A 69,237-nucleotide genomic window follows, 5' to 3' on the forward strand; every position below is an offset into this window, starting at 1 on the left:
ACGGTTAAGCCAAGTAACCAACTATAATAAACTAGACATGAATTGAAAATCTTAAAAGTAAAGTGAGGTTGGATTGAATTAGAGTTAGCTCAAGAGATTTGGGACATAAAGTAGAAATCGGCCCAATTACAGCCCAATGGTTCAAAATTTGGACCGGGCCATAGTCATGGTCAACCCATTATTACCACTCCGAACTCACGTAGCCAGTAGGCTCCTACCTCTGTTTACACACAAGCATCGAATCATACGATTCATACCTTCTACAAACGCTGCGTTTCTGTCCATCTCCGTGTTCAAAGCCTCAAGGTACTGTTTCAATCTATATTTCGAATTCATTCAATCGAATTCTAGGTCAGATGCAATCGAAACGATGAGAAAATGAAAGAAAATTTTGAATAGGATTCGAGAATACAGAAAATAAGACTCTTTGGCATAGTTGAAGGTTTTTTTTTTTTCTTTTTTCTTTTTTGGCGGCAAAGAAAATGAGAGAGATAACATTGTAATCAGAATTTGTTTTCGTTTATTTTTCTTCATTTTTCTTGGTAACCAAACAGAGGGTCGGCTTTCACTGAGTGCATTGTCGGTTACGCAACTGCTGGAAGTTTTCAATTCTAGGGTTTTTCTTTGAACCGCCGTGGAACTATTGCCAGTTTGGATTAGCTGAAATTTTTGTTAGATTGGCGGTCTTTTCAATTTTGGAATGATTTTTATTGTATAAAAACAGATTTAGTTTGGATACAGAGAAAATATGAAAAAGCAATTTAAATTCTGAATTGTAAAATTGTCACCAACATTAGGAATACAGTAACATTCACAGTGCCGAGTGGCTTTTTCCCTTTTCTTTTTTTTTTTGGAAGCAAAAGATGCGAAAAAAAATTGTTTTCTTTTATTGCTCTATTTTCTTGGAAACCAAACTGAGGGCTAGGTTTTCTTTTTTCTTTTTAATAGGTAAAAAGGGATTGTATTAAACAAAAACAAGAGGAATAAATGACGTGTACAAAGTAAACAAAAGACCAAAAAAAGACATGAAGATACAAAAACCAGCAACCATGCCCTATAGAGAGCCTAACCAATCCACAAAGTCTAAAAGTGACAAAGAACTGGTCCCAATATACAATCTAATCCAATTCCCAAAAAAGATATAAGAAAGAATTTTAATTGTTTGGTCCATGCTTTCACAATTGTCGAAAGCTCTCTTATTTTTCTCCCTCCATAAGGTCCAAAACAAGTACAACAAAGCAACCTTCCAATCATTTTTTATCTTTTTTCCAACAAAGGACCCATGTCAGCTCAGAAGAACCCCTCTAACTAAAGAGTGCATCACCCATTAGACACTAAAAAGTGCAAAAAATCACATGGGATAAAATGCATGCTTTTAAACAATGAATGAGAATGTGGTCATCCGTTTCTTCTTCTTTCTTACACATGTAGCATCTATTAGATATTCTCTTATCCCTCATTTTGAGCTGATCTAGAGTCAAAATTTTGGCCCATGTTGCTTTCCAAGCAAAGAAGGTAATTCTTGATGGCACCTAAGAATTCCATATTGTGCCATAAGGAACAACTCCACTCTCCTATTTGTCAAAGAAGAATAGAAGGACTTAGTTGAAAAAGTACCATTCCTTGTAGGCAACCATACCATAACATTGTCAGTCCCTAAAATAAACGTGTTCATACAACCTCCCAAAAAAGACTTGTACCTCCTCTAATTCCCAATCATGCAGCTGCCTTGTAAGCCTAAGACTCTAGCTACCATCATCTTGAAGGTCACCCACTAAAGCGTTTTTTAAAGAAGTTATAAAATAGAGCTCTGGAAATGATTCCCTAAAAAATGTATTCCCACACTACTTGTCCTTCCAAAACTTCACCCTGTTCCCAGGCCCAACCTTAAAACATGTTTTTTCACCTCTTTAGTATACTATCCCTCTTCATCTTATCTGCACTTTCTTACAATTACCCATTTCGAGGATTCCTTTCACTTACAAATCTCCAAGACCATTTAAAATAGCCTCGAGGAATTTTTAGTCACCATTTATCTATAATCATGTTTGAAAATCACTTTGTCAAGATGATCTTGCTTATTTTTCTTTTGCTTTTTTTTTCTTCTTAGTTGCTCTTTCTTATGGTTAGCTTGCCTTGTTTTTGTAGGCTAACCTTGTATATGTTTGGTGCTTATTTTGGGATGTTTTGTGTATACATAAGGTGCACCTCTTCTTTTTGGCATTTCTTAATACATGTTTTTTTTGTCTATCAAAAAAAAAAAAAAAAAAAAGGTGTTTTTTTTTTATTTTTTATTTTTTATTTTTTTTTATATTCTTAGTTTTGTTGTCTTTTTATTTCTATTTTTTTGTTTCTTCCTCTTGTCATTTTTATGTTCTTAAAATTGACTTTTTAAAAAAAAAATAATAATAATTTGTTTTTCATATATTTTGAAAAAAGAGACCATTTTTTAGTCAAATTGTCTTTCTATATTTTTCCTAATTGCATAAAAATATTTCATACAATAAATTAATTACATAAGTATATTTCTTTATAATAGTGTAAAAGCCCCAATAATTTTTCCCCTACACCTAAGGTTTTGGACTACTAGAAAGGTGAGGGATTCCTATGGGATAAGCCTTTGGAAAGACATTAGAAAAGGATGAGAAGAGTTCATTCTTAGAACTAATATCCGTATAGGAAATGGTAAATGTACAAGACTTTGTTGGGATAGGGAGTTTAAATTGAAAGACATTTACCTTACACTTTTTGAGCTAGCATCCCACAAAAATGCTACAGTTGCACACTTATGGGGGAGGAAAGGGGGTGGAGGTGGTTGTCGGGAGGTAGAGGAGGTGACTCATTTTTGGAACACATTTCTTTGTTAAAAGTGCAAGAAAGGGAGCACGCTTTAATATGGAAAGATGATAAGAGGGGAAAATACAGTGTCAAGTCTTATTGTAATTCTCTAAGGGCTGAAAATGGTTTAATATTCCCAACCAAAGAGATTTAGGGATCTTATACTCCTCTTAGAACTCATTTTTTTTTTTTGCTTGGGAAGCTGTTTGGGAAACATGTTAATTGTGGACACATTAATGAAGAGGGGATGGTCCATGGTTGACACATGTAGCCTTTGTAAAATAGTGAAGAATTAACTGATCACATTTTGATTCATTGTGATCAGACAAGGGAGCTTTGGACCTTATTATTAGTAACATTTGATTTGGTTTGGGTGTTTCTGGCTTTAATGGGAAATCTTCTCCTAAAATGGAAACTTAAGGGGCTAGGAAAGAAAAAAAAAACAGTTTAGCAATTGGCTCTGATTTGCCTATTTTGGTGCATTTGGAGAGAGAAAGCACAACCAAAGGACTTTCAAAGAAGAAGAATTGTCAGATCAAAGTTTGAAGGATCTCTTTATCCGATCACTTTTAGAGTGGTCTCAGTAGTTTTTGGGATTGGAAAACCCTTTTATTTTGAATTTCTTGAATGCTTTTTATATGGTTAGCCTTGCTCTTTTCTAGGTTTTTTCTGTCTTAACTAGTGCTTGTTTTGAAATTTTTGTGTATTGTAGGGTGCCCCCTCTTTTTGGCGTTTCTTAATACATGCCTTTGTTTATCAAAAAAAAAAAAAAGAAAGATTTATATTTATCTATTTATTTATTTATTTATCTATTAGTGTTTTGTGCTGAAATGGCTTGTGGATTTTAGCAGTGGCATCTTTGTTAGCCATGGAGGGGGAGACGACAAATATTGAGAGAGTAAGGAAGTGAGTTTGGAATTCAATTTTGTGTGTTATTTTATTTTAATGTAAGTTATTTTTTGTTTTAAGTGATAGATTTGTTATAAATATATGATTCCATTGGTTTTGTTAATTTATGGGGTATAGAGAAGCTTCTCAGCTAGTTGCAGTGTTGAAAGAGATGAAAGAAGGATTGGATGCGGTGAGGAGTAAAGTGCAAGCTCTAACAGCAAAGGTCTTGAAATCTTTGAGCAGCAATTCCCAATTTCATGTTTCTTTTTGCCAGTTTATGCTACATTCTTTTTTGAGTCTGCCATGGTCATTCTTGTTTTACTCCTGCTCTACTGCAAAATCAATGGAAGCAAATTACTCATTAAGCACTTTCAAAAAGCACATACAGTTTCAATCTTCAACAACTTCTGTTTAAATTTTATTATACAAATAGTTTATGCTGTCTTCTTCTTCCCTGCAAACTCTTCATCTTGTTCCTCTTTTGGAAATGAAAAAATGATCCCATCTACTTCTTTCCTTATTTTAATACATTATGTGTCTGATATATTAGGTGAAAGCAGATCATTTTCCAACAGCAGATGGGATGAGCTATCTCGAGGCAAAACATTTGTTGCTCCTAGATTATTGCCAGTCACTAGTCTATTATTTACTCCGAAAGGCAAAAGGTCTCTCAATTGAAGGACATCCTGTTGTTCATAGCCTTGTAGAGATAAGATTATTTTTGGAAAAGGTCTGTGTATGTTTGGATTCAGCTTTATCAATCTTTATACCATGATTATGATTCTTAAGCAAGTTTTCATGTTTCTTTCATAATAGATTCGACCCATCGACAAAAAACTTCAATATCAAATCCAGAAGCTGACAAGGGTTACTGGAAATGCTGTGGAGAAAGTAAGCTCAGGTGAAAAGGATTCAGAAACTCAGAACACAGAGGATTTGTTGAAATATCGCCCAAACCCAGACATGCTGATTAGCAAGACAGATATGACTTCTGAGGTTGGTCAAGGTGTTAAAAGTATCCAAAATACAAATTGGAAGATTATGCCATTGTTCATCTTTTTCCTCTTTCTTCCTTTATATGAAGAAAAAACCGAATGCTTTTGATTTCTAATTCCTCATTTCTGAATTATAGGGTGGTGTCGGTGGTGTGTATCGCCCACCAAAATTTGCACCTGCATCTATGGAAGAGGATAAGATGTCGAAACAAGAAAGAAACGTTTTGAGAAAGGAGAAAGAGACTCTAAGACAGGCTAGGCAGAGTGCATACGTAAGAGAACTGATGGATGATTTAGAGGGGAGACCTGAAGAGGTTAGTTCTGGATTTACCGCTTTACTACTCCTAATCCTGGATGACTTTACGTAGATTAATATTTTACTACTGACAATTGACAATCAAAACACAGGTGAGAGAAATCGTTGGAACTGAAAGTAGAGAACTCATCAGATACAAGGAAAAGATGGAACAGCGGGCACGGCAAGAGGAGGAACTTTTTACTCGCGCTCCTCTTACAAGAACAGAGAAAAAGAAAGAGAAACACTTAAGGAAGTCGAGAAATGGGTATGTACCGTATAATTTTGAATCTGCATGGAGTTGGTCTACTAAGCTTGCTATCTTTTGTTTTCTGGTAGATCATTTGTTTTTAACTTTTGGTTGTGTTTATACCTCAGGCTGCTTGGTTTGACAGACAGTTTTTATGATGAGATTAAAACTCTACCCATGGAGGAAGATTTTGGTGAGAAAATGTCAGGCTTCAATAACAGTGGAGGGAGAAAATTTAAGAAGAGAAAGGTATATTGAATTGAAGCTATGGAGAATTAAAGTGTGTTTGATAATTTTTTTATTCGAAGTGCTTTTAACGAAAGTGTTTTCTTTATAAGTATATGTGAAAGAATCACCTATCAAATGCTTCTCCAACAAACACTACAAATAATTTTCAACTTTTTGAAAGTATTTGCTGAAATTTTTTGAACGCTTGATTTTTTCACTCTTTATATTGGAAGTGCTTTCTAAAAGCACTATCAAACGTATTCTTATTATATTACATTGATTGTCATGGAGATGAAGGTTTTGGATGGAACTGGGGTTATAACACTCTTTGCCTATTTGCAGAGGAAACATTGAGGAGAAGAAACTCAAATATTTGGCATTTGGAGCAATTGGATGTAGCATGGCAGTCTTCAATGGCTGTAAAGTATAATTTTGATGTCTCAATGATATCTAGATTATCTTGTTCTATTCTTTACTATTTTTTTTTATTCAAATCTTGGTGCTGGATTAGATCTAATATTTTTTTTCTTCGATTCATACCAGGACTTGGGATTTGAGATTCTTTTTAAGATGAAATTTAGTTATACACTTTGGAACATATTACCAGGGAATCAAGAGATAATATGAATGTTCTCAGATGGAATTGGAACAGCAAACGACATCGTTTCAGAAGGAGCAGTTGAGAGAGGAGAAAGATCATTAAAATATTTTTACTATCTTAAATTTATGGTAAGTTAAATAATTTAAACCATTATTTTCAAATTTCATATAAAAATTAATTTTTTAGATAATTGTTAAAGCACATCCACTCGAAATAATTTTATCTAAAATCTGTATTAAAAATAAATAAAAGAATGCATTTTCATATAAAAAAAGTTTATTATTTATATAAAAAAATAATATTTATTTTTTACATAAAAAATTCATGAAATGGGTTTATTATTTAATAATAAAAAAGTTGTAAACCTAAGTCCACATATTTATTTTTGAAAATATTATTTATTTTGTAAGACATTATTTTAATAAGTCTTAACTTTTATTTGTCAAAATATTTAATTCAATACAACTTGGGTAAAAAAAAAATCCAAAAAATCGAATTATTCAATATTTAGATAATTATTGATTCAATAAGATGAAAAATCGAAATTATTATTTTGGTTTTTTTGGAAAAAAAGATTTTAGTTAGTTTAAACCAAATCACATTTTCTTAAACATTATATTATTGCCTGAATCCTATAAATCGATAGAAAATGGATAAATTAATTTTTTAAATTTTAATTAATGTCAATTTAAATTAAATCGATTAATTTGGTGGAGTAAGGGTAATAATACCCCCCCTATTGCATCGCCACAACGCATTAATCATGTCTTCCCCATAGCGGTAATTTCAACTTACCCGGGTCCAGTCATTTACCAATATGCCCCATTTGTCGCTCGCATCAATGTACTCAAAAGGATGAAATCTCCAATTCTATGAGGGTATTACAGTCACGCAGGATTGTGTTCTTGGAAATCCCGGTTACGCCCCCAATTTCTTCACTATAAATAGATCTCTTCCCCTAAACCCTAGAATTCTTCCGTGCGGCGACTCTCTTCTCCACGGTGAGGGTTAGATCATAGCAAACGTTTCACAGCTTTCTATCTAATTCTGATGACTCATAGCTGTGTTTTTTTTTTTTTTTGTTTAGATTTTTCAGGAAAATCGTCACCGGACCTGTTTGGCAGGTAGGAAATCTGTTGTCACTGTTGTCTTGCACTTTTTTTGTTCGGCTCGTTTTTCTTTTATGCTTTTGAAGTGTATAGTTTCTCTCTTTGTTGATTTTGAAATGCTGCATTGTTTAAGATCTGATGCGTTTTCCTAAGTTTTTATGTTGTTGATTTCCGTCCGGTTGGTCGCTGAGAAACTGAGTAAGGAAAAAGAAATTTTAGACTACCAATTTTGCTATATATGTCTTTTGTCTCTGGAAAATGAGGCGATGGAATATTTTTGTGCTTTTAGTTTTTATTTCCTGTTGTCTTTTGGTAAAGGAGTTTGTGTCAACTTCTTTGAATAGCTCTAATATCTTCATATCTTCAAAGCATTTTGCACATTGAACTTCGTGGCAAATGAATGAAAAAAGAATCGATTTGTGTCATTGTATTTTCTTGTTTCGAAACTAGAAATAGAGGATTAATTCAAAGTAAAACTTAATTTCTCTCCCTTAAAACTTAATTTCTCTCCCTTAATGTGTTTTCTAAATTCACTACCATTTCAATGACTTTCTCACATATTGGTCCACCAAAATGAAGTGGAATGGGACCTATTGTTTGATGCACTGTGGATCAAGTGTATTGAAATGAGTTTGATTTGAAAGTATTGCTATTATTATTTTGATGGCTCCGTGCAAGTTTAAGCAAAAGTTGAATTTTGAATTGGGTTTCAAATCAGATTCAACAAAAATTTTCATGAATGGATGGTTGAAAGAGTTGATTTTTAGCAGACTTTGATCTACTAAGTGGGAATCATTATATGATGGATCTCAATCCTTTTAGTGATGTTCATATGTTATTTTTTTTGTTGAGGCCATGATTTAGAGAATTACATGATGTTCCTTGGAAAAAAAAAATATGCCATATTTGTAACATAGAAGGGAATGAGATCCACTACATGATGAGTTCCATTTAGTAGATCAAGTGTTCTACAAATCGATTCGATTTAAGGATTTTAAAACCACCTTTTTAAAGTTGGCAAAACCTTTTTTGGGCTTTGGAGGTGACCATCTTCTTCATGACAGCAAATTTTTGGGCTTTCTTTGCTTTTCCCATGTTTTGATGGATTGAAGGCCAATAGAAGATTACAAAATTGAAACGTCGTAGAGTTGTTTTTCTGCGCCAATTCAAAGAAATTGCTCACATTAATTTAGGGTTTTTTCTCTAGGGTTTAGGGCAATTTCCGGTAAATTTATAGCATTTTGGGTTTTTTTTGGGAGCGAGGCCTCACCTAATGTTTTCGAAAACGACTCCGAAGCTTCTGAGGGCTTTCTGGAGAGTGGTCACCAGTAGAGGGCTTGTCGGAGAGTTGCTGCCGCTCAAGACGCAGAGAGCCGCAGACCGTATTCAGTTGTAATCGGAACCGAGAAAAACAGAGTTTTCTAGAGGTAGGGTTTAAAAGAGGAAAAATAAATAAATCAAAAATTTTTATTATTTTATTTTATTTAAAAAAAATTAATTTAAATAATTTAAATGACTTCCTCCCAACCCTCCACTCATGTATTATGGTTACCTTAACAATAAATTTATTTGAAATTTACATATATTTTCTAAAAAATTTATTTATTATTTATTTCCCTTTATATATTTGAAATTTGGAAGTTAATATTAATATTTTTATCTGCCCATTTACACCAAATAGTTATACTAATTCTCAAAAAAAAAAAAAAATCAATTTATTTTTTATTTCTATTAGAAAAAAAAAAAGAATTTGCACATTTTTATTTGATTTATAATTTATAATGAAAAATATTTTTTTTTTAAATTGACATAAGTTTACTCAGATATTTATATCTTTTTAAAGATGAAAGACAAAATTATTTTTCCTTTTTGTCTATTTCTTTTTTTTTATTTATTTTAAAATTTGAGTTTTAAATGATAATGATTTAAAAATTAAAAAAAATCTAAACGTGGGAATTATTTAGTAATGTTTTTAAAAATAAGCTTAAAAATGGAATAGTTTGATATGTTTTTTGTTTTTTGTTTTTTTTAAATATTTTTCATATTTTAAAATTTTAAAACAATTTTAGAATTACTTTCAAATTACTATATCTATTGCTATGACATTTTTAAAATTATTTTATTGTTGTAAAATTATAAAGTGAAAGATAAATTAAAATGTAGGAAGAGAATAGAATAATTTTCATTAGAGGTATCTCCTTTTTATAGGGAGTCACAAAGAAATATATATCAATATGGATGATCATCCACAAGTCCCCATAAATCCGATAAATTCTCATATTTTATAACACTCCCCCTTGGATGATCATAAGAATATGACTCATTAAAACCTTACTAGGAAAAACCCTAGTGAAGGAAAAAGAGTACAATATTCTTTTGAATTACTATAAATGCCTCGTTAAAAACCTTGTCAGTAAAAACCATTGGGACAAAACCTGGATGAAGGAAAAAATAGTGCAGTATATCCATATTATCATTCTCCCTCTCATGTAGACATGATTATGATTTCTTCAACATTTCAAATGGTAGATCTCTCAATCTTCGTATTCCAAAGTCATACCTTAACTTTTTCAATGCGGTCAAAGGTAACGCCCTTTTGAATAGATCTGCTAGATTATTGCATAACTAAATATGTTAAACATTGATCTCACCTTTCTTTTGGAGCTCATGAGTATAAAAGAATTTAGGGAGATATGCTTAGTTCTATCACCTTTTATGAATTCTCCTTTAATTTGTGCAATACAAGCAGCATTATCTTCATGTAACTCGGTTGCATTGCCTCTAATGGAAGGTAGTCCACATGTTTCTTGTATATGTTGAATCATTGACCTTAGTCATACACATTCACGACTTACTTCATGAATTGCAAGAATTTCTTTATATGGATCTGAAAGATATTATGCATCTGCATATCCAAGCAATTGTTGTTTTGATTCCCTTGAGTAAAATAGGCCCATACTAATAGTTCCGCAAAGATTGATTTTTTTTTTTTGGAGAATTAGTATAATTATTTGGTGTAAATGGGCAGATAAAAATATTAATATTAACTTCTAAATTTCTAATATATAAAGGGAAATAAATAATAAATAAATTTTTTAGAAAATATATGTAAATTTCAAATAAATTTATTGTTAAGGTAATCATAATACATGAGTGGAGGGTTGGGAGGAAGTCATTTAAATTATTTAAATTAATTTTTTTTAAATAAAATAAAATAATAAAAAATTTTGATTTATTTATTTTTCCTCTTTTAAACCCTATCTCTAGAAAACTCTGTTTTTCTCGGTTCCGATTACAACTGAATACGGTCTGCGGCTCTCTGCGTCTTGAGCGGCAGCAACTCTCCGACAAGCCCTCTACTGGTGACCACTCTCCAGAAAGCCCTCAGAAGCTTCGGAGTTGTTTTCGAAAACATTAGGTGAGGCCTCGCTCCCAAAAAAAACCCTAAATGCTATAAATTTACCGGAAATTGCCCTAAACCCTAGAGAAAAAACCCTAAATTAATGTGAGCAATTTCTTTGAATTGGCGCAGAAAAACAACTCTACGACGTTTCAATTTTGTAATCTTCTATTGGCCTTCAATCCATCAAAACATGGGAAAAGCAAAGAAAGCCCAAAAATTTGCTGTCATGAAGAAGATGGTCACCTCCAAAGCACTTAAAAAGTAAGATTTTTCTTTTATACAGATTTTTTTCCCTCTCTGTAATAGATTTATGTTCCTCTAATTTTCTTCAATTGAATATATCTTGAATTTGTTTTTGGTTTTATTTAGACACAAAGAAGAGGTTTTGAACCCTACCAAGAAGGACGAAAACAAAGAGAAAACCTCCAGAAATGTGTAAGTTTTTCTTAATAAACAATTTTTCCGCTGCATTAATTTCAGAATTTGCTGTGTTTAATCATTGTTAAATTATTATTTAATTTTCTGAGGATGCAGGCCATATGTTCCGTCCGCTCTTTTCTTCAAGTACAACACTGCTTTGGGGCCGCCTTATCGGGTTTTGGTGGATACCAATTTCATCAATTTTTCTATTCAGAATAAAGTGAGTGTTTACTGTTGTTTTGTTAACGTAGGGAACATGATCTTGTTTAGGTTCTATTCAATTTTTGTTTTCTTGGGTGTATTAAATATGAATATATCTCAAGTTTTCTTTTCTTTTTCTTCTTCTTTTTTTTTTTTTTTTAGAATTTTCTTTTAGATTTTTGTGAAAGCTAGTAATTGTTATGTGATTTTGGAATTCTGGAAGTGTCTTTCTTGGTTTTTAAGAGTTTTAGAAGATGTGATTTTTGCTTCAAAAAGCAGGAAAAGTACTTCCAAGGTGCTAGCATATGATGCATTGTAAGTCCTTAGATGCCCATTGGTGAATATGCCCAATCGATGTTAAGTCCATATGGAGGGAGAGAAATAGGAGAGCTTTAAATAATTGTGAAAGTTTGGATCAAACAATTAAGAGTTGTTTCTTGAATCCCTTTTAGGAGTGGGTAAGATTGTATATTGGGGACAGATCTCTATCGTTGTTAGAGTTTGTGGACCGGATAGGCTCTTCGTAGGGCATGACTGCTGGTTTTTGTGTTCCCGCGCTTCTTTTTGGTTTTTTGGTTGCTTTTGTATACATCACGTATACTTCTTTTTTATTCTAATACATTTACACGTATCCGAAAAAAATAAAAATGCCCAACCGCATGTTTGTTAGCTTCTGCTGAAGGTGAGTTATGGCATTTGGGTATGGAATGTTAGGGCCTGGAAATTGTTTTCTAGCATAAACACATGTTTGACAATTTTCTGTAAACAGTTTTTTCAAAATTCTTCTAAAAACAGGTGTTTTTTTGGAACAAATTTGAGATTTTTTCATGTGTTTTTGTAGTGTGTTCTAAAGAACAATTGAAAATATAAATAATAGTTTGAATGTTTTTACATTATATATAAGAGGACACTACTTTCAATGAGAATAGTTGAGAAAATTGTTTTTCATGTTTGAATTTCCAAACAGAATTTTATTCCAGTAAACAATTGAAAACTATTCCTAAAAATTGTCCTCAAAAATGGTTTTTTGACAACTGTTTTTTAAGACGTTGCCAAAACGGACCCTTGCTCTTTTATGTTTCATTTTCCAAGAATTAACCTTGCAATGACTATCCTAAGCATTTCTCAACGATGACTAATGAGTTTTCTCTGACTTCTTCTGCAGCTTGATCTGGAGAAAGGGATGATGGACTGCTTATATGCAAAATGTGAGTTCAATGAAGTTACTGATTTTGGCATTTATTTAAGCTCATTCCTAAATGCTGTTAGTCTTTCTCTAAGAAATTATGATGTTACCATGGTAGTTTGTACATTCACTATGTTGAAATTGTCCGCTTCAAAACATTTTGGGCACAAATTTGACTAAATTTTTTATCTTATCAATCTGAAAGTATTTTTATGTGATGGGATTCTTATATTATTTTGTTGTCTTTGTTGCTTCCTTCTATCTTTTAATTTTAAAGGCACTCCTTGTATCACGGATTGTGTGATGGCAGAGCTTGAGAAGTTAGGTCAGAAATACCGCGTGGCTCTGAGGTAAATTTTCATTTGTTTTACTCAATGAAATTGTGATTTTCAGTAGTTTTGCCCTACTATTCACTGAGAAAATATTTTTGATGATTCTCACCCTATTAAGCTATATTGGAGTCAAAACTATACAATTATGCGTGCATGTGAAATAAGAGCTGCAAAAAAGGGAGATGAATATTTATTCCCAATTGAAGAAATTGAGACATTGATATCCAGTTTTACCATAAAATAGAAAGATAAGATGTCTCTTGATCTACTTTCTTGGCAGGATTGCAAAGGATCCTCGGTTTGAAAGATTACTCTGTACTCATAAGGGAACTTATGCTGATGACTGTATTGTTGATAGAGTTACTCAGGTATGATTTGGATTCTGCACCATGTTTACATGTGTATTATCTCGGGCTTCTATATACATTGATCCCAAGCTATATTCATTTTGTGTAAAAATTTCCGTTGTCCAATCTGCTTTGTACTGTGGGGCTGTACATCTTGTGTAAATGCATTGCATGGAGTACAGAATATGAGTAGTTACCAAATTATCTGATAAAAAATGTGGGTTACATCATCCAGTGGTCTAAATTTCAAGTTGATTGAATATTTTTCATAAACTAGCCTTAATGTTCAAATCATATGTGTACTGACGATAAAACTCCATCCATGAGATATTCGGGCGTGCTTGAACCGATTGATGGGTTCCCATAATCCCGAGTTTCCACCCTTACCCCAACCTTGTTGTTCTGGATACAGGACCATACCAAATCAATCATCTAATGGGCTATGCAGCTGAATGTCATTATAACTGTCCAAATTGCTCTGTTATCTTCTACTATCCTCTTCGCATGAGTAATGTGTGTACTATACTTTGTTTAAAACAGCATAAATGCTACATTGTTGCTACATGCGATCGAGACTTGAAGCGAAGGATTCGCAAGGTAAAAATGAATTGATGATGCTCATGACTTGATAATTACTTTGCATCAAGTTCCAATATATTTTTGATAGGTGCATCAAGTTCTAATAAATGAAATTTCTTTTCAATGTGCAGGTCCCTGGTGTGCCAATAATGTACATTACAAAACACCAGTATTCAATTGAGCGGTTGCCCGAAGCGACAATTGGTGGAGGTAGGCTTGAAACTGTTTATTTATATATATAGCTGCAAATACCCCTTTTTTTTCTTTTGCCTTCCCTTGCCTTCCCTTCCCTTCCCTGTTCTGAGATATCTGTTTCCATTGATGCAGCTCCAAGAATTTAAACTGTGATTGGTAGCTTACAGGCGTGAGGAAGACAGGTGATTCTGTTTTTGCTAATTATCAATTTTGTTTACTTGTTGTAACTAAAACCATCTCTAGATTCAGGTGGAATTATGAATTTTTGTTGATCTACTTCTCTTTTAGAGACCACAGATTCTACAGTGTAATTTCTATCAAATGGGGTGCTTCTTGCTCATTCAACTCAAGAGTTCTGATTGTTTGTTTTTGTTCAAGGTTGATTCCTAACATGTTCTTAAATTTATTTAAATTTTAAGAACATTTATTTAGCGGAAAAAAGAGTTTCAAAATATGCACATGTAAAAATAACTTGGTTCTACTTAGTGTCTTCTCAGTTATGAAAAAATAAGGCTCTAACTAGTAATTGTTTTTTTTAAGAACACTTTTTTCTTCCTTTTTTTCCTCTATTTTTTCCCTTAATTTTTTTTCAACCAAACAAGATATTAGTATTTTCTTTCCTTAACTATTTTCATGGCATCCACGTCTTTTTTCTGTGACAGTGCTTCTCCTTCTCTTAGAATCATTCCATCAATGGGAGAAAATATATCAAAACAATGGAAAAAGCAAATTGTGTCAGTAAGCATGAAGCGTTCATTTCAATAAAAATAACAGTCAATGCCATTTTGGAGGTCACTTTTCAACTCCAATCAAATCTTGGATCTTTAATCAGCACACAGATGCCTCTAGTAATTCTAATCTTTCTTAGGAACCAAACAGTGAGCAATGCGATTGAATTTGTTGTTCTTGTTGGATGGCACATTACCTCGTATTTTTTTTATTCACATGTTGGTGACAGATAAAGGAAGTTTGTCTATAGTAACTTTGAACTTTTGTAATAAAAAAAAAAAAATTGATTTTTCAATTTAATTTTTTGAAATGACTTTATAGGTACATAAGAGTTGATCACACACAACAACAAATATGGGCAAGGATTTCAAAAGTAATTTTCTTAATTTGTATATATATCTGTATGTATATTACCTCACCTAAATCAAAACTCTTCTACCATGCTATGCTATGAAACTAATTTGAGAGTCCTTTTTAGGATGAAATTTAGTTATACACTTCGGAACATATTATCTGTTGCAGGGAATCAAGAGATAATATGAATGTTCTCAAATAGAATTGGAACAGCAAACGACATCGTTTCAGAAGGAGTAGTTGAGAGAGGAGAAAGATCATTAAAATATTTTTACTATCTTAAATTTATAATAAGTTAAATAAATTAAACCATTATGTTCAAATTTCATATAAAATTTAATTTTTTAGATAATTGTTAAAGCACATCTACTCGAAATAATTTTATCTAAAATCTATATTAAAAATAAATAAAAGAATGCATTTTCATATAAAAAAAGTTTATTATTTATATAAAAAAATAATATTTATTTTTTATATAAAAAAATTCATGAAATAGGTTTATTATTTAATAAAAAAAAAATTGTAAACCTAAATCCACATATTTATTTTTGAAAATATTATTTATTTTATAAGACATTATTTTAATAAGTCTTAACTTTTATTTGTCAAAATATTTAATTCAATACAACTTGGGTAAAAAAAAAATCCAAAAAATCGAATTATTCAATATTTAGATAATTATTGATTCAATAAGATGAAAAATCGAAATTATTATTTTGGTTTTTTTGGGTAAAAAGATTTTAGTTAGTTTAAACCAAATCACATTTTCTTAAACATTATATTATTGCCTGAATCCTATAAATCGATATAAAATGGATAAATTAATTTTTTTAATTTTAATTAATGTCAATTTAAATTAAATCGATTAATTTGGTGGAGTAAGGGTAATAATACCCCCCTATTGCATCGCCGCAACGCATTAATCATGTCTTCCCCATAGCGGTAATTTCAACTTACCCGGGTCCAGTCATTTACCAATATGCCCCATTTGTCGCTCGCATCAATGTACTCAAAAGGATGAAATCTCCAATTCTATGAGGGTATTACAGTCACGCAGGATTGTGTTCTTGGAAATCCCGGTTACGCCCCCAATTTCTTCACTATAAATAGATCTCTTCCCCTAAACCCTAGAATTCTTCCGTGCGGCGACTCTCTTCTCCACGGTGAGGGTTAGATCATAGCAAACGTTTCACAGCTTTCTATCTAATTCTGATGACTCATAGCTGTGTTTTTTTTTTTTTTTGTTTAGATTTTTCAGGAAAATCGTCACCGGACCTGTTTGGCAGGTAGGAAATCTGTTGTCACTGTTGTCTTGCACTTTTTTTGTTCGGCTCGTTTTTCTTTTATGCTTTTGAAGTGTATAGTTTCTCTCTTTGTTGATTTTGAAATGCTGCATTGTTTAAGATCTGATGCGTTTTCCTAAGTTTTTATGTTGTTGATTTCCGTCCGGTTGGTCGCTGAGAAACTGAGTAAGGAAAAAGAAATTTTAGACTACCAATTTTGCTATATATGTCTTTTGTCTCTGGAAAATGAGGCGATGGAATATTTTTGTGCTTTTAGTTTTTATTTCCTGTTGTCTTTTGGTAAAGGAGTTTGTGTCAACTTCTTTGAATAGCTCTAATATCTTCATATCTTCAAAGCATTTTGCACATTGAACTTCGTGGCAAATGAATGAAAAAAGAATCGATTTGTGTCATTGTATTTTCTTGTTTCGAAACTAGAAATAGAGGATTAATTCAAAGTAAAACTTAATTTCTCTCCCTTAAAACTTAATTTCTCTCCCTTAATGTGTTTTCTAAATTCACTACCATTTCAATGACTTTCTCACATATTGGTCCACCAAAATGAAGTGGAATGGGACCTATTGTTTGATGCACTGTGGATCAAGTGTATTGAAATGAGTTTGATTTGAAAGTATTGCTATTATTATTTTGATGGCTCCGTGCAAGTTTAAGCAAAAGTTGAATTTTGAATTGGGTTTCAAATCAGATTCAACAAAAATTTTCATGAATGGATGGTTGAAAGAGTTGATTTTTAGCAGACTTTGATCTACTAAGTGGGAATCATTATATGATGGATCTCAATCCTTTTAGTGATGTTCATATGTTATTTTTTTTGTTGAGGCCATGATTTAGAGAATTACATGATGTTCCTTGGAAAAAAAAAATATGCCATATTTGTAACATAGAAGGGAATGAGATCCACTACATGATGAGTTCCATTTAGTAGATCAAGTGTTCTACAAATCGATTCGATTTAAGGATTTTAAAACCACCTTTTTAAAGTTGGCAAAACCTTTTTTGGGCTTTGGAGGTGACCATCTTCTTCATGACAGCAAATTTTTGGGCTTTCTTTGCTTTTCCCATGTTTTGATGGATTGAAGGCCAATAGAAGATTACAAAATTGAAACGTCGTAGAGTTGTTTTTCTGCGCCAATTCAAAGAAATTGCTCACATTAATTTAGGGTTTTTTCTCTAGGGTTTAGGGCAATTTCCGGTAAATTTATAGCATTTTGGGTTTTTTTTGGGAGCGAGGCCTCACCTAATGTTTTCGAAAACGACTCCGAAGCTTCTGAGGGCTTTCTGGAGAGTGGTCACCAGTAGAGGGCTTGTCGGAGAGTTGCTGCCGCTCAAGACGCAGAGAGCCGCAGACCGTATTCAGTTGTAATCGGAACCGAGAAAAACAGAGTTTTCTAGAGGTAGGGTTTAAAAGAGGAAAAATAAATAAATCAAAAATTTTTATTATTTTATTTTATTTAAAAAAAATTAATTTAAATAATTTAAATGACTTCCTCCCAACCCTCCACTCATGTATTATGGTTACCTTAACAATAAATTTATTTGAAATTTACATATATTTTCTAAAAAATTTATTTATTATTTATTTCCCTTTATATATTTGAAATTTGGAAGTTAATATTAATATTTTTATCTGCCCATTTACACCAAATAGTTATACTAATTCTCAAAAAAAAAAAAAAATCAATTTATTTTTTATTTCTATTAGAAAAAAAAAAAGAATTTGCACATTTTTATTTGATTTATAATTTATAATGAAAAATATTTTTTTTTTAAATTGACATAAGTTTACTCAGATATTTATATCTTTTTAAAGATGAAAGACAAAATTATTTTTCCTTTTTGTCTATTTCTTTTTTTTTATTTATTTTAAAATTTGAGTTTTAAATGATAATGATTTAAAAATTAAAAAAAATCTAAACGTGGGAATTATTTAGTAATGTTTTTAAAAATAAGCTTAAAAATGGAATAGTTTGATATGTTTTTTGTTTTTTGTTTTTTTTAAATATTTTTCATATTTTAAAATTTTAAAACAATTTTAGAATTACTTTCAAATTACTATATCTATTGCTATGACATTTTTAAAATTATTTTATTGTTGTAAAATTATAAAGTGAAAGATAAATTAAAATGTAGGAAGAGAATAGAATAATTTTCATTAGAGGTATCTCCTTTTTATAGGGAGTCACAAAGAAATATATATCAATATGGATGATCATCCACAAGTCCCCATAAATCCGATAAATTCTCATATTTTATAACACTCCCCCTTGGATGATCATAAGAATATGACTCATTAAAACCTTACTAGGAAAAACCCTAGTGAAGGAAAAAGAGTACAATATTCTTTTGAATTACTATAAATGCCTCGTTAAAAACCTTGTCAGTAAAAACCATTGGGACAAAACCTGGATGAAGGAAAAAATAGTGCAGTATATCCATATTATCATTCTCCCTCTCATGTAGACATGATTATGATTTCTTCAACATTTCAAATGGTAGATCTCTCAATCTTCGTATTCCAAAGTCATACCTTAACTTTTTCAATGCGGTCAAAGGTAACGCCCTTTTGAATAGATCTGCTAGATTATTGCATAACTAAATATGTTAAACATTGATCTCACCTTTCTTTTGGAGCTCATGAGTATAAAAGAATTTAGGGAGATATGCTTAGTTCTATCACCTTTTATGAATTCTCCTTTAATTTGTGCAATACAAGCAGCATTATCTTCATGTAACTCGGTTGCATTGCCTCTAATGGAAGGTAGTCCACATGTTTCTTGTATATGTTGAATCATTGACCTTAGTCATACACATTCACGACTTACTTCATGAATTGCAAGAATTTCTTTATATGGATCTGAAAGATATTATGCATCTGCATATCCAAGCAATTGTTGTTTTGATTCCCTTGAGTAAAATAGGCCCATACTAATAGTTCCGCAAAGATTGATTTTTTTTTTTTGGAGAATTAGTATAATTATTTGGTGTAAATGGGCAGATAAAAATATTAATATTAACTTCTAAATTTCTAATATATAAAGGGAAATAAATAATAAATAAATTTTTTAGAAAATATATGTAAATTTCAAATAAATTTATTGTTAAGGTAATCATAATACATGAGTGGAGGGTTGGGAGGAAGTCATTTAAATTATTTAAATTAATTTTTTTTAAATAAAATAAAATAATAAAAAATTTTGATTTATTTATTTTTCCTCTTTTAAACCCTATCTCTAGAAAACTCTGTTTTTCTCGGTTCCGATTACAACTGAATACGGTCTGCGGCTCTCTGCGTCTTGAGCGGCAGCAACTCTCCGACAAGCCCTCTACTGGTGACCACTCTCCAGAAAGCCCTCAGAAGCTTCGGAGTTGTTTTCGAAAACATTAGGTGAGGCCTCGCTCCCAAAAAAAACCCTAAATGCTATAAATTTACCGGAAATTGCCCTAAACCCTAGAGAAAAAACCCTAAATTAATGTGAGCAATTTCTTTGAATTGGCGCAGAAAAACAACTCTACGACGTTTCAATTTTGTAATCTTCTATTGGCCTTCAATCCATCAAAACATGGGAAAAGCAAAGAAAGCCCAAAAATTTGCTGTCATGAAGAAGATGGTCACCTCCAAAGCACTTAAAAAGTAAGATTTTTCTTTTATACAGATTTTTTTCCCTCTCTGTAATAGATTTATGTTCCTCTAATTTTCTTCAATTGAATATATCTTGAATTTGTTTTTGGTTTTATTTAGACACAAAGAAGAGGTTTTGAACCCTACCAAGAAGGACGAAAACAAAGAGAAAACCTCCAGAAATGTGTAAGTTTTTCTTAATAAACAATTTTTCCGCTGCATTAATTTCAGAATTTGCTGTGTTTAATCATTGTTAAATTATTATTTAATTTTCTGAGGATGCAGGCCATATGTTCCGTCCGCTCTTTTCTTCAAGTACAACACTGCTTTGGGGCCGCCTTATCGGGTTTTGGTGGATACCAATTTCATCAATTTTTCTATTCAGAATAAAGTGAGTGTTTACTGTTGTTTTGTTAACGTAGGGAACATGATCTTGTTTAGGTTCTATTCAATTTTTGTTTTCTTGGGTGTATTAAATATGAATATATCTCAAGTTTTCTTTTCTTTTTCTTCTTCTTTTTTTTTTTTTTTTAGAATTTTCTTTTAGATTTTTGTGAAAGCTAGTAATTGTTATGTGATTTTGGAATTCTGGAAGTGTCTTTCTTGGTTTTTAAGAGTTTTAGAAGATGTGATTTTTGCTTCAAAAAGCAGGAAAAGTACTTCCAAGGTGCTAGCATATGATGCATTGTAAGTCCTTAGATGCCCATTGGTGAATATGCCCAATCGATGTTAAGTCCATATGGAGGGAGAGAAATAGGAGAGCTTTAAATAATTGTGAAAGTTTGGATCAAACAATTAAGAGTTGTTTCTTGAATCCCTTTTAGGAGTGGGTAAGATTGTATATTGGGGACAGATCTCTATCGTTGTTAGAGTTTGTGGACCGGATAGGCTCTTCGTAGGGCATGACTGCTGGTTTTTGTGTTCCCGCGCTTCTTTTTGGTTTTTTGGTTGCTTTTGTATACATCACGTATACTTCTTTTTTATTCTAATACATTTACACGTATCCGAAAAAAATAAAAATGCCCAACCGCATGTTTGTTAGCTTCTGCTGAAGGTGAGTTATGGCATTTGGGTATGGAATGTTAGGGCCTGGAAATTGTTTTCTAGCATAAACACATGTTTGACAATTTTCTGTAAACAGTTTTTTCAAAATTCTTCTAAAAACAGGTGTTTTTTTGGAACAAATTTGAGATTTTTTCATGTGTTTTTGTAGTGTGTTCTAAAGAACAATTGAAAATATAAATAATAGTTTGAATGTTTTTACATTATATATAAGAGGACACTACTTTCAATGAGAATAGTTGAGAAAATTGTTTTTCATGTTTGAATTTCCAAACAGAATTTTATTCCAGTAAACAATTGAAAACTATTCCTAAAAATTGTCCTCAAAAATGGTTTTTTGACAACTGTTTTTTAAGACGTTGCCAAAACGGACCCTTGCTCTTTTATGTTTCATTTTCCAAGAATTAACCTTGCAATGACTATCCTAAGCATTTCTCAACGATGACTAATGAGTTTTCTCTGACTTCTTCTGCAGCTTGATCTGGAGAAAGGGATGATGGACTGCTTATATGCAAAATGTGAGTTCAATGAAGTTACTGATTTTGGCATTTATTTAAGCTCATTCCTAAATGCTGTTAGTCTTTCTCTAAGAAATTATGATGTTACCATGGTAGTTTGTACATTCACTATGTTGAAATTGTCCGCTTCAAAACATTTTGGGCACAAATTTGACTAAATTTTTTATCTTATCAATCTGAAAGTATTTTTATGTGATGGGATTCTTATATTATTTTGTTGTCTTTGTTGCTTCCTTCTATCTTTTAATTTTAAAGGCACTCCTTGTATCACGGATTGTGTGATGGCAGAGCTTGAGAAGTTAGGTCAGAAATACCGCGTGGCTCTGAGGTAAATTTTCATTTGTTTTACTCAATGAAATTGTGATTTTCAGTAGTTTTGCCCTACTATTCACTGAGAAAATATTTTTGATGATTCTCACCCTATTAAGCTATATTGGAGTCAAAACTATACAATTATGCGTGCATGTGAAATAAGAGCTGCAAAAAAGGGAGATGAATATTTATTCCCAATTGAAGAAATTGAGACATTGATATCCAGTTTTACCATAAAATAGAAAGATAAGATGTCTCTTGATCTACTTTCTTGGCAGGATTGCAAAGGATCCTCGGTTTGAAAGATTACTCTGTACTCATAAGGGAACTTATGCTGATGACTGTATTGTTGATAGAGTTACTCAGGTATGATTTGGATTCTGCACCATGTTTACATGTGTATTATCTCGGGCTTCTATATACATTGATCCCAAGCTATATTCATTTTGTGTAAAAATTTCCGTTGTCCAATCTGCTTTGTACTGTGGGGCTGTACATCTTGTGTAAATGCATTGCATGGAGTACAGAATATGAGTAGTTACCAAATTATCTGATAAAAAATGTGGGTTACATCATCCAGTGGTCTAAATTTCAAGTTGATTGAATATTTTTCATAAACTAGCCTTAATGTTCAAATCATATGTGTACTGACGATAAAACTCCATCCATGAGATATTCGGGCGTGCTTGAACCGATTGATGGGTTCCCATAATCCCGAGTTTCCACCCTTACCCCAACCTTGTTGTTCTGGATACAGGACCATACCAAATCAATCATCTAATGGGCTATGCAGCTGAATGTCATTATAACTGTCCAAATTGCTCTGTTATCTTCTACTATCCTCTTCGCATGAGTAATGTGTGTACTATACTTTGTTTAAAACAGCATAAATGCTACATTGTTGCTACATGCGATCGAGACTTGAAGCGAAGGATTCGCAAGGTAAAAATGAATTGATGATGCTCATGACTTGATAATTACTTTGCATCAAGTTCCAATATATTTTTGATAGGTGCATCAAGTTCTAATAAATGAAATTTCTTTTCAATGTGCAGGTCCCTGGTGTGCCAATAATGTACATTACAAAACACCAGTATTCAATTGAGCGGTTGCCCGAAGCGACAATTGGTGGAGGTAGGCTTGAAACTGTTTATTTATATATATAGCTGCAAATACCCCTTTTTTTTCTTTTGCCTTCCCTTGCCTTCCCTTCCCTTCCCTGTTCTGAGATATCTGTTTCCATTGATGCAGCTCCAAGAATTTAAACTGTGATTGGTAGCTTACAGGCGTGAGGAAGACAGGTGATTCTGTTTTTGCTAATTATCAATTTTGTTTACTTGTTGTAACTAAAACCATCTCTAGATTCAGGTGGAATTATGAATTTTTGTTGATCTACTTCTCTTTTAGAGACCACAGATTCTACAGTGTAATTTCTATCAAATGGGGTGCTTCTTGCTCATTCAACTCAAGAGTTCTGATTGTTTGTTTTTGTTCAAGGTTGATTCCTAACATGTTCTTAAATTTATTTAAATTTTAAGAACATTTATTTAGCGGAAAAAAGAGTTTCAAAATATGCACATGTAAAAATAACTTGGTTCTACTTAGTGTCTTCTCAGTTATGAAAAAATAAGGCTCTAACTAGTAATTGTTTTTTTTAAGAACACTTTTTTCTTCCTTTTTTTCCTCTATTTTTTCCCTTAATTTTTTTTCAACCAAACAAGATATTAGTATTTTCTTTCCTTAACTATTTTCATGGCATCCACGTCTTTTTTCTGTGACAGTGCTTCTCCTTCTCTTAGAATCATTCCATCAATGGGAGAAAATATATCAAAACAATGGAAAAAGCAAATTGTGTCAGTAAGCATGAAGCGTTCATTTCAATAAAAATAACAGTCAATGCCATTTTGGAGGTCACTTTTCAACTCCAATCAAATCTTGGATCTTTAATCAGCACACAGATGCCTCTAGTAATTCTAATCTTTCTTAGGAACCAAACAGTGAGCAATGCGATTGAATTTGTTGTTCTTGTTGGATGGCACATTACCTCGTATTTTTTTTATTCACATGTTGGTGACAGATAAAGGAAGTTTGTCTATAGTAACTTTGAACTTTTGTAATAAAAAAAAAAAAATTGATTTTTCAATTTAATTTTTTGAAATGACTTTATAGGTACATAAGAGTTGATCACACACAACAACAAATATGGGCAAGGATTTCAAAAGTAATTTTCTTAATTTGTATATATATCCGTATGTATATTACCTCACCTAAATCAAAACTCTTCTACCATGCTATGCTATGAAACTAATTTGAGAGTCCTTTTTAGGATGAAATTTAGTTATACACTTCGGAACATATTATCTGTTGCAGGGAATCAAGAGATAATATGAATGTTCTCAAATAGAATTGGAACAGCAAACGACATCGTTTCAGAAGGAGTAGTTGAGAGAGGAGAAAGATCATTAAAATATTTTTACTATCTTAAATTTATAATAAGTTAAATAATTTAAACCATTATGTTCAAATTTCATATAAAATTTAATTTTTTAGATAATTGTTAAAGCACATCTACTCGAAATAATTTTATCTAAAATCTATATTAAAAATAAATAAAAGAATGCATTTTCATATAAAAAAAGTTTATTATTTATATAAAAAAATAATATTTATTTTTTATATAAAAAAATTCATGAAATAGGTTTATTATTTAATAAAAAAAAAATTGTAAACCTAAATCCACATATTTATTTTTGAAAATATTATTTATTTTATAAGACATTATTTTAATAAGTCTTAACTTTTATTTGTCAAAATATTTAATTCAATACAACTTGGGTAAAAAAAAAATCCAAAAAATCGAATTATTCAATATTTAGATAATTATTGATTCAATAAGATGAAAAATCGAAATTATTATTTTGGTTTTTTTGGGTAAAAAGATTTTAGTTAGTTTAAACCAAATCACATTTTCTTAAACATTATATTATTGCCTGAATCCTATAAATCGATATAAAATGGATAAATTAATTTTTTTAATTTTAATTAATGTCAATTTAAATTAAATCGATTAATTTGGTGGAGTAAGGGTAATAATACCCCCCTATTGCATCGCCGCAACGCATTAATCATGTCTTCCCCATAGCGGTAATTTCAACTTACCCGGGTCCAGTCATTTACCAATATGCCCCATTTGTCGCTCGCATCAATGTACTCAAAAGGATGAAATCTCCAATTCTATGAGGGTATTACAGTCACGCAGGATTGTGTTCTTGGAAATCCCGGTTACGCCCCCAATTTCTTCACTATAAATAGATCTCTTCCCCTAAACCCTAGAATTCTTCCGTGCGGCGACTCTCTTCTCCACGGTGAGGGTTAGATCATAGCAAACGTTTCACAGCTTTCTATCTAATTCTGATGACTCATATCTGTGTGTGTGTGTGTTTTTTTTTTTTGTTTAGATTTTTCAGGAAAATCGTCACCGGACCTGTTTGGCAGGTAGGAAATCTGTTGTCACTGTTGTCTTGCACTTTTTTTGTTCGGCTCGTTTTTCTTTTATGCTTTTGAAGTGTATAGTTTCTCTCTTTGTTGATTTTGAAATGCTGCATTGTTTGAGATCTGATGCGTTTTCCTAAGTTTTTATGTTGTTGATTTCCGTCCGGTTGGTCGCTGAGAAACTGAGTAAGGAAAAAGAAATTTTAGACTACCAATTTTGCTATATATGTCTTTTGTCTCTGGAAAATGAGGCGATGGAATATTTTTGTGCTTTTAGTTTTTATTTCCTGTCGTCTTTTGGTAAAGGAGTTTGTGTCAACTTCTTTGAATAGCTCTAACATCTTCATATCTTCAAAGCATTTTGCACATTGAACTTCGTGGCAAATGAATGAAAAAAGAATTGATTTGTGTCATTGTATTTTCTTGTTTCGAAACTAGAAATAGAGGATTAATTCAAAGTAAAACTTAATTTCTCTCCCTTAATGTGTTTTCTAAATTCATTACCATTTCAATGACTTTCTCACATATTGGTCCACCAAAATGAAGTGGAATGGGACCTATTGTTTGATGCACTGTGGATCAAGTGTATTGAAATGAATTTGATTTGAAAGTATTGCTATTATTATTTTGATGGCTCCGTGCAAGTTTAAGCAAAAGTTGAATTTTGAATTGGGTTTCAAATCAGATTCAACAAAAATTTTCATGAATGGATGGTTGAAAGAGTTGATTTTTAGCAGACTTTGATCTACTAAGTGGGAATCATTATATGATGGATCTCAATCCTTTTAGTGATGTTCATATGTTATTTTTTTTGTTGAGGCCATGATTTAGAGAATTACATGATGTTCCTTGGAAAAAAAAATATGCCATATTTGTAACATAGAAGGGAATGAGATCCACTACATGATGAGTTCCATTTAGTAGATCAAGTGTTCTACAAATCGATTCGATTTAAGGATTTTGAAACCACCTTTTTAAAGTTGGCAAAACCTTGAATGTTAAAAGGAACCTGATATATTGATTTGAGTACCTGATATAGGGTGAATAAGCTTGAAGATGGGGTATGTTTTTGAGTACCTGATATATTGAATGGGACTGATCAAATCATAGGTCTCAATCCCTTTTCTCATATTGACATGGCATGAGAACTTTAAAAACATTGTTATGTTTTAAGTCAAGTCGTTTTGTTGAATCCGTGAGTTGTCTGATGAATGTGATTTTGCTTCTAGAGTGCTACATGCAGTCATGTGTTTGATGGTTCTTTGTGCCACGTTAAAAAGTTTGTTTGTTTGTTAGAACAAGTTCTAATGGTCTTGTTTTCTTGATTTCTTCTAGCAGTTGAATAAAGTTTTCCCACCATTCAAAATTTAACTTTTTTGAAGAAAGTGAAATGGATTAATTCACTTCACTGACACAAACTTTATTCTCCATCTTTATGTTTTAAATTTTCAGATCAAATGAGACCATTATGCCTTTTTGTTCCTTCTCCACAATATAATGAAAATAAAACTTACCTTGCTTAACACTTGTTTGATTTGAAGATCCTTCATATTTGGTTGTCTACATTTTTTAACTTTTATATGTTGTGCTTCATATATTTTTTTTGGAATAAACAAATGTTTGTGTTATGCTTCATATATAGCTTTATCATAAAATGGTTTTTATCTGTTCCTATATGCATTTTGATTCTTATTTTGAAGTTGGGGATGTTTTATCCATGATATATATTCCCTACTCTTGGTCAATATAAGTTTCTAATGACACTTCTTGGGTTATAATTTTTTCTTTATTTTTTTTGTTATAATTAGATGTGTCGCATCAAATACCCAATTAGGTTCTCTTGTCATATTAGTGTAAGGAAAAAGGATCGGGGCCCACCATTTGATGGGTTTCATTTAATATATGCAATGTACAATACATGTATTCATTTTGGTGAATTTTAATTATTTCTTTTTCTGGTGGGGGGGCTCAAAACATTCTAAAAGGATTTCCACTGATCACAAGTATGATTTCAATTCAATGCTACAAATATTAAATTGAGCTCATTTTCAAGTATACTTGGTCTAAGAAATGAGACTTATCATACGGTGGGTCCTAATCCTTTTGAAGAAGGAAGCTAGCATTTTCTATGGGGTGCAAGGCTTGTGAACAGTCCTGTCTATATTGGTTCCCTATGGAAAAGTGATGTTAGTCACATAGAAGGAGCCGGACCTACCATATGATGGACCTTTAGGAGATCAAGTGTATTAAGAATTTGCTCAATTTGAAGATTTCATTATTTAATTTTAATTTAATTTGGTTACACCTTTTCAATTTCAAAAGATTTTGATCCTTCTGGGATGTTTGAACATTATATTACTAAATTTTGATGGTTAAAAATCATCAAATGATGATAAAAATGTTTAACATACTTGATTTATTAAATGAGACTCATCAAATGGTGGTACCCAATCCTTTTTTCTCATGCTGATGGGCCATTAGAATCTAATAAATATGCTGAATTAAAATTCTATTAAAGTCTTCCTATAAGGTTGTGGATGTTCATGATTATGTGCTATTGTATGTTTTATTTTTTGATTAGTTGCTGGATGGGAGGTGTTTTTTTGTTTCCTTCTTTTTGTAGATTAATCATCATTCCTATTGGTGGTGGGGTTTATTGTAGGTGATGGCTCCAAAACAGCCAAATACTGGCCTCTTCGTGGGCCTAAACAAAGGACATGTGGTGACAAAGAAGGAACTCCCTCCACGCCCTTCTGATAGAAAGGGGGTAAGTTACTTCTAACTGTGGGTATTCCCATTTGTTGCACTGATTCGGTTTCAAGTTTAACAGCTGTGTTGTGCATGATGCTTCTCGGAGTCCAATTTCTTTTGGATCATTTTGGTGAAAAAAAAATTGGTTTCAACAGCTCCATTTTGAGGATGGTTCTTCATAGTATTACAGGCATTTTTCTGGAAAATATATATTTTCCTAATGTCCATTTGTTTTGATGTATGTGTTTTTCTAATGATATATTTTTTTTTGTGGTCTTTAAGTATCTTAATTGTGACACTGTACTTCATTTTCTAGTTTTACCATTTGTATATTTTGTTCTTTTTTTTTCATCATTACAGTGCTAATATGATGTCTAACACTGGGCTCTTTTGAGTCTTTATCTTGGAAACAAATATTCAAATGGAACATATTTTGGAATATGGATTGTATCTTAGAGGTTTAGTGTCACTTGAATGTCTGTACAATTTAAATTTTATTTTCCTATTTCTGCTTTAGGGGTTTTCCTTTGATATGCTTGCCTTGGGGATGCAAAGTATCAAAGGTCTGTTTTGGAAATATTTTTGAAAACAGCTTTTTAGAACAATTTTTAAAAATATTTTTCAGTTTTCAAGAACAAAATTACCCAATTATGAAAAACAGTCTCTTGGTTTATTTTTTGGTTAAAGATATTGTGGCCTTATGTGTAATGGAAAGGAAAAGTTTCCTAAGTATTCTTAAATTAGAAAAATGATTTATGTTCTAGAAAACACAAGTGTTTTCAATGGCAGTTTCCAAACAGTCCAGAAATTTCCTTATTTATAAAATTTGTACACTGCAACTTTTGTTTCATGGGTACCATGGCACTAATTAATTATACATCAAATTGTAACTCCAAATTTGCCATAATACAGTTTGGTGTATTTATTTGTTTCCATGTTTTCATGCAGAAAACCAGTAAAAGAGTTCACTTTGTGCGGAATATCATCAGGGAAGTAGCTGGTTTTGCTCCTTATGAGAAGAGAATCACTGAACTTCTTAAGGTTGGGAAAGACAAGCGAGCCTTGAAAGTTGCGAAGAGAAAGTTAGGCACACACAAGAGAGCAAAAAAGAAGCGTGAGGAGATGTCCAGTGTCCTACGCAAGATGAGGTAATTAATAGGGGCATATATGCCCTCCGCCTCAGTGTTATAATGAAAGCTCACCTTAGTACCATTTGAGTAGCTTTCTGAAAATTAATTAAAGAAAATACAACATGCTTATGCTTGAATAACTCGGTTTTTGCTATTTGAAAAACATTTAAATTTAAAAACACAAGTGTATGTCAACTGAAACTTGGGATTTTTTTGTCAAGGTTCTCTATAACTTGTTTTTGTTTTCTTGCCCTGATATTTTAGTGGATGATGTTGCTTAATCTGTTGTTGGTTCTCTTCTGTCCAGGTCTGGTGGAGTTGGAGAGAAGAAGAAGTGAGCTGTTCCCGTCTTCTCTGACCCCCCAAAAAAACTTATTGGCAGTTGAGTGCTTATTTAGCTTTGTCTTGTCATGTTAGATTTGATGGAATTTTGCTCCAAAGTTTTGATTTTAAGATTCTATATGAACAATCTCTATTCAAATTTCCGAAGTAGCAGTTGATTCAGATGGTGCTCCATCCCATTTTTATTTCATGGAGAGAGCTCTTCTGATTGAAAATTTATTAATATTTTGACATTAATGTTTTTGGGTGAAAATTTAAATTTATTATTAGAAAAGAACTAAAATGTATTATTTAATATAATATATATATATATATATATATATATATATATATATAGAGAGAGAGAGAGAGAGAGAGAGAGATTATATTTTATTTATTTTATAAATTAAATATAAACAAAATTATCCTGCATAGGCTATCTGTTATATATAAGGAAATATTTAATGAGATATAACATTTATATATATATATATATATATATGGAATCATGTAAATCATAAATTAGCCCAAAAAAATTAAATAATTCTTATAACCAAAATCTCTTTGATTTTGCAAAATATAAATAAGCTTGAAATCATTTGATAGTTTTATAAAAACATATCCTTAAATGATTTTCAAATGCCACATATTACCTTCATTATCTCTACAAACTTGGATGCATTTCTATTTAAAATATTATGTTTTAGAAATGTTAGAAGATAAAAGTTCAGTAAATGAAGCCAGTAGAAGAATTCATTTCTATGAAAGAATATATTTCAAAAATATATAATTTTTTATAATACATTTGAGATATTTTCAAATGTTTTTTTTTAAATATTCTAATAAACAACTAAAAATATAAACAATAATTTTAATTTCAAATAGAATTCTATTCCTAAAAATAAAATAAGAATTATGAAGAACTATTTTTAAAAACTATTTTTTAAGAAGACATTGCCAAATAGCACCCCACATTTGGCAATTCATTGGCTAAAAAAAAGGATTTTTCACAAGGGCAACATAAATTAGCAAGTTCCAACCCGTTATTCATGATTGATTCATTACCATGAGCCAAATTGCACATTATTACATGAAAATTGTACACCCAAAAGAAAAAAAAAAAACCATTTAACCTGAATACCTCAAAATGGTTAACCAGGATTCTACAGCCTCCCATTCACAGCTTTGACGATATTGCTGCATTTGGCTTTTTAGCCTCCCTAATTAGGCCCTCTTGAGTCAATGACACAACAAGCTGCCAATCAACATATATAAAATTCGGTGAAGGAAAATGTAAAAGAAACATGTATGACCATGGGTCCCAAGAAATTATTCAGCAATGAAAAAAAAATATGAAAGAGAGAAAATAAATAAACTTGAAGGAACATGTGAAAATAATTTTTAATTTTAAATCTATTTTTAATTTTTTCTTATTTTTCTCTTAAAATTTTTGAATAACCAAACATAGGGATAGGAATTATTTACCTCGCCTTTCCTGTTGAACATTTGGCCTGCACAAAATCCACGAGCGTTGTAGGCAGCAGGACTCGCAATCTGGAAAACACTGGATATGTTAGCATGCGGACAGAATTCCAATGAACATAGTAAAGTACCTAGACATTTTGTGAGGCTTACCACAAATAATAACCAGTCATCGGCTCTGAAGGGCCTGTGGAACCACATCCTGAAAACAGATATTGTGAAAAGAAAACATTAGTAATATTTACTTTCAGCTATGTTTGTTTCCAGAAAAGAAAATAATACAGAAAATCAAATGTCACTAAAATTAATTAAAAACTTATATATTTTCAAACTATTTAGTCATTATATAAAAGAGTTAAATGAGTTTGAAGTAATATAAAAATATTTCTTTCACTCTTTCTTTCTATTTTCTTTCCCTCCTATTTTCTCTTAAAATTTCCGAAATCCAAACGTGATCTTAATGTTTGTCAGAAAAGGGGTGTATACTGCAAATACTGTCATATGATCTTAAAATATCTGTTTGATAACACAGGCTGTATTCATGGAGCAATAACAGTACTATCTTCATAGCTAATTGCAACCACAGAACTTATAAATCATGCCAGTTCATTCTAGGCAGTGTTTTGTTGCCAAATTGAATAACAAGACATATTTCCAGAGCCTTTCTTTGTTTATAACTCGTATTTAGATAGCATTGAAAACACTTTCACAGATATAATCCTGAGAAGCTGCAGTCACTCCAAACTCGAATCATATGCAGGGAGTCAGCTACATTCATTCCTAGGTATCTTGTTCACGTGTATTTATGCGACAATCTCCACAATTATTCATATTTTATACACATTCTGACCAGCCATAATTTTTTTTCTTATAGGTAAAAGATAATTTAGACATGGCACCTATCAAAAAATGGGGGCACCCCAAGTAAAGAATTAGGTATAGAAATTATGCTCACTCCAAGTCAGCGTTCAAATCCTAACAGCTTGTTTGTCTGAAAAGACAGTGATGCCAAAGAACAGGGCAGTGAGAATTAGAGGGTGCAACATGAATCGTATCTCCTATAACTCCATATAATAACATATGCCAGGTCGGACCTAGCAAAAAATCCAGGCCATCAACTGAAGATTAAAAACTGCCACATCAGGCACTATAATTCTAGAATTTTGTTTCCAGGGCAATTTTAACTGGTGTCCTTATATGAAACAAAGTTTTAAACCATTTAAGCTAGGACAGAGTTATAGTCGAGCAAAGAATCTAATCAACGTAATTCAGTAACCATATGCAACCTGAATTATAAACCAGACTGCAAAAGTTAGACCCCACCTATTGCTTCCGAAGCAGGCCCATGCTGGTATTTAATACTATGGACCTAAAATTTTCAGCCCTTCTTATTAAAGTTATTAACCCTTGAAGAAACCAATGAAATTGCCCTCATGATTTGCACATTAAAGAACTAACTGTGTAATAAAAAGGAGCAGACACTTACGAGTGATCCAGACTAACAGAAGTCGTCTTCAGGTCCTTTTTACGGTGAGGATTCAAACTTACTGATAGGAATATTAGATCTGAAGCATAGGCTGCCACACATCTGCAACACAGTGACATGAGAATCCTTAGAGAAAATGAAGTATTGGACTCTACTCAACATATCAACATATCATTATAATAAGCATGCAATTCAAGGTGCTAACTGGCGCAACAATCATATTGGAAACTCGTTCACCACTAGCTTTTGGTAGGGTGTAGCAAAACACCAACATGTGATTTCCAGGCTCTATCCTTTCACTTTTTCTTCTTTGATGCCTCCAAATTCAAAATCAGCCTAAAAACAAAGGAGAATGTAACATAGTCCTGGTGGGCAAGACTTCTTAAATTATGCTGATGGAGAAATATAAATATATCCTGAAGAATTCCTCTTTGGAAATGGCTATTGACCCTTTTCAATCCATAATTCTTAAGGAGTCAAGACAACAAATGAGTCATATAACATGTTATAAGCGGCTTATTGGTGTTAATATAAATTTTGAAGGCCATAGAAATGAACTCTAGGCAGTAGAAAACATGGTGACATAAACACCATAGCTTCTCTGAAGACTGGTCAGAATAAATCAATGTATGACAGTATGCAAAAGAGAAACAAAATATGGGAGTTCCTACGGATTAATAAATACAAGAGGCTACATCAGTGAGGCTTTAAATATTCATTGTGCTCAATTTGCATAGACACAAGCATAAATAGGTTGGCAGTTCAAAAGTGTTGTTACCTATGCAAAGCCTGATCATCTGACAGCTTTCCTTTTGCTCTAAACCAGTACCTCAAACTGCAACATAAGTTGTGTATCCCAACAAGACAAACCATGTAAACGTGTGAGTGTATAAAAACACATGAGCAACGTCCACATGAAATCGAAGTCATATCCACTCCACTATATTTTGAAGAAAAACACAAGGAACATGGATTAACCTTGGCGGAGATTTAGTCTGATTAGTGGAATTATTAGGCTCACAAAACCTTATCTCTATGGGCCAAGGAATAAACTCTTTTGCCGCCACCTTGTTCCGATAAGTCCTGTTACAATATATCATTAGGATTCAAAGTGCAGACAAAATAAAGAGAAATAATCTTCGATACTTTCATGTAACAGGACATAGAAGAGGCAAAATCCATTTGATTTCATAATTATGGCAAAACAACATAGGGGCAAAAAAATTTCAAATGATGGGACGAATATTAAGAAATACAAGTGGAAAATGCCATAAAGCTACCATTAATTGCAATGTCAACATCTAAAGAACTAGTTCTCAAGGATAGCATTTCAACCTAGCTGGCCAGGTATAAATCACAAAACCGTGCAGTGTTTATGTTCTTGAGGAAGAATGCAACATAAATTATTATGTTTTCTGTCATTAAAGTTCTTATTGAGCTTTAGATGGCACCTGAGAAACATACCACGTGTTTAGTTCCTAAACAAACAGGAAACAAGCCCATTTTCATTACTCCTACAAAGGTACAAATGGGTTTATGTTAAATTGAAATTTGCATTATCAATGAGAATCTCTTCTCAACTGTAGCCTGCCCCTAAAGATTTCTAGAATTGGTTTGTTTTCATTTAAAGGAGGCTTCTATGCTCACATATATAGAAGTACACCATATGAGTGCTACATGCCTCCATGAAACAAATATAGCAGCATGTGTGAGCAAAAGCAAGTCTTTGTGCACTCGTGTGTAAATGTGTATGTGCATGTTCGTATGCTTGTGCATGTGTTTGGTCCATGCCCTTGCTTCTAAGTAAAAGAAAAAAGTGAGAATTTTCATTAATAGAAAGGGACAAATTAGAGTATACACAATATAACACACAGTATAGCACAAATGACAAATGCCATCATTGATTTCTTTTTTTAATAGGCTTGGATGCCATCCAAACTTATAAAAAGATTGAGATACTAATAACTGTGCATTATGCCTAAATATTGAAAGCTAAGGGCGTAATACATTTTTTCCATATTTTCAAAGGAAATTAAAGTGGATTATTGTGCAAGCATCTAAACTTGTTAGCTTCCATGCATAGATAGATGTCATAGGGACTAATATCCAACATGATGTCCATCCATAGAAAGAATTGCTATACATATCATATAAACTTTACAGTAATTGCAGGTCTACTAAATTTGTATTTTTTTTTCCGCTTAATTATGATAAAAGATGAGTCTGCTGTATGCTTGTAGTCCATACAAGGCTTCTGGTAAGCAATAGGAGCCTATAACATGCTAAGTATTAGCATGCAAATATGGAAATGCAGCAGTGAAATCTATCTGAAGTATTGTGAACCTTACCTTGGAAGACGGGGATCGGTAAGACGTCTATCCCGAAGCTCTTCCAATGATAGAAGCTGAAAAATTGATTGGAGTTCAAAAACCATGGCAGCTACAAACTGGAAATCATTCATAAATAAAATAAAACACATTTTGGTTACCGTATCTGGAGCAGGCACAGATGGCATTGTCGCTACCTGGTGATCAAACCCTTCTTCTTCTTTCTGAAGAATTAAATTAGCCCATTACATGCATTTTAGATATAACAAATCAACTTGGATCACATGCAAACAGATAGATAACTAAATTACTTGAAATGAAGCAAGCAGTGTGAATATGACATTTCCTTTCTGTATTGCATCCACTCTCCGCGTAGCAAAGCTCTTACCATCACGTAAACGGCGAACTTCATATATAATTGGCACTGCAAAAACATATTTATATATACTATCAATCCATTTGTTAATGTTAACATCAAATACCTTGAGAAATATTAGGATCGGTTTAAGGTTTATGGCCATGAAAACAATTTTATGTTATAAACAGTCAATTTCTTGTAGCAGGAGCAATATATTCACAGCAATAATATATGACATTTTTTGCAAGAAAAAAGAAATATATTGATAGAATGGTCTTAAAGGAACTAATAGAGGGTATGGCCTTTTAGATAGTTGAATGATGAAAAGATATTTGCTTATCCCAAATACTTGGGATTAAGCCTTTGTTGAGTTGATTTGAGTCACATAAATGTCCCATATTTTTGCAGCATTTACTTATCTTATTACCTTATGAAGGAAATTATAAAGTATTATTCTTTTCATCCATACCAATATATGCATAGACCGGAACATAGGAAATGGATTGTGGTAGTTGCAGGAGTCCACAACCATTTTGATGCTCCATAATTCCCATATTTTTGCAACATTTACTATCTTATTACCTTATGCAGGTCATCATATTGGATTATCATCACCTATACCAATACATGCATATACAGGAACTCGGGCAATCAGCCTTATCAGGGACATTATTGAGGGAGCCCACAAACATTTTGATGCTCTCTCTCGTCACTTGATTGACCTAAAGAAGGTGCAGTATTTTTGAACAATCTCTGCCTCTCTCTCTCTCTCTCTCAGATACTCTCATTTTCTAATCATTCAATTGACCTAAAGACAGTTCAATCACTTGATTGTCATAAAGATGGTGCACTGATTAATGTAAGGCCTCCGGGTATTTTGAATAATCTCTGTCTCTCAAAGATGATATTCTCTCTAGTCAATTGATTGACCTAAAGGCACAGTCACTTGATTGACCTGAGGAAGGTGCAGTGATGAATTTCAGGCCTTAGAATTTTTTGAATGAAATCCTGTGACTCTCTCTCTCTCTCTCTCTCTCTCTATATATATATATATATATATATATATATGCTAACTAATATAAAGCCCCTGAATTTTTTGAATGAAGACCTATTAGGCAAATGAATTTGGGCATACAGGGGGAGAGAGCAATTTTTTGAATAAAGGCCCATTAGGCAAATGAATATGGGAGCTGGGAAAGAAAGAAAGCAAATTTTCAATGAATCAAGCAAATGAATTAGTGTTGCAGAGAAACGTAGCAGTCTACAGCAGATGGTTAAGAGCTGCCTCTCAGTCACTCTTTGAGATACTAATGAGAGCAAGAGCACAAACAAACAACCTCCAAACCCCAAAATCAATTGATTGACTTGAAGATGGCATGATGATTAATGCAGAGCCTCTGAATTTTCTGAATGAAGACCTGTTAGGCAAATGAATTCCCCGGTTTGGGAAGAAACAAAACAGCCTGTGAAGAGAAGTTACAGGAAAACAATGTGGAGGTTGGTCAAGCTGAAATGTCATTAGCTGTCATGCCCAGGCTGTGGGGAGAAACTAAGCAGAGCCCCCACAACTATGATTTGTAGAAGTGCAATGTAAAGTAAGTGGTATCCAAAGATGATTGCTCCTATTCAATGGGAAATAATGCTGTGGCAAGATGGATGCTGATATATGTCCCTGTTTTTTAAGCAGAGGATCATCTTCATTTACTAAAAGATGGGGATAACGAAATGAGAATTACAGTAGCAAATTCTTCCCAAGTAGAATGGAAACAGAGAGGACCTAAATTGGCAAGATCATGTTCTTGGTATCTGGCACCTTATAATTTGGTATCTTGTTCTATTTCCAAGAACAATGTGAAAATTCTTATATCACTTATTCGTCCACAAAGACATAAGGTCATTGGTTTCAGCAAATTGTATAAATATTGAAGCAAGAAATGACTAATTATAACAAAGAAAAGAATGAAAGAAGGCAAAGCCTCAGTATTCACTAAATTCACCGATGCGTGCCCTACATATATCATATGGAGATTCATACAAGATGGAACATCAGCAAAATAATTGCAGCAGCTGTTCATTCCACCCATATACAAAAAATAAAAGCACTTACTGTTAAAATCCCCAACAAGAAGGAAATAAGCGTGCAAACTATGGACAACCTTAAGACAATCAACAGTTTTCGATGCTGCAGCCAGAGCCTGCATATGGAGCATCCTAAAAATAAGTATGTTAAGAACATGCAACTGATATAAATTCTAGGCTATAATAACATTTGTTCCACATTAAAGAACTCCAATTATATGCATAAAATAAAAGCTGTCGGTATCATTATAAAAAAGGTAAGAAAATAAAAAAGCAATTTATTTTTCATTTCCAACAGTAAGATTATTGATTATAGGATTTCAATCTGCACGTCCTCTTGCATCAAGCAAACTACTATACTATGTCAATATCTTGTTTCCATGTTCAGCAGAAGTACTGTTGGAAACATAGTGTTACAAAATTCGAAAGAAGAAAATTCTAAATCCTACCTGTCCAAGTAACTGTCCTCCAAAAACCTTTCCAAATTTTGGAGCATCTGGTAACGTAATCCCCTTGAATATGTTCACCTTCAAAGCAAACACAAAATACAATTTTAACATAATGTAGAATTTTCATCTACTCTTTATGGCCATAGAGATACAATGCCACAGAATACTAATGAACTGTACAAGACTGAGGAGCAGAACATAAGGTAGAATGTAATAATCTGTAGATACAAAAATCACACTAGGTGGTAGCATGTCACAACGTTTCCCTTTGATTTCAACCACATTTCCCTTTGATTTTGAAACAATTAAGGCATTGATTCCACTACTCATCATTCGTTTTACTCTAAAATAGAGATAGAGTTTGGGTGATTTTAAAATAAAGATAAGAGTTTGGGCAATGTAGAAATGTGTAGGAGAGAAAGTGGGAAAGGCATGCTGCACGGATTCAACTTCCTTCAATTCATCCTCAAGCTTTAAAACATTTAAAGAATTAATAAACGAAAAGATGTTTAAAAATGTAAAACTTAGAGAACATGGCGATGAGGATTATAAAGTAAGATCTTCTACCCCTAATTTGGTGGCAATGAGAGGCCCATTGCCATTTATGATTTCTCTTTCAAGAACCATTCCAAACATCCTCAACACATGATTGAGGTCCAGCATAAACAAAAATGGGACATTACCTCACTGTGATGATATATGAAGATATTATTGGCCTATAAAATGATTTCTGAGAGCAGAATTGTATGAAGAAATGATTGAACCATCAATTTTTAAGTAAATCAGACATCCATACTATATTGAGCCAAATCTGGAAAGTCACTCAAACATGTTCTGTGATAGATTTTCAAAATTACCAGCCAAAACTTCAGTTAAGAGTCAAGGAGAGGTGTAAATAAATAAAGGAGGCAAAAGATAGAAACAAATTTATATAACAGCCGCATAACTATAGTCTTAAAAGTACTGAACATACTTCTATAGGCTCCAAGTGCAATATGAGCTCCACAAGTGAGCATGCCTCAAGTGCTTTATCTGCATTCCATATTGATATTGGCTGCAGTAGGGTGCAATGTTCATGGGGCAGCACCAAGCAGATTAGCTGCCATCACAGACAACAGATCAGAAGCTGGCTACCAGCATGTGCACAAACATCAGTGAAAGTTTATCTCCTGAACTGAAGCATTAGGAACAGTGTCATTCTTATGAGAGAACAATTTTTAAAGGTAACTGCAGCTACCTTGGACAATGCAATTACATTTGCCTGTTGAACAGATGCTCCAATACCTACAAAACAAGCTTGCGTTACCATCATTCTGAAAGGCTATTTTCACAGGTCTGAATAATTCTTCTAGGACGATGGTTTCACCGTGAGATGTTATATACAAGTCCATCTGCACCATCAATCTCTTCTGGCAATAAATCCCTCTATATATAAGCATATAAACTACTAATAACACCAATTTATTGCATCATGGAATAATTATTACAAGATTCAGCTACAAACTGATAATACACTTCCTATGGATGGAAATGGATAACACTAAAAAGTGAATAATATAGAAGATATATCAAGATAACCAAAAAGAAATGAAAAACAGCACCTAAAAAACCTAAATTAATGTGTAACAGAGTTTCAATCTCACCATGACCAAAATAGTCATATCGCTTTAGTTGAAACTCAAGACGACTTTCTTGCTCAGCAGTGACTGAGCCAGCAACTTCAGCCTGTTAATGACAATATCGGAGTATAATTACAATTACAGATGTAAAAATTCAAAATTCAATTTACAATTATAAGACAATTACGAATAAATTTGTTCACAAATTCATTTATATTAGATACTATGAGCCAATATAACTTAATATTACAAAACCATATTAAACCTACCTCTCCTTCCCATATGAAGTAAATTCCATCTCCCATTTCCCCCTCATGAACAACAAACTCTCCGCGATCTGCAACATAATGAATTCAAAATCCATTCAATAGATATTCATCTCTCCCTTCTATCACTAGGGTAAAGGAAACCATGGAAACAGAAGAAGACAAAATTATCAAGTCCGGGGGCATATTTGGACTCCACCTTTAAAAATAGATTTCAAATATAGGTTCTCTAAAACAAAAACATAAAAAAACAGTTCTCAGATGATGTAAACACTTCAGATATCATTGGTTTCATTCTCAAAACACCCACACTGCAACTGTATTTTCAAATAACATTTACAAATACGCTTAAACCAAACAGTTTTTCTGGACAGTTTGTTGTTTCTCTCTAGAATTTTTCTCAGCAAGGAACAAGATGAATCTACCCAATGTAGAACCAAAGGTTCCTTGAGCTTTCAGTTTTCAGTTTTCTGCTTTTGTTTAGGACAAAAACAGCAAAAGTGGCTCAGGCAAGTCGAGTACTGCCTTCTTTGCTTCCAAAGAGTGAAAGATTTTAGGACTCACATTCTGATTTCCTTTCCGTTTCCTCCATTTTCTCAGACCATATAAATCATTAATTTATAAAAAGAAAATCCAACTTCTCTTCCTCGAGTTGTATTTTAAATTATAATCACCAAAAAAAAAAAATCAATAATTATGACAAAAATCAACCAAACAAAGAATGGACTAAAATAAAAATCACCATAGTGTTTAGTTCTGACAACTTCCGCAATTTTCCTGAGAGACGAGCTAGGAAGCCTCTGAAGCAAAGGAACACAACCTAAAAACTCGATCACTGCAAATCAAACACAACACACCAAGAAAAACGAAACATCAGCGCGCCAAATCGCAGACACGACCGGGCCGCCAAGAAACCGCATAAAAAATTAAGGAAAACCTTCCAGCAAAATATCGCGAGAGCATTGACGTTTCCTTCATAATTTTCCAAAATTTTCTCGCCAACCAAACGGAAAAGAACAAAATTAGAAACTACACCTGATTCAGTGTCCATTACCGAGAACCGGAGTGAGCGACAGAATCTGGATTTTTTGTTCTCTGAAATTCAAAAAAATACAAATCGTGATAACGAGATTGCACCTGTGTCTCGTTGTATTGTGATGAATGGTGAGGATCCAATATATATAGAGAAAGAGATGGGAAGGGAAGGGAAGGATCTGGTGCCTGTCAGCTTACCGTATGAGACTCTGGACATTACCCGTGAAAAAAGTGTGGTCTTTTGGAGGTAGTTGGTTCGGGAAATTAGGTTCACGGAAAAAAAATTCCCATGTTATGTAACATTTTGGAATTTGGTGGGAGATCTTGAAAAATATTTTTGGTAATGATTTCGCAAGTTATGTGAAATTTTGGAAAATAATTTTGGAACTTTTAAAAGTATTTTTGCAGCATCAATTTTTTGGGCTTTTAAGATGACTATTTAATGAAACGTGGAGTGCCCATAAGGATAAATACCCGATACTATAAGAAAAATTCATTTTTGATTAATAGGTGTTGTAGTCGGTATTCTTATGATTGGTTTAATAGGTATTCGTTTTTATAATTCATATTTTTGATTGGGTTTATTCCCGTAATAATCCGATGAATTAAGTTGTTGGCTTTCATAACTAAATGTTTACTTAAATCTTATTATAAATAAGCATCGGAGTCAAAAATTCAAAAAAATCGAAATTAAAACCTACTCTTATTTAAATTAGAATTTTGATTTATTCATTTCCGTCAAAATATGATATTATGATACACCTTCACTCATATTCTTACATAATAAATGCATCTTTAATTATTTATTTGAAAATATTTGATCAATTATCCCTTCCAGTGGTTTTCACTACTTGATTTTAACTTTTAAAGCGGGAAAATGCTAGATTATATAGTGGGGACCGTGGGGTTTTGTTGTGTATGAACTTAAGCCACAAATGAGTGTACAGTTTCCATATTCCCTTAAAACACCTTTTTCAATTTCACCATTGCCTTGATGTGATGGTATGACTAATTATAAAAAAAATTAAAAAAGAAAAAAGAAAAAAAGAGGAGAAGTTTAGTAATATTTTTTGGGTGATGTGTTATATAACATAAAATGAAGTATTTGAATAATTATTTATTAATTAATTCTTAATATCATTTCAATTGATGATCTAAATTTTTAGAAGTGATTTTTAAAAATTCACCCAACATATAATTCGCATCTTTATTCATAAAAATGTGAAGTTTTACAAAATTTTATTAAAAAGATGATTATTCAAAAAATTATTTTTTAAATGTATAACATATGATAAAAGAAAATGATAAAAAATAATATCAAAACATTTTTTAAAATTTTATTTTTAAATATTATATAATATTTTAAAAACATTTTCATGAAAAATAACTAACAAAAACACTACAAAATAAATCTTTTTACTAGAATAAGTAGAAATCAAACTCTAAAGCTATGTTTCCTTCCTGAAAATACTAAAAAAAATATTTAAAAAATATTTTTCTCATATTTAATTTTATTATAAAAAATAAAAAATGAAGTAAAATATAATTAAAATTATTGAAAAATTTATATATATTTTAAATATTTAATATTTATATAAAAAAGTTAAATAAATAAAAAAGATTTAAAATAGTATAAGAAAATAATTTGTTAATTTTAAATTTATTTTTTTATTTTATTATTTCTTTCCATTGATTTTTCTTTTTTCTTGTATTTACTTTTAACTTTTTCAGAAATTAGATACACCTTAAAAGATTTTACGGGAAAAAAAAAAGGAAAAAAAAAAGGAAAAAAAAAATACTTTCAAATATTAAAAAAAAAAACATGTATAAGCCTCTAAAAATGCGTTAACAACCACCTAATATTCATTCTTTGAAATTGAAGTACAAACATCGTGGAAGCTTAATTCTAATAAGCAAAGCTCACCAAATCGGAGTGAGGGTTGTTGAAAGTTGAATTGCCACCCACTGGTGAAAAGAACATTGTGTTAAACGAAGAAGAAAAGAAAAACATGGAAGCTTTGACCGCGTGTGAGGAACATTGACAATTACAAGGTCGACCACGTGTGTCATCGACAATCATTTGGGCAAAATGGTCATTATACCTTTTCTTTTGTGGACCGGCTCCAGCCTGTTCGCTGTTTCTTGGTTTGGTTCACGGCAGACATGAATTGGGATTCGCTTGTCTTCTAAGAAAATGGTAGGAAAGTAGGCAAAGGTGCGAGATGAATTTCGCACGAGAATAAAAGTAATTTGGTAAAACTTAATACTTATTACTATATAATTTTAAATTAAATAGTTTTTAAATTATAAATTTAAAATTTATTTTTTATTTTTTATTTTAAATATTAACATTATTTGATAAAATTAATTTAATTTTTTAAGTTATTAAATTAAATAATTACCCTCGTTAGTTATAATCAATATTTATTATTAAATATTTTAAACAATATTTATTTTCATTATGAAGTAATGGATTTGCTTATCAAACATTCATACTTAAAGTATTACAGATTTATAAAATAAACTTAAAATATTTATTATAAAAAATAAGTTCTTGAATGTGGAATTATAGTTATTTAAATATATTTTTATTAATCATGGGTAAATAAGATCAAAAAATGGAATTAAAAATAAGTTTATTATTTGACTTAATATTTAAAATTATTTTTAATTTTTAATTATAATATTAAATTATTTTATAAAATATATTTAATTTATTTAATAATTTAAATTAAATTATTAAATTACTTTAAATGATTTTATTGATCTACCAAACACCTCTGAGCTACAAAATAGTAAATTCCACCGACCTGATCAACATGACATTTCCTCGTCGAGGGTACACTTTAGCTTACAATATACACATTATAAGAAGTAAATAAAGTATGATACTACTTTTTATAATCAGTTTTCTTAAAAACTTATATATTTAGAATTTCAGCATATAATATTGTGGACCCCGCATTTCGGCTCATGCGTTTCCCACTCGATGGTGAAGCTCGCTTTTATATTTGAAAAATCATGAATTTTTATTTATTAAGAAAATGACTTGGAGTCGCTGTTGGGGCCACGCGTCCCTGATGATCCACGTAGTTGCCAAATGGATGGACGCACGATCTCAACCAATATAGGTTTTTGATTCAGTCGTTCCACCTGCAAAAGGCATCCGGACAGAGTGTCCGGACGCACCCTCCGATGGTTTTGTCAGCCATGGTTAGAGAGAGATAAACCAGTTGGCCTTTTACTAGGTATTGAAAAGCTTACCTTCTTCTTTGTGTGAAGGCTTATATATATCGTAATAGAAGTACTGTTTCCCTCTTTAATGGTAGGGAGATATTTTGTGTTGTCATCATGACACTAGGTGGCGGCAGGGCCATTATCACCCTACAGGCGGCTGACAGAGATCGTGGTAGGTGATGCGGCTGTCAGAGATCGTGGTAGGTGATCATGTGAAATGATCATGGGAAGTGACTTGTTGTCACTTCATCTTGTCCCTTCACTCTGCAGGTGGCGGAACGTGGGCCATGACAGGCTGTTGTGATAACGTGTAAGACTTGCTTTACTTCAGTCAATGACCCGGACAATCATATCCGGATGGCCTATGTTGGTCATCCGGATGTATTGTGGAAGATGTCCGGATGTTTATGCTTATAAGTGTCGTTTGCCCTTCCTAGAGGCAGTCCGGATAGGAGAAGCGCGCCACACGTATTCTTAGGGAAATCCGGATGAGGGCGATCCGGATGATAACGCGTGCCACGTGTCACCGTGAGATGCGTGCCACGTGTTCTCGGAGGGAGGGGTCCCCATAGTCGCCACTTATTTTTGTTTTATTTTTAAATGGTAAACAAAATAAGAAAGAAAACCCTAAGTGTGACTCCTTATTTTGGAAAAGGTGATGTGCGAAAAACCGGATCGGGTTCGGGGGTCAAGTTACTTATCAGGAAGGTACGGTAAAAACCGTAGCACCCTTCTAAGCCCCTAAAATGGGTCTCTACTAATAAAATGAAGCAATCGTGACATCTAATAAGGAAAATAATGAATACCCGCTTCGATCATGCACGTATAAGTATCAGAATATGTATAGAAATAACCAGAATATGAGCGAATGCGTACCTGGGTAGCAAACAACAACGCGCTATCATGAATCATGGTTAGTGAACAATGAACAGATGTAAATAAGCGCATATCATGGAATAGAGTAAACCAATCATGCATGACAAATAAATCAATCGATCAGTCAATCGATCATGAAGTCAAGTATATGGGGCCCCCACCAAAGCCTGTTTTATTTTGCCTGAATCAATTCCGATAACTCCATTGTTCGGAATTAAAGAATTTGATTCCTTGCTTGTTTCAAAACATTTTAAAAAACAGAGGAAGTATGAAAAATTGCTTGCCCGAAATGAAAGTGGCAACAAAGCTTTATTAAAAATGTGATTTTGGAACCTAAAGAAAATGCTCTAAGAATGAAGGAAGAGGTGGAACGTCGGCGGATAGGATTCCGGATGTGAGATATCCGGGTGGAATGTCGGCGGGGAAGAAATCCCGGGTGTGATACACTCGGGTGGAATGGTGGCGGAGAGGGATTCCGGGTGTGATACACCAGGGTGGAATGGCGGCGGAGAGGGATTTTGGATGTGAGACATCCGGATGGAATGACGGCGGGAGAAGGATTCCTAGTGTGAGACACCCAGATGGAATGACGGCGGAGAAGAATTCCGAGTGTGAGACACCCAGATGGAATGGGAGCGGAGAAGAATTCCGAGTGTGAGACACCTAGATGGAATGGCGGCGGGAGAAGGATTCTGAGTGTGAGACACCTAGATGGAATGATGGCGAAGAAGAATTCCAGATGTGAGACATTCGGGAGGAATGGCGGCGGAGAAGAATTCCAGATGTGAGACATCCGGGAGGAATGGTGGCCGAGAAGGATTCCGGGTGTGAGACACCTGGATGGAATGGCGGCGGGAGAAGGATTCCGGGTGCGAGACACCCGGATGGAAATGGCGACGGAGAAGGATTCCAGGTGCGAGACACCCGGATAAGGTAGAACATTGTTACGAGTAGCATGAAGGATAGGTATGAGTTGTGTGGATATAAGGGCTTGAGTGAGTGGTTTTAATGGGTATGTGAAGGAGTGAAGGATGGCATGTACCCGTGAGACTCCATGTAAGTGGGGGAGTGGGATGGAGAATGAATGAGAGGAAAATGGGTGTGATGGAGGATGCCTGATTCCTGCAAGCTTGAGTGAGGAAATGGGTATGACGACCTAGAAAGAGAGGTGGCCAAATGAACGATGGGTATGGTGGATAAAGGAAAAAAGAACATGAGGATGAGATGACGACACGCTTGCATGAGTGCACTCAGGGAGGAAAGGAAAACAAAGAGATAACAGGATGACAACAAGAAGAAGAACATAAAGACTTTAACCAGCATATCGGACCCATTTCATCGTTTCATCCATGGGTCCAACATCCAGTGAGTTACGATGGAAAATACTCGTCAGAATAGGACATAAAACACAGCAAACTCTTCTAATATTTAATCAATAATCACCAAAACAGAATAATCCAACAAGCAGACATGAAAAGAACACTGACAATCGGACCTGGACGGTATGGAAAGAAAAATGGAAAATATACACAAAATAACCAATGGTCATACCTGGAAATCCCCCTTCTCAGCTCCGTGTCCTGGACTCTCCCCAGCAACTCTACGCTCGTCTATTCTAAGCTTCCTACTACAGTTCCACCCATACACTTTCCCTCAAAAAACTCCCAGAAAAACTCTTCCTTTTCTTTTTTACAATGTTGTCCTCTCCCCTCTCTGTATCTCGGATTTGCCTTTTCAATGATCTCTACTGCAACCACCTTTTCTGCCACCTCTTCTGTCTCGCCTCCCTGCAGCCACCTTTCCGGCCGCCACCTTTTCTGTCCCATTCCTCTTGCAGCTTCAAAAAGCGAGGTTGATTCCTTATGGCCACTAAGGATGTGACACGTGGCCCGCTTGGATAGTGATACCTGGCTAAAAATGTGATCTGCAAAAACAAATAGAGAAAAAATGACCCATGCCTAAATGAGGGTCTACAAATATATGATATGTTCTCCAACAAGCTATGTTTGGTTTATAGAAAGTATTAAGAAAATAAAAAAAATAAAAAATAATTTATAATTTTATTAAAAAAATATATGAAAAAATCAAATATAATTAAAATTAATTAAAAATTTATATATATTTAATTTTTATATAATAATAAAAATAAATGGAATTGATTTGAAGAAGCGTATAAAAATAATTCATTGACATTAAATCTATTTTTTATTTTATTTTTTACTTTTCCACCCTATTTTATTTTTTTAATATTTTCTCTCAAATTTTCCGAAAACTAAACATAACTTAAATGATAAGAGCTCTAACAATTGAGTTATCTTCCCCTTTACCAACAAGCTAATATATTGAGTTGTACTTTTATTTTTTATTTTTTATTCATAAAATTAAAATTTTGAAAAAGGTTTCAAAAATATTTTTTGATAATCCATTTTTACTTTTTAAAATCTAATAGCCAAAACTAAGTATAGAAGATTAGTTAGGGTGGAGCTCTATTTGTATTTTTATTTTAAAACTATTTTCAAACAAGAAAATAAAAATATTTTTCAAAAAATATCATTTTCGCAATTTAAACATGCTGATAATACATAACAAGAAATAAATGTATAAATTGTTTATTTGATAAACATAATAATATATGGGTGAATTCTTAACATCAATATCTTATTTTAAAATTTATTTTTTTAAAAAAATTGAAACTCCAAAATTGGTTTAGACATTTTTTTCATAATTGAAAAATGCCTTTTAGTTTTAAAATGAAATTTGGAAAATAAGAGTACTCATTCTCAAAATTTTTAAATATATTGGAAAAAAAAATTTCACATTTATTCAAAAAAAAATTATACCTTTATTTCTAAAATATTTACTATCAAATTTGCTAATAAAAAATAAATACAGGTCTTTGATTTTTCAACATAAGTTTAGAAATTTTTTAAGGTTATTTATAATTTAACCCCAAAAAATCGTCAATTACAAAAGCAACCACATTAACGGCGATGCTATTATTCCCTCACCTTATTTCTCAAACTATTGGTGACTGAACAACTCTAGGGTTCCAAAGCCTATTTACGCCGGTGAGTTTCCCTCAAAATTTCCCCTTTGTATTGATTTTTTTTTTTTTTTCTCAATTTCTTTGTGAGCTGGTTTCTTGAAATCTGTAATTCGTTTATTGATGTATTTATTGAATAAACATCTTTGCGTTTCTTGTATTTGATCTGGTTGTACAATGATTCATATATGGAATTAAGATTAGGGTTTTTGATTCATTTGAAGAAATTTAGTTTATATACGAACTGTGTAAGAGTAACTATTGAAACTAGGTTTTTATTAGGGAAAACAGAATTGAATGATTGCATTTCAGATGCTATGTAGACCAAAATGGAGTAATTGGAAATAGGTTCTGGGTTTTCAGCGGAGATCTGGCTACTGGAATTCAATTTTTTTTTTCTTTGGTGTTTTTTTAGGGAAAATCTCAAGGGCATCTTCGGTGTTAATGTTTTTAATGGTTGGTTTCGAGGAAAATTTTAAAAATGCTGATGATAAAAAATTGGTTATTCCAACTTATTATTATCAGTTTCTGGGGAAAATTTTGAAAATGCTGATGAGATGGAGACTCTGATATTTCAGCTTCTAGTGTTGGTTCTGGAAAAATGTCAATGCAGTAGCTTGCATTTTTTGTTCAATATTGCCTGCAAAAGCGAGTTGCTATGTAATCTTGTTGAAATTAAATCATTTCATTGGAAAGCCCTTTCATTATCATGTCTGGTTAATAGGAAGCTATTTTCAGATCTGAATAAGAAACATGGAAGAAGCAGTTATTTCCTTATGTGCCTATGACTATTGAAAAATGGCATTTCCTGGCACATAATTTTTGTGTATTGTTGAGGGGGTTGTTACAATCTTGCTTGTTTTCCTCTGTTTTAAAAGCACAAGATTCACAATGCCAGAAAATAAATAAATGAATAAAAGAAAGAAGAAACTTCATGCTTGTTCGGACATGTGTTTCAAGTCAGTTTTCTGTCCTTGGAGTCAGTCCCCCAAACTAAATAGAAAAACAGTGAATGTGCAGAAAATTCTTTGTAAACAAGTTTGGCTACTGTTTGCTGTAAATTTTTACTTAAAGGTCCTGCCTTCCAGAAGGATAAAAATGTATCTTGTTTTATGTTTAAGAAAATGAAACCACCAAAAACAGAATATTTTCCCAAATATTCATGCTGTTCCATAACTTTTCCGGAAATGGATCCAGGAATGTGTTTTAAAAGCATTATTTCCTGTGAGCAGTTTCAAACATGCTATTAAATTCTTGGTATCCACATTTTAATTAGTCATTGTAAGCTGTCACCAAAAATTATCCTGTAAGGGGATAGATATGGTATGAAATTGTCTGCTTCTACTAGAATAAAGAACATAATGTTCTGTTTTTCTTGAATCAAGAAAAGAAAATGTTCCTGGGATGAAATTATTTGATAATTCCTGCAGTTCTGCAAATTGTTGAATTCTTTTGTGTATTTTGTAGGAAAATCAATGCAATGGAACTTCTGGAAAGTGAGTTAGAGGGTATCAGTCGAATAGAACTAGCTCAATCACCACTGATATGTGGGCTTCCAGATGACATTGCTCTTATTTGCTTGGCAAGGGTTCCTCGGAAGTACCATACACTCCTCAAATGTGTTTCGAGGAGATGGAGAGACTTGGTGAGCAGTGAAGAGTGGCATGCTTATCGTCAAAAGCATAAACTGGATGAACCCTGGATTTATGCCTTGTGCAGAGACAAGTTCGAGCGGGTTTGCTGTTATGTGTTGGATCCCTACTCAACAAGAAGGTCTTGGAAGCTCATTGAAGGCTTTCCACCTCGCAGCTTGAAGAGAAAAGGAATGTCGTTTGAAGTGCTGGGAAAGAAGGTTTACCTGTTGGGTGGCTGTGGTTGGCTTGAAGATGCTACTGATGAAGTTTACTCCTATGATGCTTCCACAAACCGGTGGAGTGAAGCAGCTCCGCTGTCAACTGCAAGGTAACCCCGTTCACAAATATTCTGTTCTGTGATATCTTCACTGTTAACATTGACAATTCATAATTCAAATCTTTTCTAAGATGAAACTTCACTTGCCAACAGTAAGCTTTAATATAACAGAATACAGTTATACTTTCTTATAAAAGGAAAGATGTTTTCCTTCTCTTGGATATGCAATTTTAAGAAATTGATTACTTGTTAGAAGTTCCTTGTAGTGATTTGGTAGTCATCTGATTGACTCAATGCATTCAGATGCTATTTTGCTTGTGAAGTTCTAAATGGAAAGATCTACGCCATTGGAGGGTTAGGCTCAAAATCAAATGATCCGCATTCTTGGGATACTTATAACCCACATACAAACAGTTGGAAATCTCACTTGGACCCTAACATTGTGCCTGACATTGAAGATTCCATAGTTTTGGATGAGAAGATTTATATCCGCTGCGGCACTTCTGGTTTGACTTCTCATGTGTATGCAGTTGTTTACAATCCATCCCATGGCACATGGCAGCATGCTGATGCTGACATGGTGTTAGGATGGCAGGGTCCAGCTGTTGTTGTAGATGGGACTCTTTATGTGTTGGACCAGAGGTTGGGAACTAGGCTGATGATGTGGCAGAAGGAAAGTAGGAAGTGGGTGGCAGTCGGCAGGCTGTCACCTCTTCTTACATGTCCACCTTGTCGGCTTGTTGCAATCGGGAAGAGCATTTTTGTCATAGGGAAGGGGCTTAGCACTGTGGTTTTCGACATTGGCAATGTGGGGAATATGGGAGGGGTAATGGTGAGTTCTTCTATACCCAAATTAACTTCTGATGATGATGTAATTAGCTGTAAGATTTTAGCTATTTGAATTGTGTTCTAATCTTAGGCAGCTCAAGTGATTTCTAATTGATTGAATCTGTTGAAATGTATGTAATTTTGTAAAAACTCATATTGCTATGCACTTAATGCAAATTATGCAATATTGTCAAATTCCATATCATTTTACATACTACCCAAAATGAGCCTGTTTTGTTTTTTCTTTTCATGTCTTCTTTCACAGTGAACTTGGGTTTCAATTTTGTTTTAAAGTGTAGCCTTTGTGGACAAGTTAAGTTGATAGTTCTTTCTTGTTTATACTAAACATTATTGTTTTGTGGTGCCACATAAGTATATACGTACTTATGCGTGTGCTTACAATTTTATATGTGTGTATACCTACATATGTATTATTTGTCTAGGTTTGTACGTGTGTGTGTGACAATGAGAAACTATCCAGAGTATAATAGTGGGGATAAAAACTGAGAAAAAAAAATTAAAAATGAAAACAAAAACAAAAACAATCATAAAAAAACCTGCATGAAACCTATCTTAGAACTTAAAGAAGTGGAAGACGAGGTGTACTTAACATTTGAGTGAAGTTACGATGTTTAGGTTTAAATGGGGTATACACTTGTATTTTTTTTAGTTTTATTTATGATCTTCTAATAATTTTTTGAAGGGTGAATTTGTTGTTAAAATGAAATGGAACCAGTAATTTTTGGATTTTAGTAACATATTCCTTGCATAACTACGTTTGATTCTTGGAAAATTTGGGAATAAATATGAAGGAAAGAAAATAAAGAGGAATTACAGAAGGAAAATAAAAAAAAATATTTGAAGTCAATAAATTATTTTTATATGTTACCTTAAACTCATTTAATTTGTTTTATTTTTCTTTTATGTGAAGATTAAATATTTGAAAAATATATCAATTTTTAATTAATTTGTTGTTTTTTTTCTTTTATGTAAAGATTAAATATTCTAAAAATATAACAATTTTTAATTAATTTGTTGTTTTTTTTCTTTATGTAAAGATTAAATATTCTAAAAATATATCAATTTTTAATTAATTTAAATTATATTTGATTTTCTTTTATCGTATATCGAAACCAAATATGGGAAAAATAATTTTCCTCAACTCTTTTTGTTTTTGCTTAGTACTTTTGGGAAGTAAACATAGCATATAACTCTAATTGTGAAATGGAAATCTCTTTTGCATTCTTGTTAATGTGTATTAAAGAAAAATCTTCAACAGAAATTGAGTAACTAAAATAGATGTGAATTCCACCCACTTGAAGATGGTCGCTACACTGGTAGTAATCTTCTGGGGGTCAAGTCTTCGAAGGAGCTTGAGCACCTTTACTTTCAAGTTTAACACAAATTTCGAGAACAAACAATTTAAAATGGCATATCTTCAATTAAGTTTGTTTTAAAATGAGAAAATTTCAATTTTGAGTCAAATTTCCTGAAAATTTCTTGGATTGGTAGTGAGAGATCTTCAATCAGTTTGTTTTCAGAGAAAATGTTGAAAGAGCATTCCTCCAGTTTTTTCAGAGGGAAAGCTGTAGTGTGAGAAGAAAAAAAGAACCAAGAACTCAGTAGAGTTAAAACGGTTATTCTGATTCTTCAACTTAGGCACTTTTGTCTTTCTAAAAATCCATTCAATATTCCGCCCTTTCCACCCACTCAATTACCTTACAGATGCTTCTGATATAATTTGTCCAAGGAAATTAACTGGGTAAAGAAATGAACTGGGAAAAGAATTAGGGAAATCCATTGCTTGGCATGAAAGAACAGAGAAAGGAAAATGCCAACATGGATAGGATAGGGCATGTTGGGAAACATGCATATTTTAGACCAAGGGATCATTTCATTCATTGATTCTATTCATTCACATTGACTCAATTACTTCAAATATTTCCAACCTATATGAATAAATACATTTCTTGATTTACCCAACCTGGAAAAAAGTTAGGCTATATACGAATTTTTTGGCTGATGATTTGGTATGATTAGACCTGTATCTGATTCTGTTGAATACGGTACTGAGAATGGAATTAGTATGAAGCTGGGAATGAAGTTTGGTGTTAGAATAAAGAAATGGACAGGAACTTGTGCCTCGTCTCAAAAGAAAGGGATCTCCATTGTTGGTCATCAAAGGAAAGAATTGGGAAAGGAAGAAGGCTTCCCACTCCTTCATTCTTAAGGAGGAGAATCCTGGGCTGTGGAGTCCAAACAAATCATCTTCCTTCTCTTTGGAGCACAAGGGCTTCCTTTGCCTCTTGTTAGCACCCAGAGAGAGAAGAGTTGTGAAAAAAGAAATGGCAGAAAGCAGTGTTACGTTCTTCCTAGAGAAATTGAGCAACTTGGTTGCATAAGAAGCTTCTCTATTGGGAGAAGTAGAAGGCCAGGTGAAGCTGCTGCAAAATGAGCTGAAATGGATGCGCCCTCTTCCTGAAGGGTGCGGATTCAAAATGCATGTACGATGAAAGAATCAAGCTGTGGGTGGAGCCGATCAGAGAGGTAGCCCATGATGCTGAAGATCTCATCGACGAGTTCATCTTCAACATGGAATATTATTTGTGTCATGTCTCCCAGTGAAAAAAGAAAAAAAAAAGAAATGAAAGAGATTGGAGAGGCTAAGCTTGGTAGGAAGCTTTGTGAATTCCTGAAGCACAAGAAGTGCTTGGTAGTTATGGATGATGCATGGAGCAGCTTGCGCAATGATGAAATTGCTCTGCGTGCCACCAATTCACAAGCATTTATCCATAACCTTGGTTTTATGGATAAGGATGAGAGTTGGCAGCTCTTTCTCAAGAAAACTTTTGGAGGGAGAAGTACAACTTCGACAACTTCGACTTTTTGAGGTACATGAAAACATTGATTTCACATTTCGTCTTTCTTTGGCTTATCATTCATCAACATCTTACTAAAAATAACATTTCTCAACACTTTCAGGATTCACAACTTCGATCTTTGGTTTTATGTTGAGAACTTTTACCAAAAACAAAAAAAAAGTTAGGAATCTTTGCAAGAGCATATTAAATTACTTAATGTTTTGGACCTAAGTGAAACATATAATTGTTATATGCTCCCAGGGGGAATAGGAGAACTCATCCACCGAGATTCTTGTGCATGAAGGGATGTCACAAAGTAATGCTTTCATCATCCACATATAAAGATTGGTTAGGGCATGTTTGGAAATGGTATTAAAAATAGTTTTTGTTTGTTAGAATATAAAATAAAAAAAACATGTTAAACAATTAAAAGCTATTTTTTGTTTTCTATTTTTAAAAATAAAAAATAGTGTTTTCAAAAAACATCTTTTAATTATTATTTTTTTGTTTGCACTTGTTTTTTGAAAATTATTTTAAGAAATAAGTATACAAGCATATAAAATAATTAAAAATAAAACATTAAATATATAATTTATTTTTAAAAATATTAAAAATATTTTAGTATCAAACAATAATTTTCAAAAACATTAAATAATTTTTTAGAATCATTTTTGAAAATAGTTATCAAATAGGCTCTTAACCTGCAAAGTCCTAGAGATGTGTTTCTAATCTAGTTTATTCAATTTGCAAATTGAAGCAATTGTGATATCTAAATTGTCATTATGGCAAGGTTTGAAGCCAATCCAAAATAAGTAAGCGTGTGAATGGTGACTTGGGTGTGGAGCTACTCACCAAATTTACTTGGATAGAATGTGAATTAAGAAATGATCCAATGATGATTCTAAAAAAGTTGCCATTACATGCATGTGCATGGACCATGTACCTAACCCACCATAGATGCCTTTTTTTTCTTTTCCCTATATTTATTCCCACTATATGAATTTTTAAACCTTTTTGCTTTTGCTTTTTTCGTAAAGGAATGAAATCATTATTTTATTCATAAAATGATAAAAGTAAACAGTTCACACTAATCTAATAATGACCATTATATCCCATTACTGACCTTTATTCGTCTTTTAAGAAAATTTATTCATCCCTAGGAGGGTCCTCCTTTATATTATTTTACTTTTATATATACTTTTTTTTTATAATCTTTATTTACCAACCTTGCCCAACGGTTCAGATCCACTTTTATCATCATCTTTTTTTAATTATTAAAAAAACATTTAAACGTGACAACATTTATTTTTTATTTCTTTGGAAGTCACGGGAGTATAAGTTTATACTTTGATAAGGTGGAATCCATGTCATAATAGCAATCACCTTTACTTTTATTTTTTTATTCTTTTGCTTTCTCTTTGTCCAAGAAAACTTTATCTGTCCACATGAGAGCAATTATCGGAAAAGGGTCTAATAAATTTTAAAAATAATTTTAAACTCAAACACTTATCCTATTAATATAAAAAGGAAAATAGGGAAGTATTCTAAGATTATGTTTTTCGAAATTTATTATTAGGTAAATACATTTTAACTCAAACAAGACTTGAAAAGCCCACTGCCACTGATAACGACACCCCACCAACCCACAATGATGTCATCGTCTTCATTCTCTCTTTGAATGGGACTTCTTATCTTCATACATTTTCCAGCAATCGGGAACCCACCGTGTTAAGATTGCATTAACAAGTTTTCTTTCCGAAGAGTAGCTCAAAAATGGCAGAAGGCACTGTTACCTTCTTTGCGGAGAAGTTGAGCAACTTGATTTTACAGGAAGCTTCTGTATTTGGGCAAGTAGAAGGCCAGATAAAGCTGCTGCGCAACGAGCTGGAGTGGATGCGCCTCTTCCTGAAGGATGCGGATTCAAAGCGCATACACGACGAAAGAATCAAGCTGTGGGTGAATCAGATTAGAAACGCAACCCATGACGCTGAAGATGTCATCGACGAATTCATCGTCAACATGGATCATCGCCAGCGAAGACTCAACACCCTCAAGCTCCTCAAGTGCCTACCTACTTGCGTAGGATTCGCTGACAAGTTACCCTTCATCCACGAGCTTGACAGTCGTGTGAAAGATATAAATGTGATGATTGGGGCGATTATGGCTAATAGATCCAAGTATGGTCTTGGAGATCTAGTGGCTTCCAGCTCATCCACGACGGATCAGGTTGCGGCGCACAAGGAGAAGCGGCCCCCAGTAGTTGAAGAGAGCGATGTAGTGGGGATCGAAGATGGCACCGAGGAGGTGAAGCAGATGCTGATGAAGGAAGAGACGCGGAGATCAGTGGTGTCCATCGTGGGGATGGGCGGCCTAGGCAAGACAACTCTCGCCAAGAAAGTTTATAATCAAAGGGATGTCCAACAACACTTTGATTGTAAAGCTTGGGTTTATGTGTCTCAAGAGTTCAGAGCAAGAGAAATTTTGCTCGATATTGCCAATCGTTTTATGTCTCTCAGTGAAAAAGAAAAAGAGATGAGAGAGAGTGAGCTTGGCGAGAAGCTTTGTGAATACCTGAAGGAGAAGAAGTACTTGGTAGTCATGGATGATGTATGGAGCAGTGAAGTTTGGAGTCGCTTGCGCTCACATCTTCCTGAGGCCAAGGATGGGAGCAAAGTTTTGATCACTACTCGTAATAAAGAAATCGCTCTGCATGCCACTTCACAAGCATTTATCTATGAACTTCGTCTCATGAATGATGATGAGAGTTGGCAGCTTTTTCTCAAAAAAACTTTTCAAGGAACAAGCACACCTCATACTCTAATTAGGGAGTTAGAGGAACCGGGAAAGAAAATTGTGGCAAAATGCAAAGGTTTGCCTCTTGCGGTTGTGGTCTTAGGAGGCTTACTGTCCACAAAAGAGAAGACAAAACCATCATGGGAGAAAGTGCTTGCAAGTATTGAGTGGTATCTGGATCAAGGCCCTGAATCGTGCATGGGAATTCTTGCTTTAAGTTACAATGACTTGCCCTATTACTTGAAGTCTTGTTTTCTTTATTGTGGGATTTTTCCAGAGGATTCTGAGATTAAGGCAAGTAAGTTGATCCGTTTGTGGCTGGCTGAAGGCTTTATACAGAGAAGGGGAAAAGAAACACTGGAAGACATAGCCGAAGACTACATGCACGAGTTGATCCATAGAAGTTTGATTCAAGTGGCTGAACGAAGGGTAGATGGAGGAGTGGAGTCTTGTCGCATGCATGATCTCCTTCGAGACCTCGCTGTTTTAGAGGCCAAGGATGCAAAATTTTTTGAGGTACATGAAAACATTGATTTCACATTCCCTATTAGTGTTCGTCGGCTTGTCATTCATCAAAATCTCATGAAGAAGAACATTTCTAAATGCTTGCATAATTCCCAACTCAGATCTTTGGTTTCATTTAGTGAAACTACAGGAAAAAAAAGTTGGAGATATTTACAAGAGCATATTAAATTACTTACTGTTTTGGAGCTAGGAAAGACAAATATGCTTCCAAGGGATATAGGAGAATTCATTCACTTGAAATTCTTGTGCATAAATGGACATGGTAGAGTAACGCTTCCATCGTCCATTTGTAGACTGGTTAATCTGCAGAGTCTTAACTTAGGAGATCATTATGGCAGTATACCATATTCAATTTGGAAATTGCAGCAATTGAGACATCTAATTTGTTGGAATTGCAAGATTTCTGGCCAATCCAAAACAAGCAAGTGTGTGAATGGTTATTTGGGTGTGGAGCAACTCACTAACCTTCAAACATTAGCTTTACAGGGGGGGAGTTGGTTGGAGGGAGATGGCCTGGGAAAATTAACCCAACTTAGGAAATTGGTATTAGGTGGGTTGTTGACTCCCTATTTGAAGAAGGGGTTTTTTGAGTCCATTACTAAATTAACTGCTCTTCAAACCTTGGCTTTGGGCATTGAAAAGTATTCAAAGAAAAGATTGTTAAATCATCTTGTTGGATTAGAGCGGCAGAAGAATGTCATTGAGGAGAAAACATTATTCCCAGGACTCGTGCCTTTTTCATGCCACGCCTATCTTGATGTAGTAAATTTAATAGGGAAGTTTGAGAAATTACCGGAGCAATTTGAATTTTACCCTCCAAACCTCCTCAAACTCGGATTGTGGGATTGTGAGTTAAGAGATGATCCAATGATGATTCTAGAGAAGTTGCCATCATTGAGAAAGCTTGAATTAGGTTCTGATGCATATGTTGGAAAAAAAATGATATGTTCTTCTGGAGGGTTCCTTCAACTTGAAAGCTTAATATTGATCGGATTAAATAAATTGGAGGAACTGACAGTAGAGGAAGGAGCAATGAGTAGTCTAAAAACCTTGGAAATTTGGTCTTGTGGTAAAATGAAAAAGCTTCCTCATGGATTGTTACAATTGACAAATCTTGAGAAACTATCATTGCGAGGGTCATCATACCACGAATCAATTGAAGAGATTGAAAAGGCCGGGGGAGAAGACTGGGATAAGCTCCGTAAGATCATGTGCTAATGCTTATTTTAAGCTTAAAAGAAGTTTAGACATGTCAATTGCCATATTCCTAAAAGGCTGGGGGACAACTTCGGCTGTGTCTAAAAAGAAAGCCTTCCTTGGTTTCATGTATTGGAATTTGCCACCCACATTCTCACAAGTACCCGAGAGATGAAGGCCATGTGTCGTGGATGCTCGTTCTCAAGTATGTTTGTTTTTAATTTCTTTTTTGTTCCTACTTTGCCGTAGTTTTCAAATTTGTATATTTTTCTTGTTTTTAATTTTCCAAGTGATGAAATTTCGTAAGTTTGTCTTGAAATGAAATGATTTATGGATATTGAATCTCAATTTCCTTTTTATTTGTTTTAATTTAATCATGCATTATTTTTTTCTTTGGCCAGAATTCTCTTTTAATGTATAGGAGGATAAGTCGTACAACAAATTTCTAAATCTATGGATTATAAAAGCGCCACACCTATTCTTTTTGTTTTTTTCCAAAATTTTTATTTTTTTATTTATAATTCAACCAAGGAATAAAAAATTAAATACTATAATAACAATAAATATTATTTTTATACTAAATTCAATTAGAATTAAAAAGAAAAAAATTATTTATATTTCTTTATTGCTGGGTTTATTTTTGTATTCATGTTTTCAAGAACCCATTGAAATGAGTTATTCCTAAGCACGAGTTGGGCCCATGTGCAGATTGAAAATATGGTTATGCTTTTGCTTGGACCTGGGCCAGTAATTTTAAGCCCAATTGGGTTCAGCCCAACACAGTTAACCACAATTCTTGTTTCGGTTGAGTGGATTCAACGGATGTGATGTTATGTAATGCAAATTGCCATATTATATAAAATTAAAAATATTTATGTGACGTATTATTTAATAACAATACATTCTAAAAAATTTTGCTTTTGCTTCATATACATTCTAATAAAGTAATGTTCATTTTTTTTCCCTTTATTTCCTATGATATATAGCTTTTAGAAATTTTAATTTCCATGGCATGAATCTCTCTACATTAATATATATATATATATAAACAATTTTTTTCTTATAATATGTAAATAAATTCAAAATTTTAACCTTTCATCAAATGGTAGAAGAAGAATCTTATATAAATTCCACTTAGGCAATTCATTTAATTAAATATAACTAAAGAAAAAAAATTTTAATTGGAATTTAAATTTGGTAATTTCCACTAGGGTATGGTCACTTCCTTTCATCGTTTTGTACAAAATCGGAATTGATGTGGTTGCATATAATTTTCCTGCTATTTTTGCATTAATTTCTTGGGTTTGTTTCTACTTTCTACAAATTAATCATCGATCCTTGATTTATATACTTCTAAATAAATAATCTAATAATGTTATTCTTATCAAATTAATAATTCAATAAATCCATTAATCTCTAACTTACCTGGACATCAATTGTAGGTTTTATTTATTCATTTTCTTCATTTTTTTTATGAGAATGATCTAGTCTTTATTTTATTAATTTTCAAAAAAGACCAAAGTAATTCCGGTAAAAGAATTTTTAGTCTTTAGCAATCTTATGAATAATAAAAATGTTGTATTAGTAAACACCAACTTCCTCGGACAAATCAAAAAGAAAAATTGTGAGGTAGGTGACACTAGAAGTAACATGGAATGCTATCTTGAGCTCCATATAAATATTCTTATCTTATGCACATTAAATATATTAATTATACATGAAAAAAAATAAAAAAAATAAAATAAAACTTGAAAAAAAAAGAAATAAAAATTGTATTCATTGACATGTTGGTGCTGGCCTTTAGGGAGAAACCAAAAGAACAAATTTGATGTGGATGGCATTGTGACAATTGACGTGGTTTATCATTTTTTCAAATGGTCATGTGTAAAACTTATTTAGGTTAAAAACAAAAACTACAAATTATTTTAGTTTTCAAGTGAAAACTTTTCTTCTTATAACAATAAATTAAAATTATAAATTATAAAAAATTAATACATCATTGAAATTTTTTTCAGTAAGGTTATAATCTAGTTCACAGCTAAATTTGAATTAAGATCTTTAAAATAAAGAGGTCACAAATGAATTCCATGTAAATAATCCAAACATGCATATACTAATTATATGAAAATAGAATAATAAAAATGTTGTATTAATAGGTGCCAACCTCTTCGAAGAAATCGAAAGGACAAATTTGAGGTAGGTGACACGAAGAAGCGTGCAATCTACATCGTGAACTCCATGTAAATAATCACATGCATACATATCTAATATATATTATTAATTGAATGTTAAAACAAATAAAATTAATGAATAAAATAAAACTTAATTTTTTATAAAATAAAATAAAAACCTTTAAAAGTTGTATTCATTGAACATCGTGGATGGTGACCATCTTATAGGAAAGACAAAAAAGATAAAGGACAAATTTGAGGTACGTGACATATAGTGATAATTGGTCTGATTTATCATTTTTAGGTTAAAAAACAACCTCAATTTCTACGTAGACAAGGAGAACATGACTCAAATTTGTTTAAGTCAAGCTCACTTGATTACAAAAACACAAAATAATAATAATAATAAAAAAAACAAACAAAAAAAGAGATGTCTTAACAAATTTGTATGTACATTAAATTACGTGCATTTTGGTCTACTGTCTACATACAACCATACTTTAACCTAACATTTGTTTAACTTATACGTACATTACATTAATATTGCAATACAATAATTAGAAACAAATACGTGCATTTCGATTTACCGTCTACCTACCACCATACTTTAACCTAATTATAGGAGGCCTACGTCCATCCAAGATACAAACAATGAGTCGTTTGGCTTAAAGACCAAATATTGTCTTGCCTACAGGCATAAGGTTACCAAATTCGTGCACTTACATATTCCACATTTCTTTTCTCGCTCAAGTCTTCTCTCTTTGATTTATGCTTCGAAGTGGTATGGTCGGACAACCCGTCCGGACATTCCTTTGTGCAGGTTGAACCGTTGTCTACCTCTTAGAAGTTAGTTGGATTACACTCTTGTTGGTTGTGCAAAGGAGACAGGGGGCTCTGACCCCATGCTTGTTGAAGAATCAGCTGGCGACTCATAGGCAGTGGCTTGGTTAAGGGAACCCATTGGAGCCGTAGTGAAAACGAGTCTTCATAGGGCAATTGTCACTGCTTATGGACCCGAACCTGGGTGATCTATCCATGACCAAGATGAAGCTTGGGTGAAACTAAATAGAGGTTCGAACCGACTGATGTTGAAGAATTAACGGATGAATTGTGAACACTAACCTCATTTAACAAATTATATATGAATACAAACTTAGCCTCTAGAGTTTTATAATTAAGAGGCTAAGGACATAAGTTTTGTCCACCTAAATCTGACGGCTCATGAATGATGATGAGAGTTGGCAACTCTTTCTCAAAAAACTTTTCAAGGAACAAGCACACCTCATACTCTAAGTAGGGAGTTAGAGGAACTGGGAAAGAAAATTGTGGCAAAATGCAAAGGTTTGCCTCTTGCGGTTGTGGTCTTAGGAGGCTTATTGTCCACAAAAGAGAAGACAAAGCCATCATGGGAGAAAGTGCTTGCAAGTATAGAGTGGCATCTGGATCAAGGAATCGTGCATGGGAATTCTTGCTTTAAGTTACAATGACTTGCCCTATTACTTGAAGTCTTGTTTTCTTTATTGTGGGATTTTTCCAGAGGATTATGAGATTGAGGCAAGTAAGTTGATCCGTTTGTGGTTGGCTGAAGGGTTTATACAGAGAAGGGGAAAAGAAACATTGGAAGACATAGCCGAAGACTACATGCACGAGTTGATCCATAGAAGTTTGATTCAAGTGGCTGAATGAAGGCTAGATGAAGGAGTGGGGTCTTGTCGCATGCATGATCTCCTTCGAGACGTCGCTGTTTTAGAGCCCAAGGATGCAAAATTTTTTGAGGTATATGAAAACATTGATTTCACATTCCCTATTAGTGTTCATCGGCTTGTCATTCATCAAAATCTCATCAACAGGAACATTTCTCAATGCCTACACAATTCACAACTCAAATCTTTGGTTTTATGTAGTCAAACTTTGGAAAAAAAAAATATGAGGATCTTTACGAGCGCATATTAAATTACTTACTATTTTGGACCTAGGAAAAACAAATCTGCTTTCAAGCGAAATAGGAGAATTCATTCACTTGAAATTCTTGTGCATAAATGGACATGGTAGAGTAATGCTTCTATCGTCCATTTGTAGACTGGTTAATCTGCAAAGTCTTGACTTAGGATCTAATTTTGGCAGTATACCATATTCAATATGGAAATTGCAGCAATTGAGACATCTAATTTGTGGGAATTTCAAGATTTCTAGCCAATCCAAAATAAGCAAGTGTGTGAATGGTTATTTGGGTGTGGAACAACTCACTAACCTCCGAACATTAGCTTTAAAGGAGGGAGTTGGTTGGAAGAAGTGTTGGATTTCAAGGGTATGGAAACAAAAGACTAGCCCAAAAGATATAAACAAAGAACATAATGAATAAAAAGAAAAATTTATCAGCTGAGACGTGACAAGCATTGTCTTTGAAATAGATCCACCCTCCTCGATGACGAACTTGGTGCACTAGGGTACCACAACCAAATCTCGCCTTGGGTGCATTCTGAAAGCGAGATGTGTACAACTCGAGTTTTTGAATAAATTCCTCAAAATAAATGTATGAAAATACTCCCTGAAAAACTCTTTGAAAAATTATCTGAAAAAATTGGTATTCAAGTATAGAGAGGGGTGACCTGCTTTTATAGGCCACTAATACAATTCTAATGAGAATCTACTTATAATTGGAAGATGATACAAAGTGAAAGGTGATTCTATTTATAAAAGGAATGAGATTCCACTAGCACAATCCCAATAAGACTCTTCCCAAAAAATAAAAGATTAATAAAAAAATAAAATAAATTAAAAGTAATTTCTAAAAATAAAAATAGAAATTATTTACACTCTTCCTACAGGAAGATGGCCTACGAAAATTAACCCAACTTAGGATATTGGAATTAGGTGGGTGGTTGACTCCCTATTTGAAGAAAGGGTTTTTGGAGTCCATTACTACATTAACTACTCTTCAAACCTTGGCTTTGAGAATTGAAAAGTATTCAAAGAAAAAATTGTTAAATCATTTTGGATTAGAGTGGCAGAAGAATGTCATTGAGAAGGAAACATTATTCCCATGACTCGTGCCTTTCTCATGCCACGCCTATCTTTATGTGGTACATTTGGGAGGGAAGCTTGAGAAATTTACAGGAGAAATTTGAATTTTACCCTCCAAACCTCCTTCAACTCGAATTGTGGGAATGTGAGTTAAGAGATGATCCAATGATGATTCTAGAGAAGTTGCCATCATTGAGAAAGCTTGGATTATGTTCTGATGCATATGTTAGAAGAAAAATGATATGTTCTTCTAAAGGGTTCCTTCAACTTGAAAGCTTAGAATAGTACAAATTACAGGAATTAGAGGAATTGATAGTAGAGAAAGGAGCAATGGGCAGTCTGAAAACCCTACAAATTTGGTAAATCTTGAGAAACTATCATTGGAAGGTGTTGAGGCTTCGCGTCCCTGGTGATCCACGTAGTTGCCAAATGGATGGGCGCACGATCTCAACCAATATGGATTCTTGATTCAGTCGTTCTACCTGCAAAAGGCGTCCGGACAGGGTGTCCGGACGAACCCACCGATGGTTTTGTCAGCCATGGTTAGAGAGAGAGAGATAAATCAATTGGCCTTTTGCTAGGTATAGAAAAACTTACCTTCCTCTTTGTGTGAAGGCTTATATATATAGTATCAGAAGCTTTGTTTCCTTCTTTAATGGTAGGGAGATATTTTGTATTGTCATGATGACACTAGGTGGTGGCAGGGCTATCATCACCCTACGGGTTGCTGACAGAGATCGTGGTAGGTGATGCAGCTGTCAGAGTTTGTGGTAGGCGATCGTGTGAAGTGATCGTGGGAAGTGACTTGTTGTCACTTCATCTTGTCCTTTCACTCTGCAGATGGCGGAACATGGGTCATGGCAAGCTGTTGTGATAACGTGCGAGACTTGCTTACTTCAGTCAATGATCCGGACAAACATATCCGGATGGCCTATGTTGGTCGTCCGGATGCATTTGTGGAAGTCGTCCGGATGTTATGCTTATGAGTGTCATGTGCCTCTCCTTGAGGTAGTCCGGATAGGAGAAGCGCACCACGTGTACTTTTAGGGAAATCCGGATGAGGTTGATCCGGATGAGAATGTGTGCCACGCGTCACCAGGAGATGTGTGCCACGTGGTATCAGAGGGAGGGGGTCCCCACAATGCCCCTCTTTTTAACTTGCCTATTTTGCCCGAGCAAAAATGGACGGGTTAAAAATAATTGGTTTTTGAAACTGTGGTTACTTTTTGCGCTTATTGGGCCACGTGGCGAGCGGGGGCGAGGAGTCAGACACGCATTTATGATGAGCCGCCAACCCTGGGTATTCCCAGGCAGCATGTCGTTTCAATGATAGCGTAGCTGATCGTTTGGTATACCGAGGGGCTGTCCCCCTATAAATAGCATACTGTGCCTTCTGTTGCATTTTTCCTACTGCGTTGTTTCCTGTTAGTGCTGCTTCTTCTTCCTTCTGTGTTCTCTTTTGTTTTCTGAGTGAAGGCCTAGAATTTTTCTACCGGTGACTTTTGCGTCGCGACGGTGACTGGATTGCAGTTGTCGACCTTTTCTTCCAGTTTTTTGCTTGGTACGTGCATTGTTCTTGGTTGTGTTGTGTCGTTGTTGGTTGGTTCTGACTTGCCCTAGGCAAGTTGCTTTTTGCGAGTGGGTGTTTTGATAGTGTTTTTAGGGTTTTGGTTGTCTCCCTGCGTTTTTGTGGTTTTGGAGATTTTTTCTAGGGTAGAGTCAAGGGTTTGGGATGGGTATGCTGTGTTTTGACTGTTGGTTTTTACTATGCAGATTCCATTTCAGTCTCAGGCTAGAAAATGTCTGAAAACAAGGAAGCTGCCTCGTCTGGCCCGACCGGTGATGCTCTTGAGAAATCTGTAGATAAGCTGAGTGTAAAGAAGTTCCGGGAACGTTTCTGTATCCCAAATGGCGTGCTTGTGGATTTTATGGACGAGGAGGAGGTCGTGTCTACTGAGAAAGTCGAAGGCCGCGCCATTACTTTCTCAAATGAGCAATTCAACGCTGGGCTCCGGTTCCCTCTCCCGGCATTGTTCAAGGAATTCCTTCACTTTACCCAGATCCCACCAGCTTTCATCCACCCCAATATAGTCCGGGTGCTGATGGGATGCAGCATTCTAAACATGTTGTTCAACCTTGACCTCACGCTGCTGGAGGTTCTTTTTGTTTACTCCTTGAAGAAGGGAAAAAATGGTATCTTCAGCATGGCTGCCCACCTGCCATATCTTCAATTGGTGACTGAGCTGCCAGATTCGACGAAGGGAGGGGCGAAGGGATATGTGGTGGTCCGGGGTGCCTGGGCGGGGCTATTGGAGCATCCGAGAGGCCTTTTTCTCCAAACTACTCATTGGAGCTTCCGGGTAAGTCAGCTTGCGGGTTTTGTCCGACATTTATCTTGTTGTCCTTCTTGATGGTTTTATTAGATGGCATAATTATCTTTGGTTGCTGATAATGCAGGTCCGGACCGGAGGGGCCACGTAGTTGAGTGGGTAGAAAAAGCGTCGTTTGTTCGATTGAACAAGTTGTTTGAGATTACTGCCGCTGAGAGGCAATATGTGACGCTGCTCACTGCGCGAAACCTGATGGCCGTTGTCCGGGAGTCCCATGAGTATATCATCAATATTCTCCCCAGGAAGCTGCCAAAGAAGATAGTGCCTGGGGAGCATTACCTTCTAAAAGACCTCCCTTTCTACAAGGAGGTGCAACAGGCGGACGCTCAGAAACGCCGAGCACTCCTTGATGATCGGGAGGGGAGGAGGAAGGAGGGAACCTTGCGGAAGACTCCTGATAAAAACGGTCCGCGTCCTCTCCTCCTGCTGGCGCTCCAGCAGAGAAGAAAAAGAAGACTTCAAATAAGGGGAAAGAAGTGAAAAACCCCACTCCTCCAAAGGAGTTTGTAATCCCTCCTATTACTTATGTGAAGGAGGTAACAATAAAGGAGCCGAAAAATCCTCCCCCGCCTTCTATTTCAAGCGGCCCCGGACATGTCGTGGGTTTGAACCATTCAGGGCCTTCGCTGCCGGGGGCTGAACGCCTGTCTTTGTTGGCTGAGGAGGCGGCTTCAATAAACCAGCCCGGTTCTCCCCATCGGGATGCGGATGCAGTCGGGGCTTCTTGTGTGGTAGCATTGCCTCCTATGGCGACCCCAATGGAGGAAATAGGGGTAAAAAGCCAGAGTCTGCCTTCCTGCGGGCCAAGCCTTCTTGCCCTTGTTCCGGTGAAGGAGCGATCTTCAAGGAGGTCGCATTCGGCGCGCAACTTAAAGTCCGGCCTCATCGGGCGGCTTCAAGATCGATTCCAGGAAACCATCGAAGTCAGTTGCTCGTCCGTCTAGGATGATCATCCGGAGGGGAGCGAGACGGAGATGGTAACTGAGACCCCAGCCGCCCCGGTGGTGGTTCCGGATGAGGGTACGCCCAGAGAGACCCAGCCGGCTGAAAATGAGGAGGCCCTGGACCTGGAGGAGGAGTCACCTTCCAACGCCTCATCAGGGGGGCCTGTTGATGATGCGGCTTACATCTCCGCTAGCCCTTTTAGCTACGCGGAGTTGGAAGAGAAGTTGAAACAGATTCCACCCGGCTCGACCGTTGTCATGCCTTCAGCCAAGATGTTCGAAGTGGCGAAAACGACATACTGTACTTTGTACTTCTTGATTTTTGTCATGCTGATGTGTTTTGTGGTATGATTTATAATTTTGTTTTTCTTGTTTGTGTGCTTGTCTGCAGCTGGTGAATGGTCTTCGCGATATGGCCCAACAACACGATCTATTTACTGACCTGCTGCGGACCACTGATTACATGAAGGCCTTCGCCTCTCAGCGCAAAAACAGTGAATATCAGCTGCGCTTGAGACTGGAGGAGGCAGAAGCCAGTTTATCCACCGCTCGGGGGGATAACGAGGCTCTCCGGGCGGATTTAGATGAGGCAAAGAGCCGGGAGGATTCGATGGATGCCTGCTTGCATGAGGCGGAGGATGAGATGGCCCTTTTGAGGGGGGAGGTGAGGCAACTCCGGACGGAGGTATCCATTGAGAAGAAGCAGAAGGAAGCCTTGCAGCTGCGCTTATCAGCGCAAAAAGAAGAGCTGGAGGGTGAGTTTGCTGCAAAGAGGGAGGAGCTTGAGGCGGACTACCAGAAACAAGTAGATTATATGTTATTCTTCGGCTATCGCTGCTGCATGAAGAAACATGGCATAAAACGGGATGTCCCTTTAATTCCTCCGGGTGAAGAAAAGAAGCTGCTTGACAAGCCTGCTCCCTGATAGCTTTTCTTTTTGTAATTTTTTGCTGCTATCTTCTTTTTGTATTTTTGTAGTCCGGAGATCTCTTTGTATACACCTTTCACAAATATTAATAAAACATTCTTTATTCTCATTTGTGCTTGTCTTCTTTCTTTCATTGATAATACTGCTTTAAATTGGATACATTCCACGATCTGTGTAATGAAGTTCCGTCTAGCTTTTGTAGATGATAAGCTCCACTTTTACTTGACTTAGATATTATATAGGGTCCTTCCCAGTTGGCTTGAAATTTCCCCGCTCCCGTTTCGGCAGTATTTTCAAAAACTTTTCTAAGAACCAACGTACCATTTTTGAAGCTTCTGGGCCTTACTTTGCGATTGTAATGAGCGGATGCCCTTTGCTGATAGTCTGCCATCCAGATGGCTGCGCTTTCCCTTACTTCATCTGCCCAGTCCAAGTTTCTTCCTAACTCTGCGTTTGCATCATTCTACTTTGCTGTTTCAGTCCGGATAGTGGGTAACCCTATTTCGATAGAAATGACTGCGTCCATACCGTATGCGAGGGCGAAGGGAGTGTTTCCTGTTGGCCGCCCGGGTGTAGTTCGATAGGCCCACAAGACGCCGGGTAACTCTTCCACCCATTTTCCTTTGGCTTGCTCGAGCCTTTTCTTTAAGGCAGTGATTAGCGTTTTGTTTGTGGCTTCTGCTTGCCCGTTACTTTGAGGATAACGCGATGTGGAGTATGAATTCCGGATGTTCAGTTCCGAACAGAAATTCTGGAATGCGATGCTATCAAACTGTGGACCGTTGTCGGCTATAATGGTGTGCGGAATTCCAAAACGGCAGACGATGTTTTTCCATACGAACTTGGTGACATCTTTGTCTTTGATGCTAGCATATGCTTCAGCTTCCACCCATTTACTGAAGTAATCCGTAGCGACGAGCAGAAATTTCTTCTAGGCAGGTGCAGCTGGGAGGGATCCCACTATGTCCATGCCCCACTGCGCGAAGGGCCATGGGCCTGATATTGGTTTCAATGTTTTTGATGGCATATGTGGAATAGGAGCATACCTTTGACATTTATCACATTTTTTGACATATGTTGCCACATCCTTCTTCATGGTGGGCCAATAATATCCTTGCGAATGGGCTCTATGTGCCAGAGACCATCCTCCTGAATGATTTTCGTATACGCCCTCGTGCAACTCAGCTAACACATACTGGGCCTCTGAATGACTTAGGCATCGAAGATAGGGTCCTGTGAAGGATCGCTTGTATAAGTGCTCCCCAATTAGGGTGAAACGGGCAGCTTGTACCCGGACCTTGTGTGCCTGTTTGGGATCTCCGGGCAGAGTGCCTGTCCGAAGGTATTCTGTAATGTTGTTCGTCCATTCTTGGTCGTCTGCTTGGCTTGCCTCGATGGTGTTGCAAGTGGAGGTTTCTGCGACAGAAGGGTTGGTTTGCACATGTATAGGCAACAAAATAGCTTCTTTGATAGGGAGGGAGGCAGCTATGCCGGCTAAGGCGTCGGCGCGCCCATTTTCAGTTCGTTTGATTTTTTCGATTGTCCATTCGGTGAATCGCTGTAAGGTGTCCCTTACTTTAGTCAGATATCGAGTCATGTGTGCGTCCTTGGCCTCGTATTCCTTCTGGACGTGTCTTACCACGAGTTGCGAATCGCTATAGACCCAGAGTTTGGAGACTGATAGAGCCAGGGCAAGGTCTAATCTGGATAGGATGGCTTTATATTCTGCTTCATTGTTGGAGGCGGGGAATCCCAGCCGGATGGCTTGCTCCAGATGTTCCCCTGTTGGGGATTGTAGCAGAAGCCCGATTTCGGACCCTGATGATCGTGAGGCTCCATCAACTCGCAAAGTCCACCACTCTTTTTCACTTGATTCCTGGCGTTGGCTAGGCCTTCGGGAATATTCCAGCACGAAGTCAGCCATTACTTGGCCTTTCATGGACAAT

At 34.3% G+C, this 69,237-nt stretch overlaps 7 protein-coding genes and 2 long non-coding RNA genes across 22 annotated transcripts; 6 read left to right on the forward strand and 3 right to left on the reverse strand.

The window, feature by feature from the left end:
- Positions 1–204: 204 nt before the first annotated feature.
- On the forward strand, positions 205–6,095 carry LOC100243158 (uncharacterized). 5 transcript variants are annotated; one of them, XR_787801.3, is made up of 10 exons: positions 206–306; positions 3,690–3,744; positions 3,865–3,952; positions 4,280–4,459; positions 4,546–4,725; positions 4,862–5,038; positions 5,133–5,287; positions 5,398–5,518; positions 5,840–5,921; positions 6,041–6,095. XR_787801.3 is itself a non-coding variant. In XM_010663484.2 (9 exons), exons 2-9 carry the CDS (start codon positions 3,707–3,709, stop codon positions 5,849–5,851), a joined length of 951 nt encoding a protein of 316 aa, XP_010661786.1. In that variant the 5' UTR covers positions 205–306; positions 3,687–3,706; the 3' UTR covers positions 5,852–6,095. The 5 variants fall into 5 exon arrangements, 4 of the variants coding, with proteins under 4 accessions (XP_010661786.1, XP_002274529.1, XP_010661788.1 ...); XM_010663484.2 differs by having other exon boundaries at positions 205–306; positions 3,687–3,744; positions 5,840–6,095; XM_002274493.5 differs by having other exon boundaries at positions 5,840–6,095.
- Positions 6,096–6,939: 844 nt separating this feature from the next.
- On the forward strand, positions 6,940–14,220 carry LOC100249458 (uncharacterized). 6 transcript variants are annotated; one of them, XM_003633901.4, is made up of 12 exons: positions 6,941–7,099; positions 7,186–7,293; positions 10,504–10,625; positions 10,740–10,871; positions 10,980–11,045; positions 11,145–11,250; positions 12,397–12,439; positions 12,695–12,767; positions 13,030–13,117; positions 13,637–13,693; positions 13,807–13,885; positions 14,003–14,220. In XM_003633901.4, the coding sequence occupies exons 4-12, from the start codon at positions 10,801–10,803 to the stop codon at positions 14,014–14,016; spliced, it is 597 nt and encodes a 198-aa protein (XP_003633949.1). In that variant the 5' UTR covers positions 6,941–7,099; positions 7,186–7,293; positions 10,504–10,625; positions 10,740–10,800; the 3' UTR covers positions 14,017–14,220. The 6 variants fall into 6 exon arrangements, with proteins under 6 accessions (XP_002267836.2, XP_003633949.1, XP_010661783.1 ...); XM_010663481.3 differs by having other exon boundaries at positions 7,186–7,222; positions 10,475–10,625; XM_002267755.5 differs by having other exon boundaries at positions 7,186–7,222; positions 10,545–10,625.
- LOC132255156 (uncharacterized) lies at positions 7,185–8,669 on the reverse strand. Its single transcript, XR_009467782.1, has 2 exons — positions 8,478–8,669; positions 7,185–8,363 (listed from the first exon to the last, which is right to left on the reverse strand). It is a non-coding gene; the product is annotated as an uncharacterized LOC132255156 (long non-coding RNA).
- A 1,737-nt stretch (positions 14,221–15,957) lies between the features above and the next one.
- LOC132255157 (uncharacterized) lies at positions 15,958–23,237 on the forward strand. Of its 5 annotated transcripts, none has more exons than XM_059742991.1 (12): positions 15,958–16,116; positions 16,203–16,239; positions 19,492–19,642; positions 19,757–19,888; positions 19,997–20,062; positions 20,162–20,267; positions 21,414–21,456; positions 21,712–21,784; positions 22,047–22,134; positions 22,654–22,710; positions 22,824–22,902; positions 23,020–23,237. In XM_059742991.1, exons 4-12 carry the CDS (start codon positions 19,818–19,820, stop codon positions 23,031–23,033), a joined length of 597 nt encoding a protein of 198 aa, XP_059598974.1. In that variant the 5' UTR covers positions 15,958–16,116; positions 16,203–16,239; positions 19,492–19,642; positions 19,757–19,817; the 3' UTR covers positions 23,034–23,237. The 5 variants fall into 5 exon arrangements, with proteins under 5 accessions (XP_059598974.1, XP_059598975.1, XP_059598976.1 ...); XM_059742992.1 differs by having other exon boundaries at positions 19,562–19,642; XM_059742993.1 differs by lacking the exon at positions 19,492–19,642.
- On the reverse strand, positions 16,202–17,686 carry LOC109124083 (uncharacterized). Its single transcript, XR_002031985.2, has 2 exons — positions 17,495–17,686; positions 16,202–17,380 (listed from the first exon to the last, which is right to left on the reverse strand). It is a non-coding gene; the product is annotated as an uncharacterized LOC109124083 (long non-coding RNA).
- Positions 23,238–24,987: 1,750 nt separating the features above from the next.
- LOC100251636 (60S ribosomal protein L36-3-like) lies at positions 24,988–29,645 on the forward strand. Its single transcript, XM_002273471.5, has 5 exons — positions 24,988–25,133; positions 25,227–25,263; positions 27,923–28,027; positions 28,960–29,159; positions 29,449–29,645. The coding sequence occupies exons 3-5, from the start codon at positions 27,926–27,928 to the stop codon at positions 29,477–29,479; spliced, it is 333 nt and encodes a 110-aa protein (XP_002273507.1). The 5' UTR covers positions 24,988–25,133; positions 25,227–25,263; positions 27,923–27,925; the 3' UTR covers positions 29,480–29,645.
- Positions 29,646–30,487: 842 nt separating this feature from the next.
- Positions 30,488–40,740, reverse strand: LOC100256759 (acyl-CoA hydrolase 2). The gene is made up of 17 exons (XM_002273438.5): positions 40,564–40,740; positions 40,271–40,363; positions 39,532–39,599; positions 39,287–39,368; positions 38,881–38,927; positions 38,617–38,742; positions 37,644–37,721; positions 37,223–37,310; positions 35,069–35,181; positions 34,919–34,981; positions 34,779–34,834; positions 33,409–33,513; positions 33,209–33,265; positions 32,431–32,532; positions 31,098–31,146; positions 30,948–31,016; positions 30,488–30,717 (listed from the first exon to the last, which is right to left on the reverse strand). The coding sequence occupies exons 1-17, from the start codon at positions 40,577–40,579 to the stop codon at positions 30,640–30,642; spliced, it is 1,290 nt and encodes a 429-aa protein (XP_002273474.1). The 5' UTR covers positions 40,580–40,740; the 3' UTR covers positions 30,488–30,639.
- Positions 40,741–47,637: 6,897 nt separating this feature from the next.
- LOC100253406 (F-box/kelch-repeat protein SKIP4) lies at positions 47,638–50,653 on the forward strand. Its single transcript, XM_002274444.5, has 3 exons — positions 47,638–47,744; positions 49,187–49,681; positions 49,934–50,653. Exons 2-3 carry the CDS (start codon positions 49,200–49,202, stop codon positions 50,529–50,531), a joined length of 1,080 nt encoding a protein of 359 aa, XP_002274480.2. The 5' UTR covers positions 47,638–47,744; positions 49,187–49,199; the 3' UTR covers positions 50,532–50,653.
- A 4,439-nt stretch (positions 50,654–55,092) lies between these two features.
- Positions 55,093–57,855, forward strand: LOC100258544 (disease resistance protein RPH8A). Its single transcript, XM_019225570.1, has 2 exons — positions 55,093–56,628; positions 57,004–57,855. Exons 1-2 carry the CDS (start codon positions 55,093–55,095, stop codon positions 57,853–57,855), a joined length of 2,388 nt encoding a protein of 795 aa, XP_019081115.1.
- The last annotated feature ends 11,382 nt before the right edge of the window (positions 57,856–69,237 follow it).

Source organism: Vitis vinifera, chromosome 15 (genome assembly GCF_030704535.1).
Source record: "Vitis vinifera cultivar Pinot Noir 40024 chromosome 15, ASM3070453v1".
Lineage (NCBI taxonomy): Eukaryota > Viridiplantae > Streptophyta > Magnoliopsida > Vitales > Vitaceae > Vitis > Vitis vinifera.

What these genes read in the sequence shown, in the direction of transcription:
- LOC100251636 (XM_002273471.5), top strand. Translation starts at nt 27,926, where the DNA reads ATGGCTCCAAAACAGCCAAATACTGGCCTCTTCGTGGGCCTAAACAAA. An exon ending in GCCCTTCTGATAGAAAGGGG is followed by an intron (nt 28,028 to 28,959) that starts GTAAGTTACTTC and finishes GTTTTCATGCAG; the next exon opens with AAAACCAGTAAAAGAGTTCA. An exon ending in AGTGTCCTACGCAAGATGAG is followed by an intron (nt 29,160 to 29,448) that starts GTAATTAATAGG and finishes TCTTCTGTCCAG; the next exon opens with GTCTGGTGGAGTTGGAGAGA.
- LOC100256759 (XM_002273438.5), bottom strand. An exon ending in ATGTAATTGCATTGTCCAAG is followed by an intron (nt 38,743 to 38,880) that starts GTAGCTGCAGTT and finishes CTGTGATGGCAG; the next exon opens with CTAATCTGCTTGGTGCTGCC. An exon ending in GAGGACAGTTACTTGGACAG is followed by an intron (nt 37,311 to 37,643) that starts GTAGGATTTAGA and finishes CTCCATATGCAG; the next exon opens with GCTCTGGCTGCAGCATCGAA.
- LOC100253406 (XM_002274444.5), top strand. Translation starts at nt 49,200, where the DNA reads ATGGAACTTCTGGAAAGTGAGTTAGAGGGTATCAGTCGAATAGAACTA. An exon ending in GCTCCGCTGTCAACTGCAAG is followed by an intron (nt 49,682 to 49,933) that starts GTAACCCCGTTC and finishes CAATGCATTCAG; the next exon opens with ATGCTATTTTGCTTGTGAAG.
- LOC100243158 (XM_010663484.2), top strand. Translation starts at nt 3,707, where the DNA reads ATGGAGGGGGAGACGACAAATATTGAGAGAGTAAGGAA. An exon ending in AATATTGAGAGAGTAAGGAA is followed by an intron (nt 3,745 to 3,864) that starts GTGAGTTTGGAA and finishes TATGGGGTATAG; the next exon opens with AGAAGCTTCTCAGCTAGTTG. An exon ending in TTAAGGAAGTCGAGAAATGG is followed by an intron (nt 5,288 to 5,397) that starts GTATGTACCGTA and finishes TTTATACCTCAG; the next exon opens with GCTGCTTGGTTTGACAGACA.
- LOC132255157 (XM_059742991.1), top strand. Translation starts at nt 19,818, where the DNA reads ATGGGAAAAGCAAAGAAAGCCCAAAAATTTGCTGTCATGAAGAAGATG. An exon ending in AAATACCGCGTGGCTCTGAG is followed by an intron (nt 21,785 to 22,046) that starts GTAAATTTTCAT and finishes CTTTCTTGGCAG; the next exon opens with GATTGCAAAGGATCCTCGGT. An exon ending in TGAAGCGAAGGATTCGCAAG is followed by an intron (nt 22,711 to 22,823) that starts GTAAAAATGAAT and finishes TTCAATGTGCAG; the next exon opens with GTCCCTGGTGTGCCAATAAT.
- LOC100249458 (XM_002267800.5), top strand. Translation starts at nt 10,801, where the DNA reads ATGGGAAAAGCAAAGAAAGCCCAAAAATTTGCTGTCATGAAGAAGATG. An exon ending in GGACTGCTTATATGCAAAAT is followed by an intron (nt 12,440 to 12,694) that starts GTGAGTTCAATG and finishes TTAATTTTAAAG; the next exon opens with GCACTCCTTGTATCACGGAT. An exon ending in AAATACCGCGTGGCTCTGAG is followed by an intron (nt 12,768 to 13,029) that starts GTAAATTTTCAT and finishes CTTTCTTGGCAG; the next exon opens with GATTGCAAAGGATCCTCGGT.
- LOC100258544 (XM_019225570.1), top strand. Translation starts at nt 55,093, where the DNA reads ATGGCAGAAGGCACTGTTACCTTCTTTGCGGAGAAGTTGAGCAACTTG. An exon ending in AGGATGCAAAATTTTTTGAG is followed by an intron (nt 56,629 to 57,003) that starts GTACATGAAAAC and finishes TGGAAATTGCAG; the next exon opens with CAATTGAGACATCTAATTTG.